At 37.3% G+C, this 72,089-nt stretch overlaps 2 protein-coding genes across 3 annotated transcripts; one reads left to right on the top strand and one right to left on the bottom strand.

Moving 5' to 3' along the window:
- The first annotated feature begins 44,220 nt into the window (after nt 1-44,220).
- LOC110686914 (eukaryotic translation initiation factor 3 subunit D-like) lies at nt 44,221-50,252 on the top strand. Its single transcript, XM_021863528.1, has 2 exons — nt 44,221-46,134; nt 49,942-50,252. Exon 1 carries the CDS (start codon nt 44,396-44,398, stop codon nt 46,127-46,129), a length of 1,734 nt encoding a protein of 577 aa, XP_021719220.1. The 5' UTR covers nt 44,221-44,395; the 3' UTR covers nt 46,130-46,134; nt 49,942-50,252.
- Nucleotides 50,253-52,045: 1,793 nt separating this feature from the next.
- LOC110686915 (multiple organellar RNA editing factor 8, chloroplastic/mitochondrial-like) lies at nt 52,046-55,828 on the bottom strand. Of its 2 annotated transcripts, XM_021863530.1 has the most exons (5): nt 55,193-55,828; nt 53,777-53,874; nt 53,623-53,688; nt 52,533-52,949; nt 52,046-52,499 (listed from the first exon to the last, which is right to left on the bottom strand). In XM_021863530.1, exons 1-5 carry the CDS (start codon nt 55,597-55,599, stop codon nt 52,318-52,320), a joined length of 1,170 nt encoding a protein of 389 aa, XP_021719222.1. In that variant the 5' UTR covers nt 55,600-55,828; the 3' UTR covers nt 52,046-52,317. The 2 variants fall into 2 exon arrangements, with proteins under 2 accessions (XP_021719222.1, XP_021719221.1); XM_021863529.1 differs by having other exon boundaries at nt 52,046-52,949; nt 55,193-55,826.
- Nucleotides 55,829-72,089: the final 16,261 nt, after the last annotated feature.

Raw genomic sequence — 72,089 nt, 5'->3', positions numbered from 1 at the left:
TTGACTCTTTTTCAATATATTTTCCACACACTTAGCTCTTGCGGCCTAACTTTAGTGTCACTATCACACACATCACAGATACATGACCGAATATACTTCCCTTAGGAACCCTTTGTCATGGAATCTTAACACAACGTTGAAGCATGTATTATCATGTCAAAATGCCCAACATCACTCATAATCATCATTGCATATAGAAGTATGAAGTGCTTAGCCTCCGTGCCTAAGTTACCTAAATACTTTCATTATCAAGTCAACTAGGATAGTCTAAGATGTTACAATCCTTGTACTGTGAGAAACAACATTTGACTAAGCTCATTCAACATGCACCTTCAAAACTTTGATTCTTTTTTCACGTCTTTCTTTTTCGGGAGAAAGTCGGTACCCTCCACAAAAATGACGGAAATTTTTTGCTTTTTTGCATTTTCGAGTCGCACAATCATAATACAATGCACACACGGGTCATGAGTCACACGTGTCATGTCACTTCAAGTCGAGTCAGCCTCAAGTCAATCACAGAGAGTCAAGTTTATACCTTGAGTCGTGTCAAGTTAATGGGTCAAGCGACATTAAACCTTAGGTCAACCCTAAGATAATTAAAGAGATTAGCAAAGTTCTATAGTAAAAAAATAAATACAGGTGCAGCGGAATAGGGAAGACCCTACTCCAGCGCTAGACGACAACATCTAGCGTATGGAAATAGAAGCGCTAGATCTCATCGTCTGGCAACAGAGTCAATTCTTGGCGCTAGAGATATTTCAGCAGCGACAGAGCTCGAAGCCTCTTAGAAAGGTGATTTCGACCTCATACAGTAATTTCGGGTTCCTTGGTACGCCAGTTAGCCCCTATGAGCAATTTGACATGATTAAGTAGTCTGTTTGATTACAATCACAATAAGTGATCGAACTGATGAAAGATCGTCTCACTTAGCTTAAAGAGCCTAATTAATTGGCTCATCACGGAGACACCGACATACTGGTTTTAGCGAAAGCAAAGTTCAAGCGAGCTTTAGAGATCGGCAAGCGTTGGTCTTCGAAAATTTTTCTTCGAAATATCATCGCAACAAACATATCCTTTCAAGCTCTATTGTTCAGAGACGCGTGGACATGTCATTTAAGCTCTTTTGCTCCAGAGACGCGTGGGCATATTAATCAAGCTCTTTTGTTCAGAGACGCGTGGACATATCATTCGAAGCTCTTTTGTTCAGAGACGGGTGAACATTTATTTCAAGCTCTTTTGCTCAAGAGACGCGTGGGCATCCTATTATCAAGCTCCTTTGTTCAGAGACGCGCGGACACATCATTCACAAGTTCATATAAAAAAGAATATAATAAAGAAGCTCTATTTCTCAAGAGACGCGTGGACACATCCAAAAAAAAAAGAAGAAGCTCTTTGTTCATAGGCGCGTAAACATATCCAAAAAAGAGAAGCTCTTTGTTCAGAGACGAGTGAACATCGAAACAGCAAGATGGCGTTCCCTAGATTGTGGAGAGTTGTCAAAAACAACTGAGGATTGTTTCAAGCGAAGAAATCTTCGATAGTATTCCCTTGGACGTGGAATATTATCAAGGCGAATATTGGAAACAGTTACAAGCGTAGCGGCTTTCAAGCAGGATTGCATTCTCTTGGCAGGAGGTCATCAAAACAACAAGGAAGCGGCAGCAAATCGGTTACTTTTAGAGGCATGTGCTCGACGGTGCAAGATACGCATTTCTTAACTCTTTTATCTGTTTAACTAACGCTAGTTTTGCAGGTATTGGTGTTACAAGAGTGATTTAGGATTGCAGAACGTTCTGAATCATTCTCCATCCATATCGATACTTTGACTTGTGTTTTCGAAACTTGTGTTTCTCCAAACTCAGTCAAAGTGGGGGCTTCTGTAGACACCCATTTTTGTCTCCCCAAAACCAAACCCAGTGATGAGTACCTTTCACGTCGAATCATAATCAAATGAAGTGAAAGTGTCGAAAGTTTAGTGTTGCGGATAGTTTTAATTTCTTTTCTCTTCTCTCTGTTTTTGAAAACTTATTTTAAGAAAAATCCAATCCAGTTTGGTTGGTCCATGATATGGGTCCGTTATTAGTGTTGTTGGATGGGGCTTGACAAGAGCTTTTCAACGATATATTATAAGCCCAATTCCAATGAATATTGAGGAAGTTATGGCCAAATTACTGAACTTGGCCCGATTTGAGCCTTATATGCGGCCCAATGATCTAGGGGAGGGCCTAATATAGATTTATCGATCCTAATGCAGTTAGGAATGGTTTTAGTCTTCTAGATTCTTCTAGAAGGTTCTTTTCATTCCTAATTCAATTAGCATTGATAAATTGACTTTTGTTGACTTTTCAGAGTTTTAATTAAAATTAAAGAGCATTTTTTGAGGGAAATACGATTTTATCCTCTTATACGGCAATTTTTATCTGATTTTAAGAAAACGCGTGAATTTCCAAATCAGCGCCAAACGCCAGCTGTAGCGCCTGGCGCTACGCTTGGCGCTTAGCGCCTGACGCTAGCATTGGCGTCTGGCGCTAATGTTGGCGTCTAACGCCAATAGGCAGCGTTGGCGCCAACATTGTTTTATCTGCGCCAGAACTCTGTTTTTGATACTTTATATTTTTAGCTGATTTTCTCTATAAATAACGTCGTAAAACTCCGTTTTCATTCATCAACAATCATCAATTCTCTCTCATTCTCTTCAATAATCGTCTACCAACTCTCATCAAGATTCTCTTGATTTCTCTCTTTCTCTCTCTTTTCTAAACTAACCTTTTCTCAAATACAAATTCCGCATTCGCAAGACTTAGATACACCTAGCCATATTCGAAGTTGCCTTCGCCCTAGACGTGAAAGGTTTAATTTCTGAGGGTTTGGTCCCAAATCTCTCTTTCAATTATTTAATTTAATTATTGTCTGTTTTATTATTTTCCTTGAAGTTACTAACGTGTGTATTTTGTTATTAGAAAGAGGTACGAGGCATCCGAGTAAGTACTTTAATGGTTTAATTGATGTTATGATATAGAAATCATGCTTAGATTGTTATTTTAAATTCCTAGTATCATGTCTAGGGTATACTAAGTATGATTGTTATGATGCCTTCTATTTTCTTTCTTAATATTATGATTGTTAGTATCATGTTAGGGTTAAATATTTGATTTTTATTGCTTAGTGACATGTTAGGGTTTGTTATTAATCTTGTGAGTATCATGCCTAGAATCTTGCTATTATTATGCTTTAACATGATTTATGATTATTATTTATTATTATGATTATTTTTATGATTCATGATTATGGTTACGAATATTATTATTATTATTATTTTATGATTATGATTATTATTATTTTGTTTATATATTATGTTGCTTGATTATATTTATTTATTGTTATTGCTTGATCACACCTTTTTATGCATGTTTAAAGGAAATTTGATACTTGTAATCACGCTTAATAAGATAATTAATAATCTTGTTTAGGGTTAATATGATTATAATTCAAGTGATTGCCAATAATAGATTTATTTGTGCATTAAATTCAACCAACATAGATAAACAGGTTTAGGGTTAATCCTATTGATTGTATGTTAGTCAGAAAGCGCACATGAATACGATCAGAATAAAGTAGAGGCCTATTATTAGGGCAGGTTCAATCTCTTTTAGGTTGGATTTGTACATTCATCCCCGAACCCTATTTGGTTCAAGACCTTATGGAGTTGACAATCACTTGGATCGTTAAGGGGTGTAACCTTCACCTCGTGAACGGTTTACAAGTTCCTAAAAAACTTGTTGGCGACTCTTTTTGCTCTATCTTCTTCCCTTTTGGACGCCACCGTACTTTAGTGTATGATCACAGTGGGGTTAAAGCTAGGGGATTAACGCTTGAAATATTCCCTACACAAGGTCATGCTTTCATTTAATGAAGATAAGTTACCTTCAACTTTATTAGGAGCGACTTGTACTTCACATTTTTCGAATGGAGTTTAACCCTCCTTGCGACGTGACATAGGGATGTAACGTAGCACTTGAACCTGCAAGTTAGACTTCACTTCATCACTCTTTGATAGAGGTTCTGAAATTTTCTTCTCATTGATTTCCTCAACCTTCTCACTCAAGTCCTCCTTTGAAAGAGGGTTTTCCTTCGTTTGTTGCTTCTTTGGAGCTTGTTTTCCTATGGAGGCTATCTCCAATGGCATCACTTCGACTGGCTCCTCTTGATCAATGTAGAACTTTGCATCGGCGAAATGAGATTCGACCTCTGAGAAAGGCTTTACGTCTACAATTACTCTTCTTTCACCATTCTTGTAATACTTGAAGCATTGATGCAAGGTTGATGCTACTGCTCCATTTTCGTGCATCCATGGTCGCCTTAACAACAAGTTGCATGAAGTTTTTGAATCAATGAAATGAAATATTGTTGTTGCAGTCATCTCTCTAACGGATAAGTTAACAATTATCATGCCAATGGCTCGTTGCCCCCCGAGGTTGAAACCTTGAATCATGAGGCGGCTTTGAGACAATTCATCGTCTGTGATTCCTAACTTCCTCACTATAGACTTTGGCATGATATTCACTGCAGAACCTCCATCTATGAATATGCGATTAACCTTTTGTTTGCGAATGTATCCACAAACGAACAGAGGTCTATGGTGAGGTTTCAAACCAAGCATAAGATCTTCATCAATGAACGCCAAAGATGCACTGCATGCTGCACATCGATCAGGATGGTTCTCATACATGCCCTGTTTGATATTTTCCTTTAATGTATAATGAGTAGGATTTTCTATGGCTCGTGCCATAGCAAATCACATTTCTTCTGGCAAAGACAAAGCTTGACGCCATCCCATGCGAGATGGGACTGTGTCTAGTATCACAAGAATCTTCGAATCTTTTTCAGGATCGCTTGAATGATCAAGACTCGTAGATGGCTGGCTCTCCTCAATTCCATCTTTTGCTTCCGCCGTGTAATAAGACACCATACCAACAGAGGCTTCGCTAAAGTTCTTTTGAGGGAAAAACTCATCTAACGTGATTGGCATCTAGGGAAGGGCGTGTCACTTCCTCGTCTTTTTCACTTCTTTTAGCTTTTTAAGACCTTTCCTTGTTTGCTGGTGCTTCTTAGAAGGCTGCGAATTAGTTGTAGCCGACTTCCTTACTTTCCTCCTTGTTACCAACGTCCATCCTTCCTCATCTTCTTCATGCGGTGATGGAGTGGGATCTGAATGTAATGTTGAGCGAAGATTCATTACTTGTATTACAACTGGTTCCAAGCTCCCCAAATGGATAATTTTTGCATGTCGTTCACATGGTGAAGAATCCACAGCGGTTGTGGTATGATTGGATCATACCGTCTCATCTAAATCTAGCACAATTCTTCCTTCTTTTGCGAGCCTCATTATTTTCTCCTTGAGAGTAATGCATTTTTCGAGGGGGTGACTCACCAATCGATGGTATCGACAATAGTTCGGATTAGAAGTTCTACCCATTTGCTCGGGGTATTTAGACTCAGGCAGCTTGGTGATCTTTTTCTCAAGCAAGTCGTCTAGCAATCGTGACAAATCTAAATCTGGAAACGGATACTTTTTTGCTTGCAATTCCTTTAGGGTGGGCCCTTCTCTATTTGTATCCTTTGCATCCTTCGAGGATGACTCCCTCTTTTGTTCGCTTTTTGTCTTAGCTGAGATCTTCACCGGAGCAGATGTGGTGGAGACTACCAATAACTCTTTAGTAGATTTCTTGCTGGTCTTTTCAGTCTTCTTAAAATCATTTTTTTTCTTTCCTGCCGAAATCTGAAGAGCTTGTACCATGGCTTGATATGCTTATCTCCATGTCGTTGGCTCGCGTTGCTAGTTCTTGAAAAGACCTCGATTTTATGCCTTGTATGATGTACACCAAATCCAACTTCATCCCTTGGATACACATTCAACAGTAGAGGTTTCCGACAAACGGTCTTTACATTCTAGACTTAAGGCTCTCCATCGACTGATGTAGTCCAAAACTGGTTCATCTTCCCATTGTTCAGTCTTGGTCAATTTGGTCATGCTGACTATGCGTCGTGTACAGTAGAATCTCTTCTTGAACTCCTCCTCCATGTCATCCCAACTATCGATGGACTCTCGGGGGAGATCAGTGTACCAATCAAACGCAATTCCTTTAAGGAAACGAACAAATTGTTTGACAAGCAAGTCTCCCGCAGTTCCAGCGTTGTTGCATGTCTTAATAAAATGAGCGACGTGTTGCTTGGGGTTGCCTTTCCCATCGAATTGCTGGAATTTTGGGGGTTGATAGCCTTTAGGCATCTTCAATTTGCTAATCCTCTTGCTATATGGCTTCTTGTACAACTTCTTGTCGCGAGAGCTTTCTTCAAGCTGATTCTTGATAGCACTCGCTATCATATCCTGTATCTTGTTGATGGTCAATGTAGACTCGCTTTTAGCACTCAATTCGGAACCGTCTCCGTCAGAGTCTTCTTCTTCTTCTTCTTCCGAGTCGCTTGTTTCCTTTGGACGTTTTTAAGCTTTTTGTTTAAAGAAGATATATTTTCATTTTGTTGCTTGATATGCTCATCCTTTTCTTATCCATCCTTCATTAACTTTTGAATCAAGCCCTTCAATCAGCGAGTTGTTCCTCGACGGTCTTGGATTCAATCATCATAACCGCAGCAGTGTTTGTTGGTGATGATTGAAATAACTCCATCATATCAGAAATTTGTTGTGGAGTTGAGGGAGACGAGGCACAACTACTTTCTTGATCTCCTTCGTCGAAGGCAACGAAAAGCGGGTTGGTATATATAACCAACTTCTCAGATCTGGCAGGTGAAGTCCTCTCCGAGTCATGTATAGGAGAAGAAGGTTCTCCTTTAGGAGGAGGGGATGAGACGATCACTTGGATCTCATGAGAAGTGCAGAAAATACTTGGTGAAAGTGATAGCACTGAGGAAGAACGTCCACGGGATCTAGAGCTTGCCTTTGTAGGAATGATAACAATTCGAAGTCTTGCGGCAGCTTCCTGAAATTCGGCCCTCCTCTTCATTCCTCTGGTGCGCAGGCTATCTTCCTTGAATAGTGCAGCCAACTCCGCAGCCCTTTGCTGAGCGAAGGTGAGATCCTTGGCGGCGGATTGAGAGGTGTTGTTGTTTGAAGCCATTGTTGAAGACTTGACGTGGAAAAGGAGATGAGTGGTAGAGATTATCCCACCGAGCGTGCCAAAAATTTGTAAACACAAATTTTGAGTCTGTGAATAGTCAAAATAAATGCAACAAATATAAATTTTATTAATTTAGCAAATTTGAGTACAATCCCTAATGTAATCCACTAATTCGATCTCCACGCTACGTCGTTAGATGACTCGATTTGTTGCAGCCGAAACTGAATATCCTCGATAGAGGGCCAAAAAGGCTTGATCTCGATCAAGGTTGGTCTTCTAGAATGGAACGACACGCCTGATCCGGTGCTTGTTGTTCTTCTTCTAGTTCTTGAGATTGTTTTTTTAAGAGAAGTTTTAGAGAGGGTTTGAGTCTAGAGAAGTTTTTCTGTAGAGTTTCTATAGAGAGGTTTTTCTCTGGATTTTTCATATGTGTGAAATGAGGGAGGAGAGTTCTATTTATAGTGTTCTCCTAAGCTAGGGTTTCAAGATGACCACTAAATGGGCCTCATATCCATTTCCACCTTCTTTCATGAATGACTCATTTAAATTATATCAAATCCATTTGTTGGACTTTATTATTAATTAAATGAGTTTAACTAATATAAATAATACGGGCTAAAGTAACCCATATTAATTATGTAGTCAATTTATACGAGTCAACCGTTTGACTTTGACCCAAATAATATGTAACGACACTTAAAAATTTCCATGCCTACAGATACACAACTAAGTTGATTGTTTTGTATAAGTTATTAATATTGTTTAAGGGCATACAGTAAAAAATAATAGCAGAAGAATGTTGTAGTAGGGCAAGGTGCTAGTCATTTGGTTCAAGGGAAATTATATCTTCTAATCCTAATGCTAATCTACTCTTCGAAAACCCATGCAATAGTTTCTTTCATCGTTGTTATTAACAAGGAACAAAATAATTTAATCTCCAATTTGTTACTCTGATGGTAAAGGAAGAGGATATGAAGTCATTAACAAGAATATTAACAAAAGTGCACAACCAACCAAAGTGGAATGTGAAAGGAATGGTGTCCTTCGAACAAGTGTACTATTCCGTTAGCGGGTTCAGAATTATTAGAAAGCTAATATATTCAGTAAGGTCAAGTGATCGAAATGCCTGGGTAGAGGCCGCTTCCGATCAGTAATATTAATGTATAATTAATATTACAGCTTAATCTTGACTGAACCTTTCGGGTCACACCCTAGAAAATATACGAACCGACTCGACGAATTAATTCGGAAGAAATTAATTCGTCGCCTGAGTGTTAAATATTTAGACGTCGGAAATTCGAGCTTGGAGCGTCGAAACCGAACGTCGGAGAATCTCAAATGTCGAGCCAAAATTTAGGATTTGGCGAGACGGGAAAATGCTTCAAGTAACAAGTTAAATCCTAGCCACGCGAAAGGCTAGGAAAGCGCGCCCAATAGGTGTGTGTGCCACGTGGCAGCACACATGGAAAAGTGCCATGTGGCAACACACGTGGCAGCCACGTTGGCAGCCGCCATGTGGCAGCACACGTGGCAGCCAGCTAGTGGCAGCGTGCCACGTGGAAACGCGCCATGGTGGCGACACGTGTGGCAAGAGTTCGTGGACCCGGGTGACGGGTCATGGACACGGGCCAAAATAAAATGGCCCAACCGAACCCAACTTGGGGCTCAAGGTTGGGTGACACATGGTTAGTTCACATTGCATGTGAAATGCCTTGGGGACCAAGTGGGAAAGTGGTCCTCATCTAACCATGTGACACTTGTTACTTGTTCCTTTGTTTATTTAACTAAGGATTGAATTCATCAATCTTTCCATGTGGGATCTTTTTGAGAAAAAGTCCTACATTGAAAGATGAGTGGAATTCACAAGCTATCCTTTCATATAAATAGCCAAAGCATGACTTGAGAATTCTTTGCTTGAGTGGGAGTTAGAAAGAGCATTGCATTTTGGCAAAAAGTCTTAAACTCCATTAACACTTGGGTTTTGGTCGGACCTTGCTAACTCCAAGGTAGAGGACCTAAAAAGTCGGTGTTCGTCCTTTGTGGGTGGATACCGTTGGAGGCTCGGTGTTTTCGGAGCTAAAGCTTTCAAGTAAGAGCCCATTAGGTCGGGCGAAGCACGCGTCAAAGGTAAATTCCGATTTTATCCTTTTATGTTTATTTATTATGCTTTATGGTTTTATTAATTGCGAGTGGTTCTTTGGGTCGGGGTCGTTTCCCCGGTAAGTTGGACTTACCAAACCCCAACATAATATATAATCTTTTTAGAAGAGGGTGTCATGGAATAGCATTCAGATGCCACAACATGGAAACAACTTGAAACTAAACTTAAACTAATGTGTCATGGGACTTCTATAATCCTTTTGAGGCTGAAAATTTTTTTTTGGCTAATTTTGTTTGATTTGATAAGCCATTAGGAACAATGGTGGAAGGATCAGGTGGGTTTAAGAAAGTCAAAGACGATTATACAAGCAAAGAAAGTCAAAGTCAAATACAAAGTCAAAGTAAAAGAAAGATTACAAAAGTTCAACATATAAAATAAAGGAAAAAGTGTCATGATTAATTCCAACTTTGCCTCATCCGCCAGTATTAATCCCCAACTTCAGTTTATTTTTTATTAATCCGAACTTTATACCCTTTCCGCCAATAACACTCCTAGGTGGTTGGTGACCTGATGAGTATTTTTTTTTGAAATTTAATATACACATGTCAGCATGTGATCGGTCGAAAATAAAATAAGTAAAAAGATAAAAAAAAACAAATTAAAACCAGTAAACCACCAACCCAGCCACCCACAGCAGCCCGCTGCCACCAAAGGCCACCCTGCAGCAACCCTCGATCACCCAAACACCCTTCCCCTTGAGCATCGGTCTCCGCCAAGTCATCATTCCCCTCCCCTGGTTCCAGCAATGCCCGACCACCTTCCCCTTTCCCCTTAAAACTGCTCGCAACCCCTTATCCTCCCCTCTAACAACCATTATTCCCCTACTACCGATACCACTAGGAGAAATAACTAAATGGGAAGCCCCAAATGGCAAGCAGTTTTTAAAATCCGCTTTAAAAACCACCAAAAAAACCTCAGATATGGAATGGCAAGCGGTTTTTGGTTTAACCGCTTGCCATTAGTTAAAATGGCAAGCAGTTTTGTGTTGAACCGCTTGCAATTAGAGTTTTCAAGCAAAAATCAAACCAAAAAACGAGCAAACACTCATTGGGCCGGGTTTTCAAGATTTTTAGGTCAAATTCGACCATGAAAACTCTAGATCTAATTTTGGTAGGGGTTTTCATGGTCGAATCTGACCATTAAAACCATAATCTCAAGCCAAAATCGGTGTTTTGGTGGCGTTCAAGGTATTTTCCCTTTTTTCTTTCTTTTATTTTGTTTTTCAGATTTTTTTTTTTAAATTTTATGATTGTATTTGGTTTTTTTAAGTAGATCTAATTTGGGTAGGGGTTTTAGTGGGGGTCATGGTGGGTGAGGTGGATTGTTGCATGGTGGCTGGTGGTGCGCGACTGGTGGTGCGCGTGGGTGTGGGATGGTGGCTAGTGGTGGGCGTGGGTGCGAGCAGGTGACAATGTGGGTGCGAGCTGGTGGTGGAACAAGCTAGAGCAGCAAATTAAAACTTGTTATTTTTTTTTATGAAAATGTAATATTAAAACAAGTGATTAATAAAAATATTTATGTTTATACAAATGCTTTAAGTGTTTATGTATCAATTTAAGTGAAAAAATCGATTTTTTTTTGTTTTTATTTTTTATAGCCATAATGGGTAGCGGTTTGCTGCCAAAACTGCTGCCCTTTCACTACAAATGACAAGCAGGTATGAACTGCTTTCCATTTAAAAGGCCAATGGCAAGCCCTTAAAGGGCATGCGGTTCAAAACCGCTTCCTATTAAGGGGTTTGAACCGCTTGCCATTTCGTATTTCTACTAGTGTACATCCAACAACATCACCCTCACCACCGCGGCGCCACTCCTTTTCCTTTTTTCCTCTTTCGCGCGCGCTCCTTTTCCTTCTCTCTCTCTCTCTCCGCTCTAGCTTTCCGCTGTCGAAGTTAAAGGTTATTTATGTTAGGGTTTGGGATTTGGGGGTTGGGATTAAGGGGATTTTTGTTGGATTTCGTGGTGATTGTAGGGGAAAGGGGAGGTGGTCGGGGAAGCACCGACACTGAGGGAGAAAAAGGAGGTTGACGGCAGCCGGCGCTCCGGGGAGGAAGGGGGTTAGGCTGGCCGTGCTGGGCATGGGTGGTTTTTTTTTCTGTTTTCTTATTTTTTAAATTTTTTTAAGCCAGTCATATGCTGACACTTGTCTTGTAACCTGTAATATTAGGTGGGATGACCGGTTGGGGGTGATAAAAATTACTAGGGTACAAAGTTGGGAGTGAAATGGAATAAGCTGAAGTTGGGATTAATATTGGTGGATGAGGAAAAGTAGGAACTAATGGTGTCAATATTTCCTAAAATAGATAAAGATTTTATAAATAAGTTTTTTAAATCTAGCAAATTTCTAAATTTGCTATTTTTTCAACAAGTGTCATCGCCTAAGTTTCATTTATGAAATATTGAAAATATCTTCAGTATCAACACCAATAAACATTTCATCTTCTATAAATGACACAAAATAATCATTCAGCCATTGATTAACCATTCGGTTTTAAAGTTTGTTCTTGACATAATTTGAGTTTGTTCAACTTGTTGCAACTAGTAGGATTAGCTCTAATTTCAATAATAACAAACACTGATAGATATACAACATGCTTCCCAACCTTTACTGGTTTAGTAGAAAGGAACTCACAAAGTGTAGGAGTTTATAGGTACTACGTAGAGGAAATAATATGAATCATATTCAATTAAGCACCTAATCCAAGAATCGCATGCATAACACACAAGACACATAATCATACCTTTGAAGCGTGAATTCCACGTAACTATTAGACACGCAAATCAGGGAGAGAATAGAGCCCCAAGCGTTGCTCCTCTACTTAATCCACGAGCTTTGAACGAGCCGTCCACCAATACTAGATTGGTCGAGTGATTGAGGAAAACCGCAATCACCACCTTTTCGGGACAAGGACCGACCACCACGAATCACCACCACCATGAACCATCACAAGAGGCACCGGGAAGGAGAGCGCCTGAGAGAGGAGAGGAGAGTTTCAGAAGGGCTAGGTCTCGTGTTTGCTAATTAGGGTTTGATCACACTGATCAGTTAATTGCATACATACAATCCCTAGGCACCTAGTATATTTATAATCCTATTATAATTAGACTAGGGTTAGGAAGCCCAAAACTCTCTTATCCACTCCATATGTCCGGCCACTATAGGGGATGAGGCCCATGATGGGCCTCGTCCTCTCGTGCTCGATCTAGGCCCTTTGTGTGACCTTATAGGATCCGTCCAATCGGGCTTTGGCCTATTTTACTAGTCCAAATATCGTTAGTACCTTTAGCTATGATAAAACGACGACCCAAATGTACGAACTTAATTATCTTCATAATTTGATCCAATTATATATCTAGTAATTGCACACGACAAAGACATAACTCCTTCAATCTCCCACTTGTCTGAGACAAGGTGCAATATTCAAATTCCTTAAGTCAATATATGTGTCGATTTGATAATATGATTGCATCACATGTCGAGATCATATTAATCTACAAATCGTTTCTTGAAATCTGAGTTAGAATTACAAAACCAAATGATTACAGTGAAATGCGTTTGAACGCGGCCACGTATTTTCTAAATTCTCCCTCTTCAAGCGGCCATGACACATTTCCTAATTTAATAGGTAGACTCTATCCAATCTTGTGGCAACAAGCCACCCATTCAACTTCTGAAATAACCAGAAAATACCCTTTATAATCTCCAGTTACGGCTAGACGTTTGAGTGTACCACAGTCACAACATCCATTGAATGAAATCATTGTTCCACTCATGTCACAGGAATCCACTAATATATACGGAAGCTCTATAATTAAACTTCAAAGTAGGTCATTAGTTCGATCATGCATCATTCATGCATATCCAAGTGATTGACCGAGCATCACTATGCCCCTATAGCCCATGAAACTGCGCTATCTAATCAATCTTACATGTTAGTTAATTTATTGAAATCATTTATGTCCACTTTAACGATCTCGAACTAGGAACTTAAATAATATATGAATATTGTTCATATGTGGGGTTTCAATTCACCAGGTCATCAACCTGATGAGCCCATCAATTCATAATTATTTTGGACATTTTATTTAATTTCCACCATAATTAAATAAGAGAAATAATAATTTCTATTTTAAACATAATTTTGCAAATTGATGCATTTCTTATGTAATATGTTTACTCAAAACATATACAACTTAAATTACATAACTTGCTTCAATCCTAAGACTTTAATATGACTCTCATAACTTAGTCCATGGAAGGGGTTTAGTGATTTCTCACTCATAATAAAACTTTGCATAACATGACCTTCCGCTGATCAATGATCTCATAACTGAGGTGATATCTCATATCTATAAGTTTGGATTTGTGATGTGACCTTGGCTCCTTTGTTCTTGGGAAAAAATGACCTGTTAGTCACATGACATTTTAATCCGAACTTCCTCTCTAACTATCTTACTGTAGTTTAATACACATATTCTGACATTGAGTATGCAACAGTGCTTTGCTTTTAACTCTTCACGCTCACTGTCCTTCTCCATCCAGACACAAATATGCATTTAGATCACCATCTAGAATCATCTTGCCTATTTGAAAACTTGCATTCGTCTAACCTTTTGACAACTTGCTTAAATTACCTTTTAACACAATAACTAGAAGAATTCCTTTTAGTGCTTCTCAAGTACTCAAGGATCTGTTCTTGGTAATTCTCCGTATGCTTATTCTGAGTTTGCTTGAAACCTGCTACACATGCACAAGTCATATGCAACATCTGGCTTTGTACATTTCATGGCACATGTAATGGATCCTTTTGCAGAAGCATAAGATACACTACTTTTACAACTCAACTCTATAAGTTTTTAAGGCCCTGAGTTTTACTGAGTGTAATACCATAACACATGCGAAGATATCCTCTCTTATAGTCTTGCATCTTGAACTTGTCAAGAACCTCATCAATATAAGTCTCCTAATTAGGTCCAATCATTCTTCAAGATTCACTTTGTGGATTTTGATTCCCAATATGTACTCAACATCTCCTAAGTCTCTCATATAGAAACAATCTTTCTAAACACTGCTTTACTTATTCAAGCATTGATATATCATTTCATATGAACTGTATGTCAACTACATACTAGACTAAGAAGACCAATTACTCCCACTAAACTTCTTTTCTGTACAAGATTCCCTTTTCATTCTACTAAGGAAATCAAACTGTTTAATTGCCTAATCAAAACGAATGTTCCAACTCCCTGATGCTTACTTCAATCCATAAATGAATTTCTGAAGTTTGCAAAACTTTCTAGGAATTTCTTTATTTCAAAACTCTTAAGTTGTATCATATACATGTTCACCATCAAGAACATTTTATGAAGGTGATTTTGATATCCATAACTAGAATAATCCGAACAGGCATATCCAACTAATAGGTTTGACCCTATTTGTAAGACTATTATGGACTGACACACCTTTACAAAAATGGAGTCCATACTGGATTTCATGGATTTAAGCCATTTCCTGAGTTGGCACTTATCCAAAGCTTGCTTGTAGGGCATGGATTCTAACCGTTCTAATAAGAAAATTTTAGAATCCACCGTTTCTCAGAATTTCAACAAACTGTTTGTTTTGATCCCAAGTAACCTACGATAGGTATGAGCGACAATAGAATTATTCTCTTCAACTCTTTGAAGCCTTTCATTCTAGTGGGACGATAGAGCCTCGCTAGTGAAATTAGCTTGCTTCGACACATGTTTTATCAAATTAGCTGATTTCATATGCCTTCATCTCTGATGTAGTGTTATCCACATCCATTTGTTGCTCGTCTCAAATCTCATCGAGATCTAAATTTACTCCCACTTGGCTTTGTATGTCTTTCTACAAAGACACTATCGCGAGCAACAAACACTTTGTTTCTACGCGGTTGTAGGAATAATACCTCTTAGTCTCCATGAGAAAACTCATGAAGAACTATTTTTCTGATTTAGGGTGCATTATGTCATCTTTGTAAACATTTTACATTGATTTCATATCCCTTAATCCTGTTTAGAAAAGATAACTTTTGGAACATTTCCAAATCATAACTCCTATGACATCTCTTCTACTGCTTTTGTTAAGTTTCCAGTTTAGTATATTCGCAATTGTTGTTGTAATGTATATCCTCAGAATGATATTTGTAAATCATTAAATCTTGGATCGAACAATGGCAAGCAAAGTTTGATTCTTTCTTCATAAACATACACTTTAATTGTAATGTTTCTGGATTGTGAATTATTTCAACAATTCCCTTTAGATGATCATTCCTTTTGAGTTAAATATTTATCACTACAATAATATTGTGGTGTTAAATTGTTCATCTAAATTGATTTTACATTTCATTTTGGAATTTTGAACATTTCAATGTTTCCAAGCTTTACCTCATTAAGTAATTATCGATATATTTACTTAAATCGTTAATAAAAGCAATGAAGTAGTTAAATCTCTTTGCTAATTTTGAACTTATTGGTCCATATACATCATATGTATAAGTTCCATAAGGTCATTTTAGCTTCTTTTACCCTTTCTACTAAAAGGCAACGTGGTCATCCTAACTTTTCAAGCATGACTTCTAATTCTCAAGTGATTCATAATCATATAAGAATAAGAGTCCATCCATAACTTTGGATGTGCAAGTGGGTATTGTGACGTAACCTTACTTGTTATAACTAATTGTAGACACCTATTTGTGTCTCCCCAAAACTAAACCCAGTGATGAGTACCTTTCACGTTGAATTATAATCGAATGAAGTGAAAGTGTGGAAAGTCTAATGTTGCGGTTAGTTTTTATTCTTCTCTTTCTCTCTGTTTTAAAAATCTATTTTTTGAAACAGCCAATCCAGTTTTGGTTTGGTCCATATCAAGGGTCCAATAATGGTGTAGTTGGGTCGGGTTTGAAAAGAGCTTTTCAACGATATATTATAATCCCAATTCCGATGAATAATGAGGAAGTTATGGCCAAATTACTGAACTAGGCCTGGTTTGATCTTTATATGCGGTCCAATGATCTACAGGAGGGCCTGTTATTGATTTGTCATTCCTAATGCGATTAGGATTGATTATAGTCTTTTAGAATCTTCTAGAAGATTATTTTGAATCATAATTTGATTAGCATTGATAAATTGACTTTTAAGAGATTTAATTAGAATAAAAGAAGTGTTTTTAAGGAAATTATAGTTTTACTCTCTCGTACGATTAAGTTTTATCAAAATAAGAAAACGCGTGGAAAACTGATTGCAGCGTTGTACGACACGTCTGTCTCCTGGCGACAGATCTAGCGTCTGGCGACAGCCCTGTCGTCTGGCGAAAGGCTCGTGTTTGGCGACAACGTCGTGTTTTATTCTTTTCGAAACTTGATTCGTTTTTTATCATATCCGGCTGATTTTTTTCTATAAATAGCCTCCTAAAACCTCCGTTTTCAATCATCAATTCTTCTCATCTAGTTCTTATCACCAACTCTCATCAAGAAATTCTTGATTACTCTCTCTCTCACTCTTTCTAAACTAGCCTTTTCTCAAACAAAATTCCGCATTCACAAGATCTAGACACACCTAGCCATGTTCGAAGTTGCCTTCGCCCTAGGCGTGAAAGGTTTTAATTTCTGAGGGTTTGGTCCCAAATCTCTCTTTCAATTATTTAATTTAATTATTTTGATTTTATATTTTCCTTGAAGTTACTAATGTGTGTATTTTGTTATTAGAAAGAGATACGAGGCATCCAAGTAAGTGCTTTAATTGATTTATAAATATTATGATATAGAATTCATGCTTAGGTTGTTACAATGATTCCTAGTATCATGTTTAGGGAAAAGGTTATAATATCAAATATGCTTATTATGATTCCTGTGATGCTTCCTATTTTCTTTCTTAATAGCATGTTAGTATCATGTTAGGGCTAAAGCTTTGATTTTTAATGTGTAGTGGCATGCTAGGGTTTGTATTAATCTTGTTAGTATCATGTCTAGGATCTTGCTATTATTATGCTTTAACATGATTATGTTAATTATTATTATATTTATGATTATTATCGTGTTGCTTGATTTTATATTTATTGTTATTGCTTGATCACACCTTTTATGCATGTTTAAATGGAATTGGCACTTGTAATCACGCTTAATAAGATAATTAATAATATTGTTTAGGGTTAATTTGATTATAATTCAAGTGATCGCCAATAATAGTTTTATTTGTACATTAATATTCAACCAACATAGATAAATAGGTTTAGGGTAAACCTATTGAATGCATGTTAGTCAGAAAGCGCACATGAATACAATCATAATAAAGTAGAGGCCTATTATTAGGACAGGTTCAGTCTCTTTTAGGTTGGATTTGTACCTTCATCCCCGAACTTCCAGTCATGGTTCTAGACCTATTGGAGTTAACGATCTCCAGAATCGTTAAGGGGTGTAACCTTCACCCTGTGAATGGTTTACAAGTTCCTAAAACTTGTTGGCGACTTTTTTGCTCTAGCTTCCTTCCCTTTGGACGCCATCATGCTTAAGTGTATGATCACAGTGGGGTTTAAGTTTGGGGTAATGCTTGAAATATTCCCTACAGTAAGTGTATTTTGAATCTTCTAAATTTTACTTTTGTGATCTACTTATATCAATGCCATAAGACAAAATTAACTCATATCTAGCAAAATGAAAACAATTTATTGCCTTGGTCATGGATCAACACTTGTCCAAGCCAAGTAAACCAAATCAGTTGTCTAACAAAACTGAAATATTGTCTCATCAAAACTGGAAATTGTTCTAAAATCATGATAAACTAATCAAAATTTAAAACTATGAAGCTATCTCTGGCCACTCAAATACTTCTAATGCACCTTCAAGCTCCATTTCCTTGCTAGCTTCACTTGTTTGCAGTTACTGTGCAACATCACAATGTTAAGCACTGCAACTTGGTATCACATACCTAAGTGAAAGTTAAAATGTTTATAACATTATACCTGAGGTTGATGCTCCATTCTTCTTGAGGAAGTCGAGGTATTTCTGGCAATTTCGCTTCCAATACCCCTTTTTCTTGCAGTAAAAGCATTCACTTTCACTTGCAGCCTTGGGCATTGGAGTTGTCTTAGGCTTTTTAGGAGCCTTGGCAACTTGCTTGCCCTTGCTCTTGGCACTAGCCTTTTGCCCCTTCTTCTTGAACCCCTTTCCTTTTTGAATCATAAGAACTTCCTTCTTAGGTTCCTTAGGGATTTGTTTCTCAGCATAACCAGCATTGCATGCAATTGATTCATAGTCTTTGCAGTGGCAGTCATGTTAAAATTCATGATAAACTCGTTGAAACTTTCTGGTAGTGAATGGAGAATGATGTATGTTGCCAAATCATCACTATATGGGTGCCCCAGTTTCTCCATACTTTGAATTAGGCTGATCATTTTGAAAACATGATCATGAACTATGGCGCCCTTCTCCATCCTACAATCCAGAATCTCACGATGGAGGTCATACCTTTCAACTCTAGCTTGTTTCTTAAACAAAGCTTTGATTTCTTGCATGATTGAGTAAGCATCCTGTTCCTCAAAACGCTTTTGAAGACTAGGCTCCATGGTAGTAATCATTAAGCAAGTGATAGGTATAGCTCTGTCATGAGCTTCCTTGTGCTTCTTGATCTCTGCCGCAGTTAGATTTTCTGGCAGAGGTCTTGGCATTGGGGTGTCAATGACATCCTCTCTACCTTCAGATTTAAGAACAAGCCTTAGCATTCTTTCCCAGTTGGAAAATTTATCCCCTGTTAACCTATCCTTCTCAAGGAATGGTCGAAGATTGTAAACTTTGTTGTCATTGTGATTACGGCTACCCATCTATGTCATAATAACGCAAATTTTAATAATTATGTTTAATTAAAATTAAAGTACCATAAAAGCATTAATTAGGTAACTTTAAAACACTTAATTCAATAATTAATTGATCCTAATTGAATTTTAAGTGATTCCAAGATCCTTTATTTGTGCAATAATTGACCGGACTGAGGCCCTACCATCAACCATTACATTTTCAAGATGAGTAAACTCTTTACTGATTACAACTCTTGTAACTCTTGGTTGAATAATTAATCATCACATGTTTAATTATTACCCTTAGCTTCAAGGTTCTAAACTCTTTAGGTAACCTTGTTGAGTATAACCAATTAAAATTGTAAAACGAGATTTACCCCTACTCCCCAAAGATATAATATGACACCTAGCTGAGGCATGACCCATCATAAATATCAAAAGTTTCATCGGGTTTTTAATTGGAAAAGCTACCTCAATATTACCGAGACCTAGATTTATTATGTTGTGATTATTTAGTGAAATCTAGCGCATCATCAATCAACATAAATAAAATCTAACATGCATAATTTACTAATGCAATAAAATAAAGCATGACATAGTATGACCCCTTAGTCCTAAGAAAACTAGAAATGAATTTGCTCCCACTTGAATCATCATGGATCTCCATCCACCTTGCTCCTTTGGGCCTTCACTTCATGGGCTTCTTTGAACTAACACTATTTAAATAACTATTCTATTTACTTTAAATAAAAGTTAAAAAAAATACTTAATGGTTCGGAGATCGTATTTAGATTACAAAAATACATCACGATGCGCAGATCGAATTTAAGAATCTATGGGGTCATACTAGTCTATATATAGCAACATAATATCATATATTATAAAAGTGTCATATAATAAATCACTCAACATGCTTGTCCAAACTACAACATCAAATGTTCATAATAAAGTCAACGCATTTCTTAAAATATCTTATATTTTAATCATAATTAGATAATATCATATATTATTCATGACGATTTATAAAATATCATATATTTAATTTAGTCATGAGATAGAACCAAATCATATTTTAATCTAGAAAGATAAATCATATTTAATCTTCCATGATTATCCTAAAAAATTTAGGAGATTCTATCGTAATTACTAGCCAATCAAATAATTTAATTTTAAAATCAATTATATTATAATCTAATTATGGGATAATCACATTATTTAAATCAATTATTATCCTTTTGAAATATGCTCAGAATATCCTAATCAATCTTATCCAAAACTAACCACTTTAATTATGGATAATTACCAATTTAACAACTTTAAATATGGATAAAATCAAATGTAACAACTTTTGAATATTTGATTTTATCCTAAAATAAAAGATTTTATCCAAATAAAACCGATTTTATTTTTCAAAATAAAAGATCATATTTTCAAAACATTTTATCTTATTGATGTGTCCAATTTATATAGTGTTTTACCCCCGTCCCTTGGTCATAATTAGTAGTGTTTTTGGCTCTTTAGAGCCACTTTTATTACTAATTGGTGTTTTCTAGTGTGTTTTTAGTTTTGCTTGAGTTTTGTAGGAAATTGCACATTTAGAGCGTATCCGGGTTTTTCATGGAGCAACTACGGACATTAGGAGGACATGACCATCTTTAAAGCCCAGGACCGGTTAGAGCCGGTGATTAAGGGCTCGGTGTGTGATACCGGGGCATTTGGACCAAGTATTCAAGACCCGAAGAGGAAATCCGGATTGGGCCGAAGAATCAATCCCAACCAAAGTCCAAGCGTCGAGGAAGAGACCGGGCCCGATCGGGCAAGCTTACGCCCGATCGGGCGGGCGCGTAGTCAGAGACATCTTGAAAGGCGCGCTCGATCGGGTGAGCGTTAGATCGATCGGGCGCGGCTGCCTAGGAGAAGCTTAAAGAAAAAGGCGGGCCCGATCGGGCGCGTGTTTTTGAGGCATCTGATTGCCGAGTTCTTAGTTCTAATTAGGATTGTTTTTTAGAGATGTTTTAAGTACGATTTGAGTACGAAACTGTTGTTTACCTTCTCTTTTAGACCTTCTCTCTCTACTTAGAATATTTTCTCTCTCTAAAATTCTCTCAACTTTGTTCTTAATTCAAATCCTTAATTCAGATTATTTCGATAACGATTTCCCTCTATTAATTTCAGTTATTTTCTTTAATTCTTTCATCATGTCTTATTTTATTGCTTTGATCAGTTTAGATTTAATTATGTGTGAGTAATTTTATTTCTAGGGTTTATGGGGATCCAATACATAATATGAAGGGGTAATTTATGATTGTTACATGATTGTCAATGCTTAATTATTTTCCTATTGATTGATTTAATGCTATTAGGTTTGACCAGATTTAATTGTATGAGTTTAGTAATATTAATTCGAGATTTGAGAGATGAGATTTAATACCGGTAAATTAACTCTGTGATTGTAATACGTAGCGAAAGCCCATTATGATCAGATTAATTGATGCATTGATGATTGATTGTTATGTTTTACCCCGGAATATTGTTTATTGGTGAACCTATGCCCTAGGCTTTTCTTTCAATGATTTACCTCTTATTTTATTTCCTTCCTAATCTTACTTTTAGTAGTTTAATTACCCTTTTAATAATAATTTGGTTACTTGATAATTTAGATTGATTTTAATTAATTAGGAATAAATTGACTTGTTTCCCTGTGGTTCGACCCTTCTTCCCTATCTACATAGTTAGTAGATTTAGGTTTTATTTTTGGTTAGGTAAATACGACTTGAGCCTGTCACTTATCCAAAATAAATCATATTTATCTTGAAATATTTTTAAAATAAAATAATAATAATAATTTTTTTTTATAAAATCGCTAGCCACCATCGCCGGCCACCGTGGTTGGCTAGCTGAAGCTAGCCACAATGGCTGACTGCCTTGACGGCAGCCATTGTCGCAAGGGCAGCAGCGCCAGCAGTCGTAGCAGCAGTTGTGCAACACTTGCACGCTGCTGCCCACAACCACCATCGACCGCCTGCCCTCTCTCTCGGACTGCCACCTGGTCGGCAGCCGCCGTGGTTGCGCCACCTAGACGCGGTTGTCGACCTTAAATTATATATATATTTTTTTTGTTTTAATATAATTAAAATAACTTTTATTAAAATTAAATTAAATCAGTCCAAAAATAAAAATTAAATCAACATTCAATCTTAAAGTTAGGGTTCATCATAAAATTAATCCCAATTTAATTTTTACTTTTAAAATTAAATCGATGATCATACACAAAACACTTTTATGCATAAATCAATCAGATTAAAATTATGAATTATAAAATAAATCGAATTAAAACAAAAATCAAGCACAGAAATCATATTTTAAGGCTATTAATTTCGAAAATTTGAAAATTAGGGTTAGGGGGTTCAAAAATTTCGAACATATTAGGGCTACAATTTGGTCATCTTCATGGATATTTGAGCATAATTAAATCACATTTAAGCGATTCCAAAAGTTTAATCACATTAAAATAATAATTGAACCATAATTAAATTAATTTCTCCCTCTTAATTGATTATAAAATTAACACGGACATCAAATAGTCGTATTATTATGATCTAGCGCTTCATGCAAGAGGCTAACTGATAACATTGTAAGAGTTTATAGGTACTACACAGCGGAAATAATATAAATCATATTCAATTAAGCACCTAATCCAAGAATTGCATTCATAACACACAAGACACATAATCATACCTTTGAAGCGTGAATTCCACGTAACTATTCAACAGGAAAATCAGGGAGAGAATAGAGCCCCAAGCGTTGCTCCTCTACTTAGTCCACGAGCTTCAAACGAGTCGTCCACCAATGCTAGATTGGTTGAGTGATTGAGGAAAACCGCGATCACCACCTTTTCGGGATAAGGACCGACCACCACGAATCACCACCACCACAAACCATCACAAGAGGCGCCGGGAAAGAGAGAACCGTAAGAGAGGAGAGGAGAGTTTCAGAAGGGCTAGGTCTCGTGTTTGCTAATTAGGGTTTGATCACACAGATCAATTAATTGCAGACATACAAACCCTAGGCACCTAGTCTATTTATAATCCTATTATAATTAGACTAGGGCTAGGAAGCCCAAAACTCTCTTATCCACTCCATATGGCCGGCCACTATAGGGGATGAGGCCCATGATGGGCCTCGTCCTCTCGTGCTCGATCTAGGCCCTTTGTGTGACCTTATAGGATCCGTCCAATCGGGCTTTGGCCTATTTTACTAGTCCAAAGATCATTTATCACCTCTAGCTATGATAAAACGACGACCCAAATGTACGAACTTAATTATCTCCATAATTTGATCCAATTATATATCTAGTAATTGCATACGAAGAAGACATAATTCCTTTATAAAGTTCCTTCTTAGAGCGCATATCAATAATAAATGCACAAGTTGATGATAAAGTATCATAACATTACTTTTAGAAAAGACTTGGATATAATTGATCAATTTTGAGCAAGTTTAATTAAGTTTTACTTATTAAAAGCCTTAAATGAGTTTATTGAACCCAACAAATCCAAGTATAAAAGAATGTCAATAGTTGTCTTATTAAACTTATTGTCAAAATTTTGGATAAAAAGTCAACGGTTGCAAAAACAATATTTCAGCATAACAATGGAAATTTGTGGTCGTGCCTTACACTTTTATTTTCCAGATGAACCAGAACATTCATATTTGGAAAATAAATTTTATATATTTTACAAATACAAATATATCATTTATTAGAGATTCATAACCTTTATTGTAATACCCGAATATTTTACGATTTTATATTATACTTTTTATAGACTAGTTGAGCCATCGCGCGTAATACATGAGATACCCCAATAAAGTAAAAGCGAGTGTAAGTAAATTGTAGCATAAGCAAATTTGTAATACTAATTGAGGTAGCTATTATTAGAAATTATTGATATTGGTTCTATCAATTTTTAGTATACGACAAATGCATGTTAATTTGAATAATTGATGGGGAATGCAAAAATAATAAGATGTTTTGTAATTGATTTTGAGAAATGTAATTAGTGTTTTTAAGAATACTACTCCGTAATATTTAAATCAACAACTTTACCAACTAAAATTGTTGAAAAATCAAAGAAAATAACATCAACCCCAAATAATCGCAATAAAAAATGTTAAAATGAACCCGATTTGATCATTCTCATAATCAACTATAAACCTACCAAAATTAGCGATCAAAATAATAATAAAAAAAAATTGTTAAAATTGTTCACAAATTTCAGAAACTGATGAAAAAATGCTCAACATCATAGCAAACCAACAAAATCTGGTAAAGTTCCATCAATTATTTTAGGAAAATTTGTCAAAAAAAATTTTAAAAGCACCATTTTGCGAAAAAAAAACCTTTTAAAAGCTTTTTGATTAAAAAAAACCACCACATTTATTTATTTTGCGAGATGAAACCTATTTCCCTAATTACCTTTTAATTAACTTAACAAGACTTTAATTTCTTTTAATTAACCTCTAACTCATTAAATTACTAAATAATTAAATTTAATTAATATATAAAAAGTCTTACGTATCCTTATGTTGCGTGGCTACTCGGTGATATGAGTATTAAAAATACTACTCCGTAATACAAATAAGTCAATATTAACAAGCGATGTTACCTCTAAGGACTTGTTCTCTTCACCTGAAACAACTAGATATGGTCTAAATTTTTTAAAGTCTGATATGGTCTGATCTGAATTTTTCTGATCTGGTCTGGTTTGATCTGACTTAATAATTTAACTAAACTTTAACCGCATTTTATACTAATCTATAAATAAAAACATTATCAAAAATGGATCTTGTTAGATTCGTCTCATCATGAACTTTTTAAATACTCCCTCCGCTTCGGATTACTCGCAACACTTTCCTTAAATGGGTGCTTCACATTACTTGCAACAACTTCCTTTTTTCCTTTTTTAGTAGGTTTTTTCCTACAAATTGACATATTTACCCTTACTTTTTTTTTTTATAACTCCATCTTATTACTCTTAATCTAAATTTAGGAGAATTAACCTAACTTTAGTTTTTTTTTAACCATTCCCACCATATTTACCCAAATTTTTTTTAAAATTACAATTTCCCAACTACCTTCATTCAATGAATCAACATTCAATTAAAGATGAATGTGGTTGGATGAATTAAATTCTAGTTTTGAAACTTCTAGAACCCACTCAACCCTAGTTCTTCATATACCCCCAATCTCTCTCTCTCTGTCTCTCTCTCTACTTCTAATTAGTTTTCTCCTTTCTCTCTCCTCATTTCTTCATATTCTTCACTCTCTGTATCAGCCTCTCACTAAAAATGGCTTCCTCAGATGATGAAAACCCAGATCTGATGGGGTACGAGTCCCTTTTTGCTCCTACTAAAAGGTCGAATCCCCTTCCTTCTTTTGTTACGACCTACATCCCGCGTCGGGGTACAGGTGTGATGAAACCACTACGCCGCGCTTCCATAAATTGCGCGTAGGAGGATCATCGGTGCTAAATTGGCGGAGTTCTCCAGCGACGAGGAGGAGAAACCAGTGGCTGCATCTGGATCTAAAAGGCTCGCTCCACCTTCCATCGTTGAAGATATGGACCCAAAACCTATCGCCGTCGTTGTTCCTATTGAAAAACCTGCCGGAGATGATGTTTTTGTTGCCGTTGTACCTGATGCTGGGGTTCCAGACACTGGATCTGAGACTGGGGAGTCTGAACCCGTTGAACTAACTGCTGAGGAGGTTCTCCGCCCACCTGAGTCCCACCCCATGATGAATGTGACAGATGCTGGGCCTAGTTCCGGTGCAAAGTGCATAAGGTATGGGCTCCCTGCTGGTCTGGAGTCGGATGACGTGTACACGACTTATCACCAGATCTATTATCCCTAGTACTCCAATCCCCATAACTAATTGGGCAGCGTAATCACTTAAACCCTAAATTCAATTTATTTGCAGATATTCATTTGTTTGAGTTTGATAAGTGGCTACATTGCTAGGTGATAATTGGCTATGTATGTTGTTTGAGTCCTTTTTTGGGATGTGATTAGATTTTGGAGTTCATTTGTTATAATCCTATTTCATTCGATTAAGCTGTTCACAGGACACTGCTCCTCTGTATGTTGTGTCTATTGTGTTGGTTTGGTGTATTACCCTCTGTTGGTTGGATTGATGATGTTATGGTAATTCCTGTTGTTGTTGGCAGTGTTGATTCTCACCTTAGTTGGCTGAGTTTGCTTTGATGGTTGATACCTTACTTGGTTGTGTTGGCTATATTGGTTCTTACCTTTGTTGCCTTTGTTGGCTGTGTTGGTTCTTACCTTAGTTGGCTGTGTTGGTTCTTACCTTAATTAGCTTAACTGATTTAGGGTGGATTGTTGTTTATATGGGCTACCTGTGGACTGTTGATTTTAGTGGGTGTTCTTGTTGTTGCCTGATATGTGTATGTATGTGTATTGGCATATGAGTCCCCAAATAGCCCCTTAGATGAATTGAGTCCCAAAACATGTAATGCATCACTGACACTTACCTCCAAATGATGAAGGGACTCAACTGATAGCTCATTGTTCAGTGTGGAGGCTCTAGTGACTTCTTTTTGAAGTTGTTGTTGAGGTACCCACTGTCAAGATTGCTTTGAGTGACAAATAACCTTGTCTGATGGATGACAGGCTAAAGTCGTATCACTTAATGAAAAGTAATTCCTAAATCCTCTAACTAATGCAGATAGGGAAATAGGGTCGAATCCACAGGAAAACTGGTCTTTCTATTCCTAATTAATTAAAGCAATCTAAATTATAAAGTAACAATTTAATAATATGGATATAAAACTAAACTACAGAGATTAAGACTAAAGAGAAAACAATGAATAAAGGGCATAGGTTCACCAATAAATAACATTCCAGGGTAAAACATAATAATTAATCATCAATGCATAATTAACCAGATTATAAAGGGTTTTCGCTACGTATTACAATCATAAAATTAATCTACCGGTACTCATCTCTCAAATCTCGACTAAACCATTTATAAATCAACCTGCCTATTGAAACTAGACCTAAACATCAATTCTCATCTCTCGAATCTCGAATCAATATTGTCAAACTCATGCATAAAAGATCAGGCCTAATCTAGTCACAAAGCATTAAATCAATCAATAGGAAATTAATCTAGCATTGATAATTAACAACAATAAATTACCCCTTCATAGTATTTATGGATCCCCAAAAACCCTAGAAAGGAAACTACGCACACATAATTAAATCTAAACTAATCAAAGCAATTAAAGGAGACATAATGAAAGAATTAAAATAAATAACCGAGATTAAAGTAGAAGAAATCGTTACCAAAGTAATCTGGAATTAAGGGTAGAGTAAAGAACAAAGTTTTAGAGAGAGAAACTAATCTAAAAGCTAAGTAGAGAGAGAAAATCTAAGAGAAGAATTAAGAAAGAGTAAAAGAAGGTACTCAACTCGCTTAACAGAAAAGTATTTATATTAAGCAAGAATCCTAAACTAAAACAAACTTAAACGACAATTAAACCTCCTAATAATGACACGCGCCCGATCGGGCCCACCTTTTTTACTCCCAGGTATGTCTCTTGCGCCCGGTCGGGCGCGAGTTCGGGCGCCAGCTTTGCTTCGCCCGCCCGGCCGGGCGCGCCTTCGGGCGGGAGCTTCTTTGGTCGGGCGGCACTCTTGGGCTACTCTTTGGACTTCGATTAGGCTCCAATTCTTCGGGCTAATCCGAATTTCCTCTTCGGGTCTTGAATACTCGGTCCAAATGCCCCAGTATCACATATATCGAGCCCTTAATCACTGGTTCGATGGCTCTAACCGGCCCTGGGCTATGAAGGATGGTCGTGCATCTCCAATGCTCATAGTTGCTCCATAAAATCTCGGGAAAATGCTCAAAAAGTGCAAATCCCTACAAAAATCAACCAAATCTACGAAAACACTATAAAACACCAATTAGTAATAAAAGTGGCTCTAAAGAGCCCAAAACACTACTAATTATGACTAAGGGACGGGGTAAAATACTATATAAAATGGACATATCAAACTCCCCCAAGCCAAACCTTTGCTTGTCCCTAAGAAAAAAATCTCATCAATGAATAAATAAATATGCTTCACCCGAAGAAGTAAAAATCAAGCACAAACAATTCAAGGTAAATCTAATAAACATGCTTCAACATCAACCAATCTCATCTATCCAATTACTCTTTCTCCATAACAATTGTCAAATAGAGCAAACCACAAGAGCATATAGAATTCAAGACTAGTGCTAACACACTCAACTCTCATTTATGTGGCGAGTAAAAGATGTACTCTATCGCTCTCCACCAAAACCCCTTTATGTGAACAATGCCCTCCCAACTCACACTCTCGTGTATTTAAACAGATGTACACTCAACCTACTAGTCGACTCGAAATATGTCAAATCATAACTTGCATTGATAAACAACACTTTCATATCCATACAACTCTATGCACAAAGGTCGGAAGGTCTTTAAAGATTATAATGTAAGGCTAGGGTAAAGGGTAGGAAACATTTGGGAATAAGTGAGAGAAAAGTTATGCTTAAGGGAGCAAATCCTAATAAAACCAATGATCAAAATAAATAGTGATCAACATCTCCTACATAACCAACTCCAACAAAAATCCACCAAATATACCACAAACATAAACAACAATCCCAACACTTACAAATTTCACTCATAAAAATATGATAGTGTAGAACTAGAGTGAATAAACAAACTTTATTTTTCAAACTTGAAATTTTCATTGAAACTCATCATCTTATTTTTTTTTCTTTTTATCAACCTCCAACTAGAACATTTGAACATTGAACAATTTTTTCCTTTTGCTCTTTTTTTCTCTATTGAAGTTCACTTTTTTTTTTTTTCTTTTTGAACTTCTGATCTTTTTTTTCATATCATCATACTTTGTTCTTTCAAGAAGATTAAACTTCAAACTCATTAAAAATAAACATGATCAAGAACAAAATAACTTCTCAAAACCCACCCAAATTGTGCAAATAATAAGCACACTACAAACTCCCTCATCTCACTCACTAATAGCTCCCCCAAGCCAAGCTTGGGACTAGTAACTAATGGGGAAAAATAGGCTTGTAATGTGGCTAATAAACCACCAAAGGGCACAAGCAACAACATGGGTAGCAAGAAGGGAACAAATGTAACTAAAATCATCTGAAGGCCACCTAAACAAACAAATGCCTTCGTCCTCCACAATGTGCATAATAATGAGTCATATTAACATTACTGATAGTTGCAAACCAATACTCAAATTCATTGACATACCAGGAACTATATCACACATTCCTAACCAAATTAACTAGTCAAGCACTATATTCACGAGCAGTTAGACAAAATTGACGCATGTTAGGACATCTAAGCAATCAAACTTCAAATCATGATCAACAAATCCACAATGCTTATCATCATATACCAAGAATCAAAACAATATTTTCCAAGTATGGGGTACAGGGAAGCATATATGATTTATAATTCATTGGAACGTATTTTTGGATTTCTTTTTTTATTTTTCAATTTTTTTGTATTTTCATATAAGAAAGCAATAAATCTAATCTAGAAAACACACCAAAAACAAAACAAAAGAGAAAAAGGAAGATACCAAATCCAAAATCTCCCCCAAGCCAGAATCAGACAATGTCCTCATTGGCTCGGGAACTAGCCCAGCATGGCTAACCCTCATCATCCTAATCCATGGAGCCGAAACCTCCACCTCCGCTGCCACCTGCACCAGAAGATCTACCACCAAAATAATCAGCGTGAACCCCCCCCCCCCCGCCGGTCCCCTGAAAGGAATGTCCTGGTCGTACCCATAGAAAGCAGAATAGTCGATATAAATACCATGGGCAATGGGATCCCTATCGTATCCCTGGGGTGGAGGCTGAAACCAGTTAGGGTAGATGGCATCGTCGGGAATGTTGCCCCGACGAGCATAATCATCATACTTAGAGTAGAGAGCTCTACCATGGTTCCTCTCAAGGTACCCTAACCCATGGTCAATGGAGCCTACCATCCTCTTAAGGTCAGTGTGAGAATGCTTAATACGGCCTAAAGCCTGACCTATACTTTGGAAGTCCCAAATTGGGTCAGAGTCAACATGGGGGACAGAGTGAGACATGCGAGGTGGTGAATTCGCTACCTCGGGCTCAGGCTAGGGTGGTGGAACTGGTGGTGGTACTGGTGGTGCTTGCCCCCTAGCATGGGTAACTAATAGGTCGTATGTGTAGGACGTTTGCCCGGGGGGAAAGGCGGTCAAGTCAGGACTAGGTAGGGAAAAGATAGGCAATGGCTGCTCGGTCCCAGTCCTAATGCACCAGTGGGGGGTTTTCTCACTATCTAGTCGTACCCAACCTAACTCCTAAAATACCTAGCAGTCATATAGGTATCCGGTCCATAGTTAGTCATCTGGTGGGGTCCACTCTCAACAAAATCGGCCTTTTTAACTGTTATCCTAGTGATCAGACCTCCTATACGAGTAGGGGTACGAGACTGGGTACTGGCCATGGTATGTCTACTCAGGTGGTGGATGATGTATCTACCTATGTTCAGTTTACCAAACCCATACACATAGTGTCCAATAACAGCTAGTTCGTTGGTTTGGGCGTTGTGAGGCTCGTTCCTACCAAGAAAACACAATCCTGCAAATCTTTGCCAGATTTTTGGGATAGGGTGATGGATAGGTTTCGTACTAGCATGTTGGGGGTCGGGGGTCGGTAAACCAGTTAAAGCATGATAAATATCACCCATTTTATAATTAGCATGCCATTGAAAAGGTAATTCAGAGTTCAATTCAAATAATTTACAAAATTCAACATATGTCAAACTAATATTCCTATTGTTCAACCTAAAAAATAAGTTCGGTCCATTTCTACTATTTACAACTTTCAAAGAGGATAAAAATTCACATGCTAATTCACGGTATGTAGGATAATGCATGTCAACGAATTTTCTCATTCCTATATCATTCAAAAAACGTTTAATAAAATCATACAAACCATAAGATTCAAGGGTAGGGCGGGTGTAACCACCGTGAAGGAATTACCTCCCGCCCGGCAAGGTGTTCTAGCCGTTCCTTTTGCTCCTGGCTAGCAATTCGGATTGTTGGCCAATAGGGTAGTTGCAAATCTGGATCGTACTCCTCCCTTGAACTAGAACTCCTCCCAAAAATTGATCGAGCCCTCTTTGAAGCCACGATAGAAAAATGGGTATGAAATTATTTGACTGAAATTTGAAATTTTTTTATGTAGGATTGTAGAGGATGAAGAGAGGATTAAGAATATGTAAAAATTATTGGATTTGGGTAAGATATGAAGAAGAAAACTTAGAGAGAAGGTAGAGGTTTTAAGGTTTTAGAGAGAGAAAGTTAGAAGAAGAAATTTTTTTTATGTAGGATTGTAGAGGATGAAGAGAGTATTAAGAATATGTAAAAATTATTGGATTTGGGTAAGATATGAAGAAGAAAACTTAGAGAGAAGGTAGAGGTTTTAAGGTTTTAGAGAGAGAAAGTTATGGAGGAAAGAGATAGAAATGAGAAAAGAAAGAAGAAAGAAGAATAAAAGAGAAACGGCTGGTGTCGCGGCCGGTAGGGCGGACCTTCGCCCGGTCGGGCGATCTGGGCGTAAATTTGTTTGCTACTCTCGCGCCTGGGCGGGCGCCCTTCGTCCGATCGGGGGGATCTCTTGCCCGAAATTTTTCCTACTCTTGCACCCGGTCGGGCGCCCTTCGCCTGATCGGGCGATCTTAATCTCCATATTTCGTCAAATCTCGCGCCCAGTCGGGCGCCATTCGCCCGATCGGGCGAAAAATCATTAATTCAAACTGTAACGCCCCGTATTATCGAACCATTATTTTAAACCTATAAATCCTAATTTCTAATTTAAATATCAATTTCTAAATTGAAATGTTAATTTAATTATTAAAATCATTATTTGATTTAAGGGTCATCCCAAGATTTTGAAAACCCTTATTAAAATGTTTTAATGAAATGATTGAAAGTTATTTAAAAGGGTTTTATATTTAAATTTTAATCATTTCAACTGTATTTGACTTGTCTGAATTGATATTAGCCTTAAAGGGTGATTCCTTTAGCTTAAGCATTAATTCAGTATGTGATACTAAATTATATATAATTTTGATATTTAACCTATTGCGATTGATATGGGTCATCATGGGTGATTCATTGACTGAAGTACCAATCTAATAGGTATAAAATGATTTTGGAGTTTTAAAAACGTTTTACGTGCAATCGTATCAATAAAGATAAATAAAGTTGTATTGGGTGATTTCCGTCAACTCGTTTATCAAATTGGTATTGTTTATAGAGTATTCTTTAATTCTTTTATTTATAAAACTCATTATAATGTCTTTTTATTAATCAGGTCATTATAAATGAATAATATTACTGATTTCACATTTTGTCTTTTATGTCGCTTTTCGGTACTTAAGAACTTTATATATATATATATATATATATATATATATATATATATATATATATATATATATATATATATATATATATCTTTTGTTTTGTGATTTAAGTTATTATTTTCATTATTATTATTGATATTATTATTGTGATATCAATGATATAATCTTTATTATCATTTTCAAACGCGTTTCAAATCGCCTCATGTTACATTCGTTCCCTAGTCTAGTTTTGGGCCAACTAGGATTAGCTCGAAATAGAATTTGGACTAGTAATGAACCTTTCAATAGGGCTTGTATAGTTGTATACCCTTCTTTATTTTCCCTCCTTAAGCCCATGTTACTCCTTAGTTAACCCTCTTAAACTAATCCAATTAACATCCTTAATATAGGGCTTTGCTTTCTAATCACATGTGTTGCTTGAGCCCATCTTCTCCTATTTCTCACGGCTATACAAGGGCCTGTTACTGTCCATTTTTCCACCATAGTAACCCCCCCATTTACACCCACAATCAATCCCATTCAATCACCAATTAAATGCTGTCCAAAACCACTTGATATTCCCTACCATTCACATACAAAAACAACGCTTCTTGTGCGTGAGGTTGCTGCACCATCACAACACTTTTCTCCTCTCAATTTCCCTCAAATCTTCTGGTAATTATCAAGGGATAGTCTTGGGTCATTGATGCTATATTTTACCCTCTTATTCAAGCACTCAAACACCATAGAACCTCATCGATCAAGGCTAAGCTAGCAAGAGGCGTAACTTTGGAGCGGCTCGGGCGGATTCAAATTACGAACTTTTCCTCAATTCTAATCTGATTTTTCATGCTCTCCATTCAAGGTAACTATCACTATTCCAAGCTTTAGAAATAATGGCTAGGATAGGTTAAGGCTAGGTGCAAATTAGAATTGGTTAGATTAGAAATTCGTTGTAATTCAAGGTGCTAGAGTTTCATGTTTGTTTGCTGTTTTGTGCGTGAGAAATGAGGGTATCTTAATCATGTTTTATTGCTGGTTTTTATGCTATATAATCATTTCGAGATGTAGTATATATATTAAGGTTTGTTTCCATAAGTTATTGTTGTGTTTTAGTAGTTTTGAAGCATGTTATACACCCTAATACTCATCGAAATTGCTGCTGTAATTGTTGTCGTGCTGTTGTGGTTTACAGCTCTATTTTCCCTATTTTTTGGTTGATTTGGTACCTAATTTGGTGTAGCATCATGTTAGGTATGTAACTAAATGGTTTACTCGTGTTTTAATAGAAGATATGTCTTGAATTTAAGCACCAGAATACTCAAATTACTGCTGCTATAATCAATGAAGTTACCATGTACTTCTACAGCCCTTAAGCATGTTATTTACTTGTTTTTTAGGCCTTTATTGTTTATTTATAATTAGGCATCATGTTAGGAATATCTCCAAGTAAAATTATCATGTTTTGGGGTATGTTTTGATGTGATTATATGCCTAAAACTAAGCAAGGTGTTGCTGCCAGGTTAGTTTGTGAGCTGCGTGAATTGAGTGGTTTTAAGTGATGTATTGCATAATATTTATGCCTAATCTTATGTCTATTCTGATCTATGGTGTTTTTAGAATGTGTGTGATAATGGGCTAAGGTTAATTGTGAGTTTAAGGTTGGTTTTGGGTGAATTTGTTTTACAATGTGCTGCTGTAATTCTAATTAGGGGCTGCTACTTTGTCATGTTGTTTTTACCCTGTTAAAGTCATGAATTTAAGCCTATATTGTGTGTATGTATTGCCTAATATGTGGATATGTCCTAGTTTTATTTTATCATTTTGGCATGCTTTGGGTGTGTTCATGAAGCATTTAAGATGTCGTATATTGGCTGCCATTTTTTTGAGTGTTAAGTGAGTTGTCGACGTCGTTGTGCTTTAAAGTAGAATAACACTGTTTTTAGCACCGCTTCGCCAAGGGTCGCGCACCGAGTTTATTGTGATATTTTGGTTATAATTAGCTTCGTACCCAAATCCAGACAATAAGAGTGACACCTTATTATGATTTATAAATGATTTTGTGTACTTTAAAGAATTTTGAAGTTAAACTCTTTTGAAAAGATTTTTGATGAATTTTGGTCTTAGAAGTAAAGACTTGCAGTATTTTAAATTAGGGTTGATGATCCCTAAAATGTGGTTGGATGATTTTGAAGAAATATTTTTACTGTTTTATATGATTCGTGAGTGTAAGGCAACCATTGGGCTGCGGAATTAAATGGTTGGAACATGCCAAAATCTTGGGCTGCGGAATTCGAGATGTAATTTTCTAGGTTAATTTTTGTCGTCCGGAACTACTCGGGCTGCGGAATTCGAGTAGGAAAACTGGGAGTTTCTCCATTCTCAGACGCAGACGGCTGCGGAATCGTCTGGAGGTTCGCCCTGACAAACCTTTGATGGTGGGCTGCGGAATTCACCGGCGTTCATATTTTATATGCTTACCTCACTATGGATCAGTTTTCGAAAAGTTAAAATTCTCTATTTTAATATTATTACGCTTTTGAGAAGGTCTTCTTAAGTCAAGTCAAGAATTTTCTAAATCTCTTTAAAGAACCTTTATAAGTGTTAATTACTGTTTTTATGAGTTTATTGCTTATGTTTTGGGTTCTATTTATTCTTACTCTATAATCATGTGGTAATATATTCATTTTGTTTAATATACATGTTTGTTTTGTATTATATTGTAATCATGTTGCATGTTTTGACTTGTATTCCTATCTATGTATCTTATCATGTTTATCTTGAGTGTATTGTGAAGTAGTTGTTTATCTAGTCTATATGTTGTATTATTTTTATGTATGCTTCTATGCTTTACTCTATGCTTAGCTTTGTGTTTCTACAAGTTTTGGGAGAACTGCTAGTTACTCCCCACTGATTGTGGAACCTAAATGTTATTTGCAGGTGAAGAGTAGCGTTTGTTGAGTCTGGGCTGAGAGCAGAGTGTTTAGGTTGTTCCCAAGTACTTTTATCGATTATTCTTTGATGTCTTTACCTCTCTTTATGAGATAGTCGAATTTGAGGTTGTTCTGCCTCGTTAAAAGTTTTCTTTGATCATTTGAGATTTCTTTCTCTTCATAATTTTTGTTTCAGTTATTTAATTTATTTATTTTGTTTAGTTTTTAGTAACCCTTAGAGTGACATTCCGTCTTGACGTTATTTCCGCTAACGTCTCGCCTTCTATTTTAGACAGGGGGTTACACGAACCCTTAGTCTTGCGCCCGATCGGGCGAGCTTCGCCCGGTCGGGCCCGAGGCAACTTAGTACGGGAGTGTTTTTTTTTCTCTTTTCTTCAGATTTTAACCAACTCTTTTCCTTAAACCTGTACAAAAACTCAATAAACTCATTAAACTCCCTCCTCTCTCCTCTCACAAGAAAAAGAAAAACTAGTCTAAAAAGCATTAAAATACGGGTTGCCTCCTACAAAGCGCTGTTTTATTTAGGTCCCGCACGACCTTCTTACCAAGTACAAGAACTAGGACCCTTGGCCTAACGCTTGGTCGGGTGGTTTCTCACCCGCTCGAGCGATGTTTAGGCCACGACGCGGCTTCCTGACATACCCTGTGGGATGCCAATTCACCTTATCTGGTGGATTCACCTTGACTTGGATTGGGGATTCTTCAATGCTACACACTAAAGATCCCTCTTCGATCGATGGTTGCTTCAAATTGTCACTACACTTAGCACTCGCAACTCGATCTGGCGGAACACTTACAGTAGGCTCAATTTCCATAACTTGCTTGTTTAATTCCACCTTCTCATCCTCAAAGCCAAGACCGGCAATGTAGAGGGCTCTTTCTATTGCATCAACTTCCTTCTGCCATTTGTCTATCTCATCTGTAAAGGATGCAACACAAGATACCGCCTCCAAGGGATCTTTTACAAGAGCTTGGGGCTTGTTAGAATAATTTTGAACCACATCGACACTAAAACACTTCTCCTCTGTCATGGGGCTTTTAGGGGTATTATTAAGATTAAAGATAATTTTATCACCCCCTACTGATAGTGTCAATTTGCCACATCTCACATCTATAATTGCTCCTACAGTGTTAAGAAATGGTCTACCCAAAATAATTGGGGTTTGCATATCCTCAGCTATATCAAGAACAACAAAATCAACAGGTATATAAAATTTACCTACTCTAACAGGAACATCCTCTAAAACACCTAAGGGGTATTTAAAAGAACGGTCAGCCATTTGTAGAGTAATATTAGTAGCTTTTAATTTACCCATATTTAGCATGGAACACACGGACAAAGGCATAACACTAATGCTAGCGCCCAAATCACATAATGCATTATCAATCATTAGATTGCCAATATGACAAGGGATAGAAAAACTATCTGGATCTTTTAATTTAGGTGGAGATTTATTTTGAAGTATGGCACTACATTCTGCAGTGAAAGCTATTGTCTCTACCTCACTAATAGACCTTTTTCTTGTCAATATTTCCTTCATGAATTTTGCATACGCGGGAATTGTGTAATTAAAATTCAGTGAAGGGAACTGTTACCTGCAAATATTTTACCATCTCCAGAAACTTACCAAACTGCTTATCCAAATTTGTTTTCAAGTGACGATTAGGGAATGAAAGTTTGATAACTGGCTTTAGAGCATTACCGCTTTTATCTGGAGTTGCTACTTCCCCTGGAGTCGTACCCTGCAATGTAAAATTAGATATATGAGTGCTACTCTTTAGCCCTGCAGGGCTATTAGCTACATTGTCAGGTTTAATGGAATCAAGATTAGCATTATTTAATAAAATAGGTTCATCACATCTGGGCATAGGGGGCCCTTCATAGTGTGAACCACTCCTTAGAGTAATTGCAAAAGCTTGATCTGTAGGCCTAGTTGGTTGTGCTGGCAGGGCTCCCTGTTGACGGGCTTGCAGAGTAGCAGAAAATTGCGCAATTTGATTATCTATAGTTTTATTATGTGCTAGGATCGAATCAATTTGGGCATCTCTACTCTCCATGTGCTTCTGCATACTAGCCAGCATCGCTCTAATTTCTACCAAAGCAGGGTCGGAAGATGAGGAGAGTTGTTGTGGTTGGTTCTTCAGGCCAACATTGGGGTGGTAATATTTCTGTTGTTGTTGTTGTGGCGCCTGTGATTCTTGTGGAGGTGGTGGATTTTGAACATTGGTGCTCCGATAGGATAGATACGGATGATTCCGGTACCCAGGATTGTAGGTGTTGGAGTATGGGTTATTCTGCCTATAAGCTTGAAAGGCATTGACTTGCTCCACGGAACTCCTGAAATCTTGCTCCCAATGACCTACAATTTTCACAGAAAGCCTCATTAGAGTTATTATTAATTGCAGAAACATTAGCTACATTAGCAGTACTAAGATTATCTAATTTCTGGAAAATAGAGGTCAATTGAGCTTGTACAAAGGATATATACAGAGTCGACACTATGTTTCCCCTTGTTAGCAAAGCCTCTAGGATTCCCATATTAGGAGTTATGAATTGTCATATCTTCAATAACTTGACCTGCATCATCAACATTAAGGTTCATAAACCTCCCACTAGCTGCGGAATCCAATATTATTCTAGATGAATTTCCAATTCCATTGTAAAGGGCTTGGATCAACTGCCATTGTGCCAAATTATGGTGGTGGCATTCTCTTTGTAGATCCTTGAACCTCTCTCAAGCCTCATATAAAGTTTCATCGGCCTCTTGGGAAAAGTTCTGAATAGCACTCCGTAGTACAACTGTTCTCTCTGCAGGATAATATTTATTATAAAAATTCAAAACAACAGTTTCCCAGTCAGTTATACCAAGTGCAGTTCTATTTAAACCATGCATTAAACCATAATTTGGCTTTTCCACTTAAAGAGAAAGGAAAGAGAATCTCCCTGATTTAGTCTTGTGTAACCCCAGCTTGCCTGATGGTATTACAGTACTGACAGTAGTCTACAATATGAAGATTTGGGTCTTCACCCTTAGCTCCACTAAATTGCTTCCTTTTTATCATCGTTATAAATTGGGGTTTAATCTCAAACTGTACCCCATCAAGAGCTGGAGTGGGAGTAAGGTGCGGAAAATCTGTAAGCTTTGGCTATGAATAATCACTGAGCTTCTTAGGTACCGCCATCTCTGATTCTGGGTCTGAAGATACCTCTGAATCGCTAGAATCAGTTGGAGGGTCTCGATGATTATTATTATCACCAGAACCCGCTAGAATTTGCTTGTAAAAATTCTTTTGTCTATTGAAGGATCGTTAGATCTCCGGATCGAATGGGATGTAACCTGATCTGGAACACCTGGGCATAAACAAAGAACTAAAAGCAAATATGAGACTTGCCTCAAAGAACTAACGTTCTTTGAGACAAAAAGAAATAACCTAGACTACTAAAAACAATTAGAAATAAAAATAAAACTGTTTCCTGGGCAACGACACCAAATTTTGACATGCTAAAGTCGTATCACTTAATCAAAAGTAGTTCCTAAATCCTCTAACTAATGCAGATAGGGAAGTAGGGTCGAATCCACAGGGAAACTGGTCTTTCTATTCCTAATTAATTAAAGCAATCTAAATTATAAAGTAACAATTTAAAAATATGGATATAAAACTAAACTACGGAGATTAAGAGTAAAGAGAAAAAAATTAATAAAGGGCCTAGGGCATAGGTTCACCAATATTCCAGGGTAAAACATAATAATTAATCATCAATGCATAATTAACCAGATCATAATGGGCTTTCGCTATGTACGTATTACAATCACAGAATTAATCTACCGGTATTAAATCTCATCTCTCGAATCTCGACTTAACCATTTATAAATCAACCTGCCTATTGAAACTAGACCTAAACATCAATTCTCATCTCTCGGATCTCGAATCAATATTGTCAAACTCATGCATAAAAGATCAGGCCTAATCTAGTCACAGAGCATTAAATCAATCAATAGGAAATTAATCTAGCATTGATAATTAACAACAATAAATTACCCCTTCATAGTATTTATGGATCCCACAAACCCTAGAAAGGAAACTACTCACACATAATTAAATCTAAACTAATCAAAGCAATTAAAGGAGACATGATGAAAGAATTAAAATAAATAACCAAGGTTAAAGTAGAAGAAATCGTTACCAAAGTAATCTGGAATTAAGGGTAGAGTAAAGAACAAAGTTGTAGAGAGAGAAACTAATCTAAAAGCTAAGTAGAGAGAGAAAATCTAAGCGAAGAATTAAGAAAGAGTAAAAGAAGGTACTCAACTCGCTTAACGGAAAAGTATTTATATTAAGCAAGAATCCTAAACTAAAACAAACTTAAACGACGATTAAACCTCCTAATAATGACACGCGCCCGATCGGGCCCGCCTTTTTTACTCCCAGGTATGTCTCTTGCGCCCGGCCGGGCGCGCCTTCGGGCGGGAGCTCCTTTGGCCGGGCGGCACTCTTGGGCTACTCTTTGGACTTCGATTGGGTTCCTATTCTTCGGGCCAATCCGGATTTCCTCTTCGGGTATTGAATACTCGGTCCTAATGCCCTGGTATCACATATATCGAGCCCTTAATCACCGGTTCGATGGCTCTAACCGGCCTGGGCTATGAAGGATGGTCGTGCATCTCCAATGCTCGTAGTTGCTCCATAAAATATCGGGAAATGCTCCAAAAGTGAAAATCTCTACTAAAATAAACCAAATCTACGAAAACACTAGAAAACACCAATTAGTAATAAAAGTGGCTCTAAAGAGCCAAAAACACTACTAATTATGACCAAGGGACGAGGGTAAAATACTATATAAAATGGACATATCAATGGACTACTTTAATTTTTTCATTCATTCAAAAAATTGTTTTACTTACAAAAGATAGGACAATAGTCTTTTAAGCCCTAATACATGACTGCTTATAAATGAGGACTAAGTATTTACCAAAATACATATAACCAACACTTAAACTAAAACAAAAAAAACAGAGTTTAGGGTACTATGGTTATGTGTGGCAATATATGAGTCCCAAAAGCATCTTCATTGTTCCAAGTTTTCCTAGTCTACATCCACCTCCATGTTGGCTTCTTCCTGATGATTGCTATTTGTTGTTGCCACTTCTATTGTGTCCAAATATTGTACCACTGTGTTCAAAAGCTCCTTGTCTAGTTGTAGCAATTCTAGAAGTAGGCCTAGCCTGTCCAAGTGTCTTTTTTCATGTGGGGGGGGGGGGGAGAAGTTGTTGTTACCCTTCCTTGCTAGAATTTCAAGCATGACAGACTGTACGGTAATCCATGTATAGTGTTCACTGTTAGATCAAATTCCTCCCATGCTTCTTTCACTTTTTGAAGTAATTCATCAATGTTTGTAGGGAATGATTGATATTGAATTGACTGTATCATCTTAAACAAGCCTAAATCTAACACATTTAAGTCTGGACTTTGTGCTGGTTGATACACAAACTGGATATTGTACCCATATGCTTCACATGCTGCTTTAAATTCTGCATCTTTAGGTACTTGATGTGGCCTAGCATTGTCCCGTTGGATGATGATATCCTCTGGTAATTGGGGGGGCCATTTCTCATGTATAGTTGGAATAACATGATTGAGGAGCATGTCCCTTATAGCATCCTTGTTAACACACTGGACTGCCTTTGTTTCTCGTGTTCCCTTGTATCTGTTCTTGCTTTTTTTCTTTGCTATTTCATACTTGACAAAAGGGAACAACCCATACTTCCCATCATGCAAAAGGTTCTTACTGTTATCATACAGTGGTTTCCCTACCATACCCATGAACATAGCCTTAAGTTTAAATATCTTAGATTGTTGTGCTCTGTATGGATCTTGTTCATTTGGTAGTAGATAAAAGGTTCTGGTTTCTGGGTTCAAGTAGAACCATTTCTCATCTATGTGGATTGTGTACTGCATGTCTCTAAATGTAGGGTCCCCTACAGCTGGAATAGGGTTCACAAAGCTTAGAACCCACTTCAATCTAGCAATTTTGTGATTGTCTGTCAGTGCAGGGTGATTGGTTAAAGTGTGTGTTCTAAGCCTACCTTTTTTTTAACCTATGAATGACTGAGGAAGACACATGAAGGGCAGCAGCATAGCTCCTTTCAGTTGTCCTCTTATACAATGGGACAGAGACCAACCACTCATCTGAATAGACTTTGGGTTTGGGGCCTGTTTTGCCAAGTTTTTTGGTCCTAACATCAATAACAATCCCCTCCCCTAAGTGTTTCTTAATTACCTGGAACCACCTTGTTGTTGTGGATCTGTGAACTTTGTGTTTCTTGGCCAACTTGGATAAAAATCCAAAAGGTAGTGAGTCCCCCTCCATGTTCACCAAGATTTCATCAACAAGTTGCCTCTTTTCATCCAGTGACATTTCTCTGTTGGCCCTTCGATCACCTTGTTGTTCTTGTGGAGTCCCATCTTCTTGTTCTTCCCTTGTATCACCATCATCTGTTTGTGCATCAACATCATCTGCATCATAACCAATATCTGAATTTTCAGTTTGTACTTGCTGGTTTGCTATGTCTGATTCATCATGGTATGTATCATCATGAAGTCCCATGCTGTAATAATCCCAATGTTGTTGTTCCTCTTCATACAGTCGATGCATTCTAAAAAAAATCAGATTAAAAGAATTCCATGAGTCCCTTTTTTTTGCAGGGCAGGTGAAGGTGATGAAATGGCAGCTGTAGGTTTTTTTTTTTGCGGTCGTCAATGGAGCCTAATTTCAGTACATATGGTTGTTGTTGGTTCTAACAGAGCACTTAGAAATTAGGATTATTAACAACTAATTGTAGGAAAATGTAATTTACTAGGGCTACTTGTATCTTTTGAAGAAATACTGTCTTGGTTTTTTTTATACTGTTTGAATCCCCCCCCCCACCCAGGTATTGTGTTTGAAAATAAAAAAAAAATGGGTTCATTTCAAGGGGAGACCACCTTATAAAGAGGTCATTTTGGCTGGAATTTATGAAAACTTTTGAATTTGGGTGAATTTGGCAAATGTTTTGAAATTTCATGTAAAAATAAGGGAGGGAAAAATTTACCCTCCAAAAAACTCACATTCCCTTTCATGGGAAGCAGAGTTACAGTGGGTTTATTTCTAGAGGTGATCGTTTGCGGGCTTGGACGGGAAATGGGCCGGGCCTATACTTCATTTTTTGTCCAAGGGGCTAATTGTAGCTAATCCGAGCCCTTTTATGCGGGCTTGATAAATTGTCCAAGCCCGCTCTATTAACGGGTCGGGCTTGCCCGCGAGCTCACGGGCCTAAAATATTTGTTTTACATATATCTAACACTAATTATTTTTTTTATCATTTACATATGTTAATATTATTTCGATTTAGTTATCTTAAAAATTTATAGATCACTAATGATACTAGAAAAAAAAAATAATGTTTAACTTGTGACATATGTTAGTGAAAAAAAGTAAAGAATGAACTTATTTAATACAAGTATAATGATTAAATATAAAATTGAAATAAATAGTTGTAGCTAATAATAGGTTAGAGTCCAATATAGTCTCTTTGTATTTATTTTCTAAAATATACTATATAATCAACTAACTAAAAAATCATTAAACTATTACTTTTTGAAATAAACGGGTCGGGCGGGCTAGCCCACAGTACATATTGTCTTGTCCGTGTCCGCCCATTTATATTAACGGGTAGGGCCTAGCCCGCCCAAATTTTCAATTTTTTTTCAAAATGGTTTGTCCAAGCCCGCTTATTTTGCAGGTCGGGTTGGGCGGGTTTAGCGGGTTGACCCGTCCATGAACAACTCTAGTTATTTCCCACTAAAAAAAATTCCCCCCCCCCTCCAACTTGTAACACCCCCGATTTACTAACTGAAAATAAATAAGAATTAAAGGAAAAATAAACAACCTTTGAATAAAATTGCGGAAGCATACACCTAAATCGGAGGTATCACCGCCACACTCGACAACCTGTCAAGTGTTAAGGCTTACACTATCCCAATAATTACAACCCGATAATCTAAGTGAGCTATTTATACAACTTTATAAATTAAACTTGTTATAACAAACTAATCGAAACACTTGAGCTCCTTTAGCTACGACCACTTGATTAACCTGTTTATACAAATTTGACTGCTCACCATTAAAGATAATTCCAAAATAGATCGTCGCAAGGCCACCATAAGACATGGCCGCAAACACAAGTAGCACAACAAAATAACACACACACGTCAGCAAAAAGCTGAGTAATCACCCCATATCAAATACAGAGTATAATAGGATAATCAACATTACTAGCTCAATTAAATAATGTAGTTCAAAACTACATATCACATTGTACTCTGAAAATAACATTTATCAACTCAACCTCGAATAATAATACAACCTTTCCCACCAATTTATCTCTCCTAATACTATACCCCTCACCTTAATTAATCTACTTTCAATCTTTTGCCTCGGCCTCCGTAAAGTTGTCCTTTATTGCGAGTAACCCGAAGTGGAGGGAGTATATAATTTTTATAATTTTTTTAATACATAATTAACGATATTTAGTGATAAGTATTTGATAATTAAAATTCTGATTTGGTCTGATCAGAATCTTTCTGATCTGATTTGAATATATTAAGGAATAAGTAATAAGTATTTGGAATAAGTGGAAAGAACAAGTCTTGAGTCTCGCAGACTCAACTCTCAAAGTCCCTAGGGTGTTTCGGTGTTTCCCTTTCCTCTCTTTATCCCTCCTTCAGTCGTCTCTTCACTTTCCTCACTCCTCTCTATTCTCCCTCATTTATCTCCCTTACATCAACACCACCAGTCCACCACCACCACTACCAACAATGGTGTTCGAAGTCGGCTTCGTCCCTTTTAACCCAGACGGTTGGGGCCCACCCGAAACCACCACAACCTCCACCGCAACCACCACCAGAGTCCCCAGCAACGTCCCCTTCGCCCCCTTTTCTCGCTCCGACAAACTCGGCCGAATCGCCGATTGGACTCGCAACCTCAACAACCCCTCCAACCGTCGCAACAACAACCACCCCAACGACTCCGTCTTCGACTTCTCCGGTGATGACTCCTTCGCCGCCACCGCCGACGACGACTCCTCCTTCCGCCTCGTCGACGGTAAACCCCCGCCTCGCCCCAAATTCGGCCCTAAATGGCGCTTCAACCACCACCACAACAACCCATCTCGCCACCTCCCGCAACGCCGCGACGAAGAGGTCGAAGCTCGCAAGCGCGAAGCCGAGAAAGACCGCGCTCGCCGTGACCGCCTTTACCACAACAACCACCGCATTGGCGGCGGTCAGCATCAACGCCGTGAAGCCGCAGTATTCAAATCTTCTGTCGAAATCCAGCCTGAGTGGAACATGCTTGAGCAGATCCCCTTTTCCACCTTCTCAAAGCTTTCCTTCGCTGTTCCTGACCCTGAAGATCTTCTGTTCTGCGGGTCTCTGGATTCGTATGATAAAACATATGACCGTCTTGCTCCGAAGAACGAGCGAAGGTTGGAGAGGTTCAAGAACCGGAACTTCTTCAAGGTTACCACCACTGACGATCCTGTGATTCGGAGGTTGGCGAATGAGGATAAGGCGACTGTATTCGCTACTGATGCGATACTGTCGACTTTGATGTGTTCGCCTAGAAGTGTTTACAGTTGGGACATTGTGATTCAGAGAGTTGGGAATAAGCTTTTCTTTGATAAGAGAGATGGGTCTCAATTGGATTTGTTATCTGTTCATGAGACTTCTCAGGAGCCGTTACCGGAGTCAAAAGATGATATAAATTCTGCCCATTCATTGAGTGTTGAAGCTGCTTACATTAACCAGAATTTTTCTCAGCAGGTTTTGGTTAAGGAGGGGAAGAAGGTGAGCTTCGAGGAGCCGAACCCGTTTGCGAATGAAGGAGAAGAGGTTGCTTCTGCTGGGTATAGGTATAGGAGGTGGAAGCTTGATAATGATATGTATTTGGTTGCTAGGTGTGAGTTACAGAGTGTGCTTGAGAGTAATAATCAGAGGCAGTTTTTGACACTAAATGCTTTGAATGAGTTTGATCCTAAGTATTCTGGGGTTGATTGGAGGCAGAAATTGGAGACTCAAAGGGGTGCTGTTTTAGCTACTGAGTTGAAGAACAATTCTAATAAGATGGCTAAGTGGACTGCTCAGGCGCTTTTGGGTGGCGCCGATATGATGAAGTTGGGGTACGTTTCGAGGGTTCATCCTAGGGATCATTTTAATCATGTAATTCTCGGTGTTGTTGGGTATAAGCCTAGGGATTTCGCGGCTCAGATTAATTTGAACATGGCTAATATGTGGGGAATTGTTAAGAGTATTGTTGATTTGTGTATGAAGCTGAATGAGGGCAAGTATGTGCTTGTTAAGGATCCTTCTAAGCCCCAGGTCAGGATTTATGAGGTGCCTGCTGATGCTTTCGAGAATGATTATGTGGAGGAGCCATTGCCCGAGGAGGAGCAAGCACAGCCTCCTACTGAAGATGCTGCTAATGGTCTTTCTTCTGAGATTGGTGTGGCTGCCACTGATGTGGAGGACAAGGAGATTACTGCAATTCCTTAAGAAGGGTATGGGATTCTATCTATCTTTGTATCTGGTTGTTCCATTTTCGTTTATTATGTAATGTATGTTCTTGAGATTGTTTTTATGTTGCTCCATGTTTGTTATAGTTATTTGCATACTTTCTAAGACTAATTTAACATATTTGTCTAGCTGGTCTATCACCTTCGTCTTCTCATATTCTTTTATCATAAGTTATTGGTTACATTTGTGTCTTGTTTCGAATAGATCACAAAGCTATGGATGTTGGACCGAAGCTTTAGTAGCCTGATTCCGGTAATAAACATGTATATATAGCCAGAGCGATGACCCATCTTGAGAGAGTCACTCTGGAAAAATCTACCTACTGAAAACCTAGAATATTCTTCTTGACCTTCTTCTCTTTCCTCAAGCCACCTTCTGTGGCTCAAATATGTTTAGTCCATATATATCTTTTTACTTTTTTTGAAACTTTATGCTGATCTGCACAGATTTCCTTTACCAAAGATGGATAAAAATTATTCCAGGAATGGCCAAAAATTCTCTTTTGAGTTTTGACAAATTTATTATCAATTTGCATAAATAAAAAAAACAAATTTATTATTAATTTATCTGGTAAACACTCTGCATTTTGCAAGTTTTATGTGTTATTTCTAAGAATCAAGCTGATCGATCCTTAGCTAATATCCACTCACAAAATGAGAAGGATTAGAGAAGAGATTAGTAAAGAAATTTAGAAAAGAAATTTAGAAAGTGTAATAGGACAAGCAGACGATATGACTGTGTTGAAGTGGAGGATATGACTGTGTTGATGGAAATCAAGGCGAAATGCATCAATTAAAGGCTTAAAGCCTAGACTTTTACTTAAGCAGATGGCATTCTTTCAATTAGAGCTTACTGATTACTTTTCGCAATGATCCCTCTTATTCCATTCATCCCCACTTTTATCACACTCAAGGCTTTAACTAACTGACAATTACCACTATTACTTTTCCCCCAAAATTTTTACTAGTTCTGTTGCTGAGTACTTCGTTGCCCTTATCCTTCTAGAATAAGTGAACATAACAGCAGGCTTAGGATAGTTTTCTGCTTTTATGAGTGTTGTACCGTGGTAATTATTCATGCTTACTTCTTGCTGCATTCTTTCTCTCGATTCTCCTTCCTTGATGTAGCCATAATCTGTTTGGGGTTTTTTCCTGAGCATAAGTTGGGTTACGGTAGGCGAGTGACATCCAGTGTAAAACTTTGTCACATCCCATGACATGAGCCAAATAATATTTTTGTGGGGAAGTTCCCTACTCAGGGACGTGCCACATTGCCCGCATGTGGTGTCAAATGGGCAAGGGCTTGACATTGGGGCTACCCTACTGCAACTCCTGCACTTCCCAGAACCGAGTGTAGTGATAAGTATGCAAGGGTTAGATTATTGCCCGGAAGCAACGCGCCACATTGCACGAGTGTGGTGTCAAATGATCAAGGGCTTGCAGTTAGGGGCACGAGGGAGCGTGGTTTGAGTGAGCGTGTTATGAGGGAGTGTGTGCGGAAGGATTCTAGTCTGCAGATTGGTTCTTGGAATGTGAGGTCTCTTGCGGGGAAATTGGCAGAAATTGGTAAATGTGATGAAGAGCAACGTGTAAACATCATGTGCTTCCAAGAGACAAGGTGGACAGGAGAAGGAGCTCGAGGATTGATTTTTGGGTATAAGGCGTGGTACGTTGGACAGGAAACGAGCCACATGACTAGAATCGGTGGAGCTAGGAATGGAGTTAGTGTGATACTTGATGAGAGGTTGTCGAAAGAGGTAATCAAGGATAGGATGATTCCTGGTGGAGCTAGGAATGGATTTTTGTAGCTAGTCTGTCACTCTTTACTTTTCATAATCTAATATCATAAGTTATTAATTACCTTTGTGTCTTGTTTTGAATAGCTTACAAAACCATAGAGCTTGGACCAAAGCTTTAGTAGCATGATTCTGCCAATGAACATGTATATTTAGTCAAAGCGATGACCCATCTCTAGGGAGAGAATGAAGAGTAACTCTGGAAAAGTCGGATCTTCTGAAAACCTAGATATTCCACTTGACCTTCTTTTCCTTCCTCAAGTCACCTTCCATGACTCAAATCTTCAAGCAAATAATCAGTGTTTAAACACAAATACACATTGGTCGCAATCATTAATTTGATATAGTCATAATCTGAATGAATTCTCCCACTGTTTTGGTTTTTTCCTTAGTATAAATTGGGTATGTTTCTTAATTTTATACCCACAACACTTTCATGCCAATTTTTTTTCAGATCCCAAATTTTGGTATCTATTCTCTTCAAATGAAATCCCAAGACTTCCCTATGAGTAATCGCCTATTTCAATTTGCTCTCCTCAAATTTTTTTTTTTCTTCTTTTTTTGACCTCTATGATCTTGATCCATGTCGCCTGATCCTCTTTTATTTCTCCTGCTTTAATTTGTCATCTCTGGCAGTAAATCCCCTATTCAGATTATGGGGATTTGAAATTATTTTCTCCCCAATTTCCATTTTGGGGGACTTAAGGGTTCTTGCTCTCAATTGTGAATCCATGTCGCCTGATAGGGTTTGTTGGATATTCTTCAAATGGGCACTTCTATATAGTTATGGGTTCATGTCTTCTGAAGAGCATAGGGCTTATTGCATATTTCTGATGGATGGGGGATTGGGGGTTATCAGGGAGCTCTTTACTCTTATGCCTCTGTTTGGTTACTATATGCTTCAATTCTTCCTGATGTTGATAAATCTATTTTGTGTGTATACATATATATATATATATATATATATATATATATATATATATATATATATATATATATATATATATATATATGAATATATATATGAGATTATGTCGGATTATTTTTCTTCTTAGGAATTTGTTGTCTTCATATTTTGTTGAATTTTTTACATTATCATATAAATTTTTGTACTTCTGTGTATGTATATTTTTATGCTCATGCTCCTTTGCCCATTAATATTTTTTATCTACATGGTCTTCTGATTTTTTTTCCCTAGAGGGAAAGGTTTTTCGTGGTTGTATTAATTGAAAGCTTGGCTTGTTATTTCATCTTTTTATTTCTTTGACCTCATGATGCTGAGTGTCTTATCAAAGTTGTGGTGGATACTTTTCTATATTGTATTAGATCATCCTTTTATGTGTTCTTTCACCTCTTGATAATGTTGTTTACTCAAGTTGTTTTATCTTGAATGTGAAACTAGCCTATGTATGGCTTCTGACCTTAGAATATGATGAGATCATTCTTCAAATACATCTTGTTGCATTTGGTATGTTTGATATTTTTTCTCAGATTGCTTTTTTTCAGCCTCCATGTGTCATTATGTTCTTCTCCTCTTCTGTTATCGCTTGTTTGTATTCATTTTTCTTTTTTATGTTTGCACTTATTCATTCTCTCATGAAGTTACAGTATCTTTATAATCCTCACTAGGTCGCTTTGTAATGTTACGATGATGCTCCTCTAGTCTCTTAAGATATTGGCTGCACTATTATCTGTTGGCCTGTGTTTTGCTTAATTTCCTATTTTCACGGTTCTTATATCTTGGCGCTTTTGGTATATTGATTCCCTTGACTTCTGTCTCTGTGTCATTGAGTCTTTCTGTAAGCTTTTCCTTGGAGTATCTGTATATGGGTATTGTGGGATGTTCTGAGCAAAGGTTGACAATTTGCCTGTTTGGGCTCTTTATGTATTTTTCTTTGTGGTTTTCGCTAATTTTAAAGTATAATAACTCTTCCTGATTTATTTTGTTATGATTTTTATTTCTGCTGACTCTTCTTCTTGTCCCTCTCTATTTCAGGTTCCTTCTTATGCTTGTTTTACTTTCTCCTCTCCTGAAGTATCATTTGAGGATGCTCATGTGCTCACTTTTGTCCCTTTTTGGCGCGCTTCAGTTTAGTTGGGATTTTGGTAACTTTTAGCTATGGAGTAATTCTGTTTCTTCTGGTTTTTTGTTTGTTTATTTCCGTTTTGGAAATGCTCTAAATTTCATTGCCTTTTTTGTTGTTTATTTGTTTTTTTTTGGGAAAGAAGCCTTTTTTGTTAATCTTTCAAGCAATTGAGAGGTTTGTAATTTTTTTACAGAGTAAGCAATTACATACTTCTTAGCTACTTTCTGCCACTGTCCTCTGCAGATTTTTTTATGCCACGAGCCTTGTTAGGCCTTTGACAATGTAACTTTGGATACTATCGACGTTTTCTTTGAATATGCCAAATCCGGAAATTTCTCTGCGTATCTTGCCGAACATAGTCAAGTATGCTAAGGTAGACTAATTTGATCAACACCTACAACCTGCAACAATTCGACATCAGAGAAATCAAATTTAGCTCAAATTAAGAGGTCCAATTACTAACACAAGTTTAATTGTCATGGGCATCATAATGAATCAGATAAAGATGTGAAATTTCAAGATTAATATTTTGGAAGAAAAAAAATTTACCTTCTCCCCAAAAAAAAAACTCGTTGTAATGTCTAAACCCAATGATTTCCCGGTCTATTTAGACGTTAAAATAAAAATGCCCCAAAGATTAATATTTTGAAAGAAAATAAATCCAAAATTTTTTGCATGATCCCAGTTTACAATAATTTTTTTTGTACAACGAACATTTTGCGAAAAGTGACCATTTTTCTTACAAAAGTGACCATTTTTCTTACAAAAGTGACCCATATTTTTACAAAAGTGACCCTTTTTTTCACAAAAATGAATTTTTTTCCCAAACGAGTGACCTTTATTTTCACAAAAGTGAATTTTTTTTTTTCACAAAAGTAATTAAGCTACATATGCAAAACAGAGTATCAAAACAACAAAAATAAATACAAAATTAACAATAGTCACAGAAAAACAGTACAATCACTCAAACAAATCAAAAGTCGCCGCCATAACCACCGCTAACGACGTCAAACCATAGTTGATTCCACCATTTCCGACCATCTCACCGAGCAAAGCGATGACGATGATACAACTTTTTCTTCGAGCTCACTTTACCTTCTTTCGACTTCAAATCTTCTCTCTCCACTCCTTGCTCAAAAAATTCACCAGAAAACTTCTACAATTGGTTAAGAAAAGATACTCGAACATATACCTTGAAATTGGTTAAGAAAAAAGATTAAAATAGCAAGATCAATACTATAAATCAATGAAAAACAAAGAGGAAGAAGGATAACAAATTATTGTGTGCTTTGTTCCTTTAAAGAAAAGGGAAGGAGAGAGAAAAAGAATAGTAGAGGAGAGAGGAGAAGAAGTGCATAGGAGAAAAAAAATTATCCCTTAAAGAAGAGTGAGAAAGAAAATTATAAATTCTAAATGGAAACTTTGCTTGAGTTGGGCTGATTTACACTAATATAACTGCACATCCGATTTTTTTAATACTTTTTACCTTCTCCCCAAAAAAAAAGAAAAATGCTTCAATAATTAGTACTTGTTTTCGAGAGAGTATTTATCTTACAATCATAACCTAAGGATCTGTTGAAAGATGAAACACAAATCCTTCACAACATCTGTTGTTTTCGAGAAATTGAAAGTGGACTTTTTTCTATCATTATTAAAAAAAAAAAAAAAAAAAGGGATTATATCAGTTTGCAGGATAGCTTGCAAAGAAGTAATAAGACTAAGGAAAAGGTTTGGGTGGCAGACGAGAAACCGATAAATCATCCCTCACTAGTCTTTTTCTAGAACGCTTTTCATTTTCAATTGTTTTATGTAAATGAAAGTGTAGAAGTTTATTGAATGTAAAGCTCCAATGGCACTTACATGAAATTCTTATATGACAGTGCAATAAAGAATATGGCATTGAGAGCTTGTATCATCAATTCATGATTCATCATCCTATATTGTCGTTAATATAGAGCACCAAGCATCATCCTAGTCTCTTGATTCAGAAGTTTCGAAAATTCACTCTCATCATTATGCATCATGACCTTGTAAACACGAAGGTCTTTTCATTGCATAGTAAACAATAAAACAATTGTTCATCAACCTAATTGAGTGGCCAAACACCTCAAGAGGACTGAAAGAGTGAAAGTTAACAAGTGTTACAGTGTAAATGATCATCACTGCAAAATATTGCATCACCCACCCATTACATCCTATAGTTCACTTAGTACCTTCAAAACAACTACTTAAAAGGTATTATAAGGTTCTAGGCATTTAATATCAGTAAATTATCTACAAAAACATCACTGATAGTTTGGTCCATCTCTTCCAGGGACATCTTGCTGATAGGCACCAGGAGGACCTTGCTGCCCTCCCATGTTGCTGTTCTGTGGAGCATAGTTCTGAGGCGCGTTCTGATAAGGCATCCCTCCACCTGGTTGTTGGTTTGGCCTGGTGTTGCCTGCATAGCCAGGATTCCCTTGACCCCCATAGTTAGGAGGTGGAGCATTCCCTTGACCCCCATAGTTAGGAGGTGGAGCATTCCCTCTGTTCTGTGCATATCCTGGATTTCCATAACCAGCATTGTTCGGTGGTGGCATGTTCTGCCCATAACCTGCATTGTTGGGTGGTGGCATGTTCTGTCCATAACCAGCGTTGTTGGGTGGCGGCATGTTCTGTCCATAACCAGCGTTGTTGGGTGGTGGCATGTTCTGGGCATAACCAACATTGTTGGGTGGCATGTTAGGTGGCGCGCCACCAGTGTTTGGCGGGCCTCTTCCACCCTGTTGTCTTCTGTCAAAGTTCCTAGAGCGATCGGCATTTCTAGGTCTATCATTGCGCCTGTTTCGCTCCTGTGCCTTTGCATTGTTCCTTACCCATTCCTCATGGTACTTAGGATCATATGGAACAGCTTGACCATCGATAAATGGTTCCCCTGTCAAGAATGCCACAAAAGATCAAAATATTGCAGTAAACAACATTTATGAGTCAGATACCTAGAGCATTTCCCCAATGAAGTGGATACTAGCTTTACCTTTTTTGGTGTAGAAGAAAGAAGAGGAAGGGGGGGGGGGGTGGATGAGTACTGTGTGGAAAGGAGAGGCCATATCAACCAATAATGTATAGCACCATGCAATGGCAAAAGCTAATACTTCCACCATTTGCTTTTAGTTGCAACGTTTTGAGCTTTAAACTTGTCAAAGCATAATTTCAACTTTAAAAATCTCTAATTACAGAAGTACATATATAACAGTTGATATAATGTAATTTTAAAAAGGAGGCCAAATTGAAAACATGAATAGTGCAAATTTCCAAACGTCAACAAAAAGAGTAGTGAGGAAGTATATAACATTAGAAAAAAAGATGGAACAAGCAATACAAGAACAGCGAACAAATGACATGTTACTATGGCCTTGTAAATTTGAGCAACATAGTGTTTTAGTGCTACAAAGAAGCAATTTTGTGCAATAATCCCAGCTCCAATAACCAAAGGGATGGGGACAAGGGGTGAGGGTTAATCGAATATAGGTTAACAGCAACACAAGTATTTCAAATGTCAGTTATACAGCAGAAATTACTTAAAGCTATCAAATTCATCGATTTCTTACCTCCGTAATCTTTGTTTTTGACATCCAAGTACGAGTCAGGGAGGACCCAACGCACATTGGGCAACTCTGCAAAAATCAAAGGATCCAAACCATAAGCTTTTCAAAACATAAATACTTTGAACACTGGATAGGCTTTTAAGCAACAAATGCCAACCTTTAAGTTTGTATGTTAATTCCTCAGACACCAAGGCTCCAAACGCAAAGTAATGTCTGGTTGAGACAGAGTATATTTTCATCCTTGCTTCTTCCTCACTGAAAATTCAATACATCATATATTGAGAAAAGAAAGCAAAAAGACAAACAGATGTAACAATCAAAGCAAATACCACATGGAGCAAGAATAATATACAAGTACATATCATGCAATAAAAATGTCACCTCCCAATCAGGTAAAAAGCGAACAATAATGAATAAATGATACTCTTGTGGTTGCACACATGAATAAATTCTCACACTTTACCCCCATCAAATCTATTTTCAAGTATGCAGCTCTCATCTGTCTACTATTACAATACTCTAGCAAGAGGCTTGCATTACAGGTATATCAATAACTACTTCAGGAACAAGTACGCATATAAGGAGGCACAAAACAAGCCAACAATTACAGCACTTAAATTCAACCAACGCAGCAGCACCTCTAAAGAAGCAACATAACAAAGGTTAGATCTAATAACACAAGCTAATCCTTACTGCATTTTTAAAAAAAATGAAAAAAATAATTAAAATGAATAAAAAAAAAAACCAGAACAAAATTGCTCCGAAATGTAGAAAGCTGAAAGAGCATAAATAACCATCAAATAACCAGTAGTATTTAGTTATTTACATTACTGCACTCTGATGTCTAAACGCAAGATCTGGTAGATAAATCCTTGGACAAAGTCACTATTATGCAATCCAACATCAACCACCCTAAATAATTATGACTAATAGTACCATCCTTACAAGATTGCCTCCTACATTTCAAAATATATTGGATACTTAGCATTGATAAAAACAACAATAAAGCAGTAGATCAGTACAATTCATATACGAGTCTTGTCATATACTCCCTCTGTTTTTAAATACTTGCTACACTTTTCTTTTTCGGCCGTTTTAAAATACTTGCTCCATTTCCTTATTTGAAAATCTTTTACTATATTTAATTCATTTCTCTTACCTAGTAGACCTTTAAAATAACAAATGCCTAACCCAGAAAATACAAAATGGCATTCCTAAAATAGCAAACAATATTAATAAGGAGGTCAGCAATACAATCAAAGACCATTAATACAAGGAATCATATCAAAAACCAAAGTTAAATTGCATAACCCAGAAATGAAAGCAACAACCAGCGATCAACAAAATATCAAACAAAGTTAATGCCAAATAGTTCAATTGGTCACGACAAATTGAACCCAATCCCTCAAATCAAACCCCGTTTACATCACTACCTTTACGACCCGAAAAATATACCAAACACAAAACATCCATCCATCCATCATTTCCTAATTTATCTTTCAGTATATCGCAATCATATTCCAAAAATGCAAGAAATCTATTGATAAAAAGGGAAGAAAAAGAGGGAAAATACCTTCCAATAACTTCAGCTAGGGTTTTAACAAAGGAATCAATAATCTCATCTCTGGTAGCATTTTCAGGGGGAGACTCAGTAACAACAAGCCAATGCTCAAAATCACACCCATCAAGCAAGATAGTCTCTTTAGGAGGTCGATTAGACCAATTAGGGTTATTATCAGAGAGAGAATTCTGAGCCTGACGAGTGGCGAAGGTTCGGAAAGCAGTGGTGGTTAGAGCGGCGGGGTAGCGGTGGAGTGCGGCGGCGGAAGCGAGGGGGCGGAGGCGGAGGAGAGAGAAAGCGGCGGAGGTGGTGGTGGTTGTGGTGGAGGAGGAGAAGGGGCGAGAGAGGAGGAAGGAAGCGAAGGATTGTTTGGTGAAGAGGGTGCGAGAGAGAGGAGAGAGAATTCGAGGAGCCGCCATTGATGAGGGGTTTGGAGAAAACCCTAGAGGTTGAGGAAGAGGAGAGAGAAAATGGGATGGAAATGTGGATCAGGGGTTTTAAGAGGGTTTAGGGGTGAGAATTGAGAAAGAGAGAGTGTGTGATTAAAGGGTGTTTGTGTTTTGACTTTGTTTTCCTTTTTTTTAAAATGAGTAAAAATGGTAATGACGGTGGAATCTTTGCGATTTTTTCTACTATGGCTTTTCTCTTAGTGTAAAATCTCAAATGTAAATCCCCCGTTTAAAAAAAAAATAAATATATATATATTACCTCCGTTTTCTATTATGTGCACAAAAGGATATTATTTGTGAGATATAAAATATTCATTTGTTACACATAATAGGAAACGGAGGTAGTATAGATAAAGATATTTGGTCAATTTGAGAGTAACTTTTAATTTGTTATTATTTTAAATTCATGATTATATACTACAAAGATTAATCCGATTAATACGTAGTATAGTTCATTATAAGTTTTTGTATTATAAAATTTAGGGAAATTCTCACTGGTGAACTCCAATTACTTAATTTTACAAGTGGTAAACATTCTTAAAATTAATTGTCAATGGTAAACCCCAAATAGAATGAATAATCAATTGGTAACCTTAATAATGATTTAATCTAATTATTTAACTATAGTTAGTTTTTTTTTTTTGTAACAATAACATTTAACTACAGTTAGGTTTTTTTTTCATTTTTTTAACAATTATACTAAAATAAAAAAATTTAAAAATTTAACCACCCCTTCCCCCACCAACTGCCCAGCCCCTCCACCTCCTCTCGGCGGCCGACACCCTACCTAACCATCGGCAGCCGACGCCCCTACCCAACCATTGGCGCCGACGACTGTACTTTTCTCCCTTTCCCCTAGTTTTTCGGCCCCAATAACCCATTCGAAACCATCCTAAAAACCCGAAACCACCCTAAAATCCGAAACCGTAGAAAATGGGTAGAACGAATTTCGGGGAGGTTTTGGGTTTTAGAATGGTTTGAGGGGGTGATTAGGGTTTTGGGTGTCCGAAAAATAGGAGAGGGGTGATTTTAGGGAAGGGTTGGGGCGGATTTTGGGGCGGTTTGGGGTAGAGGTGGGTGTCGGATTAGGGAGAAATAATGGAGGTGGTTGTCGGATTTTGGGTCGGTTTGGGGTAGAGGTGGGTGTCCGAAAACAGGAGGGGGGTAATGTCGGGCGACGGTGGGGGAGTTCAGGTGTTTACCGGCCGAGGGTGGGGGATTTCGTGAGTCGCCGGTGGGGGCCTAGCCGCTGGCAAAGGGGAGAGGCTGCTGATTGGGTGGGGGAGGGGTTTGGTTTTTTTTTTTTTTAAAAAAAAACATTTTTATAATAATTTAAGTATTAAAAAAATAAAAATAAAAACTAACTAAAGTTAAGGATTTTTATTAAAATAACACTTATCAATGGTAAGCAATAATTTAGGTTTACCATTGATAATAAAAATTGAAAACGTTTACTACTTGAAAAATGAAAAAGTTGGAAATCACCAAAGAGAATTTCCCTAAAATTTATTATTAGAAAAATAATAGCTTTTGTAGTATATATTTTATATACTTTTAAGATAACTTTAACCCGTCTTACAATAAATTAACATACACCCGCCTTTTTGGAGAATTTGTACAATTGTAAATGATCTTCTACATTTATGAAAACGTATTAGTATTTAGCCTACAGGACGAACATGTTAAATTTGGCTAATTTTTGTTTATAAATTAAAGAATTGTACTATTAAGTATTTGGATTGTTCTTACAATTTTTTTAAATCTAAACATGTTAAATATAATTGCATTTTATTAGTAAAAAAAATGATACGTAAATGTATTGAAAAATTCTTTTAAAAAAACAAGGAAATAGTAAAAAATGAATTTTGGAAAGAAGTTTGAAAAAAAAAATGAACGGTAAAAAAAGTTGAGAAAATTTACCCTTTATTGCTCTCTTATATTCAATACCATTATTGTTTCTTGAAGTTTATATCGATCTTGACGGTAATATTTTTTTTTAAGCTATACTTGAATTATGTATTTGAGTTAACTAAACAAGTGGGCTCTCAATTGTTACATTTTTCATTCTTTGGGTACTCTAACCCAAATTCCGGCAACTTAACTCTCATCTAACTCACCTTTAACTATAGGTAAATAAATATTAATTAAAATTAATATAAAACAAAGGCATTACTTAAAGTAATCAATTTTCAAAAAAAAAAAAAAAAAAAGCCGTTGGAGGCTATTAAAACGAGTTCACAATAGCCGAAAAAAGCCATAAAATTATCCTTGCAAACAAAAGAAAACATAACAGTAAGCCAAAATTCAGAGCAAAAATTCTAGAAAAATCAACCCATCTTGCTCCAATTTTCCCTTCGGGTTGAAGAGCTGCAATAACAAAGTGAAGGTAGGAACATGGAATTCTGCCATTTATCAGAATAGTGTTGCAGAGTGTTAAATTTGGAAACAATATGAAATGGGCCTGGGCAACCCAAATAAGGAGGAGGAGAGTTTGGTCCACAAACAAGGGTTTGGAGCTTCCATACTAAAACCAATTGGCAATAGTAGGAGGTACTCCTCTACCTTATAAAGTGAAACCATCTCTCCTCTTTCTCCAATGTGGGACACTCATAAGTGGGTTACAATGGGTTTCAACACTTCCCCTCACTTATGAGTGTCCTTAGAACTTCAGAACTAACTGGATAAGGCCAGATCAATAATCCTCTTAGGGGCTGGACATCCTGTCGAGGTAAATCCTTATCCAGTAGCGATTAAATATCCAGTTTAGAAGAGACCCACAACCTTGGGCTCTGATACCATGTTAAAGGACCACCTCAACCAAAAGCTTAAGCTGATAGTTGAGGCCCAGGAATATGTTTTATACTCTATCACTCCCCCTCACATGAAAGGCCCTTTGGGCTTGAAATGTGGATGCAACACAGGCCCACCTATACCTGGTGCGAATTAATTCCACTTTGAAGGAGGGGAGGATGAGATTCAAACCCGTGACCTTTGTGTCACGCTGGCTCCGATACCATGTTAGAGGACCAACTCAACCAAAAGCTTAAGCTGATGGTTGACAGGCCAAACCATACTTGCTGCGAATTACAAATGCTTTAATAGATGCAATTATTTGGAATGAGTTGACATGCCTCATCCACTGGAATTGATGATTGAATGGTGGTGATGATTAACAACAAAAAAAATAATGGAACGGGACATGATCTATATAAGGAAGAAGATTCAATATCAAAGCTTTGTAATCATGCATTTTGCTATTAAGTATTGTTGGATTGAGTGTGTGGGTTGTACCTTCATAGTCTTTTAATAGTTTCATTTTGATGTAGTTGTTGCATAATTAGGGGTATGCCTTTGAGCTTGAGCTTGTATTTGGTGTTGCATTGAACATGTACTGATTTAAGAAACTTAAATGAATAAATAATCAAATTTTAAAGCTTATATGAGTTATACATACCCCTGAATGTGTTTCAAATCCATTTGGGTAGGTATAAACACCAATACCGCCCCATTTATGCATAGGCACATAAGCTTGTGATTCTTGCGTTGGGACATGTTGTCTTGGTGTTGAGGAACTTCCTAGTGCAATTTGACTTTGCTGAGTTTCTGTTTGTGTCCTCCTCTGGTTAGGCTACTTTGGTGGCTTGATACAGATAATTTTTTTATGTCCGAGTCCTCCACAGTTGCTGCATTTGTGAACCAAAACCTTTTTACCCAACCTAATACCCCCACTTTCACCCATATATGGCCTTCTCTTAGTGGTAGTTCTGTGGTTTACTTTTTTCAACACAGTGGTATGATTGGTAATTGTGATGTTTGTGACCATTCATCTAAGCCATTCAGGGGCTCTATGGGGTCATTGGAAAGCCTTTACGTAAGTTTCCTTGGTGAATCAGTGGGAAACATAGAGCTCAAGTTGCTCCATAGCTTTCCAAATAGCTGTGACTGCATGGTGACAAGGAACACCACTCCATAGCTTTCCAAATCCATTTCTGATTGCATCAATCAAAACAAATTCTTTCAAACATAACAAGCCTCATCTTGAACTTCACTTTATTCGATTTTTCTTAAGATTTCAGCTACATACCTAAGCAACAGAGAGTATTTCTCCTCATACTCTTCTATAATTAGTTGTTGAGCTTTCCTTCTAGCTTTAAGAGCTAGCCACAAACTGATTTTCAGATCACACCCCACTTTGTACATATAGTGTCAATTATTTCTTGACATTTCAAATAAGGATTCACCATGAACTTGGATTGATATGTCTTTGCAACCCAAGAAGCCCTTATTTTCTTCACCTTTGGTTTCCTACCACATATATGCTTTGCAAGTAAGGTTCTCACAACCATAGTGTCATTTTCATGTTGCATTGATGCCTAATTGTACCATGGGCAACCTTTGTCAAATGCCTTAGCTTACACTTTTCACCCTTCCTATTTCTTACATTTCTTGTATAAACTACATCCCTCCCTTGACTCACATAGTAATTAGTGCTAGCATTTCTAAACTCTTTAATATCTTTAAACTACTGCCAAGGGGAAAATGGCTACCATCATCATTTCTGACATTGACATTTAGGATATTCCTAGAGTGTCTTACAACCTTCTTTTTTTTTTACCTTAGGAGGTGTGGCTATGAGATTGCCACGATGCTCCTAATCTGAATAGGCAGGGCTACCAGGATAGTCCTCATCACTTTCACTTCCAGTGTTTTCTTCGCCTCAACACTGATCAGCTACCCTATCCTTAAGTCTAATGATGGATTTTGTTTCAACTTCAAGTTATTTCTCTACTTTTTAGCTACTTTTAATCTGTTCCCTAGAATTCACCGCCTCAATATTCTCATTATCACTCCCTTCATCATCATAATAAATCTCATCCACAACACCTATAGGTTCTCTAGGTTCTGTTACTTGGTTTTTACCTCCCACCACAGGGTTGGCTCTACCACCTAATAATGAGATGAATGTGCCCCTCCCATTAAGTTCATCCTCATTGTCTTCCTCATGTTCAACAAACACATCCATAACTCTATAAATGTGTAACAAGCTTAGAAACTTAACAAATGTGGCATCATCATAGCTTAAGAACCTCACTCCCACATCTACCCTCTTTAATGGATCACAATAGTGTAACTTACTAATGTATTCATACCCAAGAAAATCAATCATTTTCTTAAAATATGTGACATTCAAATCAGCAGGTAGTTCATCAAAGATCTTAGTGGTCCCACCAACATAAATAAGGGTTGGAGTTTCTTCCTATGACCCACCATAGTAAACAATAACAGACTTAGGAATGTCTTCCATCTACATTAATGTGCATGTAATTAACAAAAAGTAACCAAGATTGAGCTTTAAACTAGTAAACACATATATAAATAGAAAATGTCATCATTTCATTACTTGTCAAATGTTTACAATTAGATAATAATGTGATGACAAAGTGATATACCCAAAAGCACAATGTCATGATTGTCATCTAACACATTGACATACAATCAAAAGTCACCTAAATACAATCAAATGTGACCTAAATATATGTTATCTGTAGACACCTAAAAATGTCTCCCCAAAACCAAACCCGATGATGAACAACCTTTCGCTGCCACTATTGGTCGGGTTCAGTATTTAATCCCGAGAGTGCTTAAAAAATTGTATTTGATTAAATTCGTATTTTTGAATAGTCCATGGATTAGTCTTGATGTTTGGTAAAAGCATAGTTTTAATTTCAGCCCAAACTTATTAGCCCAAACCTTTTTTTATTTTATTGTTTTTTTATTTATTTTTGGCCCAAACCTTTTATTTATTTTATTTACTTATTTTCTTATTTTAGCCCAAATAATAATAAAATTAGAAAAGGCCCGAAATTATTAATCAACACTTAAAATGCTGAACGAAATTAGGGTTAAAAATGTATTTAGACGGAAAAGCGGACTGAAAATTCCCGCGCCACGGCAGGAGCGCACCGTGTCACAGGAATCTTTCCCGTCTGACGGTGGGATTTCCCGTGACACGGGAATTTCGGTGTCCTTTCCGCGTAAACCCTTAACGCATTCCCCCCCCCCCCCGTTCACTAAATATTTCCCGCGTCACACAAAATGTGCAGCGTGTCACGGGAATGTTTCCCGTATGACGGTGGGATTTCCCGTGTCACGGTACACAGTGCCGTGTCGCGGGAATGTTTTTTTAGGGTTTTTATCATTTTAGGGTTCCGTGTGTTCCCTCAACACATTTTCTCTATAAATACCCCCTCATTTCTGATGTACGGGGCATCAATTAATTCTCTAATTTTTTCTCTCTTCTATGCTTTAGCCTAAACACTAGCCTACTGTAGGGAATAATTTCAAGCCTTTAAATAATCCCACTAGCTCGAACCCCACTATGATCATACAGTAAAGTACGGTGGCGTCCAAAAGGGAAGAAGATAGAGCAAAAGAGTCGCCAACAAGTTTTTAAGGAACTTGTAAACCGTTCATAGGATGAAGGTTACACCCCTTAACGATCCAAGAGATCGTCAACTCCATAAGGTCATGAACCAAATAAGGGTTCGGGGATGAAGGTACAAATCCAACCTAAAAGAGATTGAACCTGCCCTAATAACAGGCCTCTACTTTATTCTGCTCGTATTCATGTGCGGTTTCCGATTAACATACAATCAATAGGATTAACCCTAAACCTGTTTAAACTATGTTGGTTGAATTTAATGCACAAATAAACTATTATTGGCGATCACTTGAATTATAATCACAATTAACCCTAAACAAGATTATTAATTATCTTATTAAGCGTGATTGCAAATACAAATTCCCTTTAAGCATGCAATAAAGGTGATCAAGCAATAAAATAAATATCAAGCAACATAATAAATAATCAACATCATTAATAACAATAATATCAATCATAATCATGTTCATCATAATCATGTTAAAACATAGCAAGATCCTAGGCATGATACTAACAAGATTAATAACAAACCCTAACATGTCACTAAGCAATAAAAATCAAATCTTTAACCCTAACATGATACTAACATGAATAAATATTAGGAAGAATATAGGAAGCATCGTACTTTTAATCATACTTGATATTAAAGTTACCCTAGACATGATACTAGGAATATCATAATAACGATATAAACATGATATCTACATCATAATATCAATTAAAGTACTTACTTGGATGCCTCGTACCTCTTTCTAATAACAAAATACACACGTTAGTAACTTCAAGGAAAAATAATAATCAAAACAATTAAATTAAATAATTGAAAGAGAGATTTGGGACCAAACCCTCAGAAATTAAAACCTTTCACGTCTAGGGCGAATGCAACTTCGAATATGGCTAGGTGTTTCTAGATCTTGTGAATGCAGAATTTTGTATGAAAAAGTAAAGTTTAGAAAAGAATACTAAAGAATTAATATTATTGAGAATTGATGAAAGAAAGATGATGAATGAATGAATTGCGAAGAATTAGATGAATGATAATTGGTGAATGATGAAGATAGTTGATGAAGACTTAAGAATAAGGAGAATTGGTGAATGTTGGTGATTGAAAAAGGGGATATATGACCTCTATTTATAGGAAAAAAGAGGGTCGAAGAATTAAGAAAAGAATCCAAATTCGAATCGAAATAAAACTCGTAGACAGCAGTTTTTGCGGATTTTGTTTTTATCATATCTTTTGATCCAGGAATCGGAATAAGATGAATAAGATGTCGTTGGAAAGATCTTGAATTCTAATTTCTAACACAATTAGAATCAGATTAAAATATGCTGTAGAATAAAAGATATGAACGAAATAGTGAAACAGTGTCAGTTTTGGATAGAGTTTGATATCTTATTCATATCTTTTCCGTTATAGCTCGGAATTATTATTATAATATATCAGTGGAAAGATAATTTCAAGATCTATCCAACCATATAAAATTTGGATAAAAAATATGAGGCAAGAAAATAATATCTGACCGTCTTTGAACATGTTTAAATCCGAATAGAATTAGGACTTTAAAAAAGGAAAGTTTTATAAAAAAGGAAAGTTTATATTTAAATCAAATTCCATAATCTTATCTTTTCAAAAAAGGATAATTAAGATATTTTAGAAACTTATAGAAGATTCTAATCAATCCTAATTAGTTTAGGAATAGGATTAAACCTTTGGACCCTCCTCATGATCATCGGGTCGTAGGTAAAATCCGGTTTGGGTCCATTTTAGTATTTTGGCCATAACTTCCTCATTATCCATCGGAATTGGGCTTATAATATATCGTTGGACCCTTATCATGGACCAAACTAAACTGGAATGGACGTTTTCATAAAATAGAGTGGGTTTTCGAAAACAGAAAGAAAGAATTTTAACAAAAACTAACCGCAACACTAGACTTTTCACACTTTCACCTCATTCGATTATGGTTCGACGTGAAAGATATTCATCACTGGGTTTGGTTTTGGGGAGACACAAATGGGTGTCTACACCTACCCTTCTTATTTCAAAATTCCTTCTTCAAGTACTCCAAGGAGTCCATACTTTACTCGTTGTTCTGTCCTTAAGCCAAGGCGTGACAGGTAGAACTGTTTGAGGGTTTGGCCCCAAATCAATTATATTTAATTTAATTATTGTTTTATTATTATTTCCTTGAAGTTACTAACTCGTTTAATATTTTGTAGTTGCAAACAAACAGAATCAAAGCAAGAATTATGTTCCTTTTATTTCTATTATTTTTCTAACGATTTTGTATTGTTAGAATTATTGTTAAATTGCTTCCAATATTAATGTTTATTCTATTATTTTTTATTGATCACCATATTGCATGTTTAAAGGGAATATGTAATTGAAAATCACGCCTGATAAGATAATTTGGACAACCGGTTTAGGTTCCTTTTTAATCTTGTTATTAATTCAAGTGGTCACGATATTTTAGAATTATATATTGCATTAATATTCAACCAATTTAGCTTAATAATAGTTTGAAGCGAATTGAATATTTTGTTTGTATGCCTTTGAGATCCAAGGAATCACTTTTCACTATAAGAATCGAGTAGAGGCCAATACGGGCGAATGTGACTCCATGACTCACTTCGTACCATCATCCCCGATCCTCCTTTCGTGCACCCGAACCATATGGAGTTAGTAATCTCATGGATTATGAATGGGGTGTAACCTTCACGGGTTAATCGTTGTTGCCTATCGTTGTCCCTTTATTCGTGGTTGCCTTAAATGATCCGTGAACGGTTTACAAGTTCCTTAAAAACTTGTTGGCGGCTCCCTACTTTCCTTGTCCCTAATCGTATTATGTCAATTCTCACTTCCTATGAGTGCCAAACATATTCACAACATGCTTTAACGTAGGCGCACTTCGAACGACGCCTACAATTTGGCGACTCCACTGGGGAGGATTCTTGGTTATTTATCGATTCGAGTGATCGGTATTTAATTAAGATGAGTGGATAAGACTTGAAAGATTCTTGAAAAATATTCCTGTGATTAATTTGGCATTTTTGCATATGCATAGACGTTTTAACGTCGCATTTAGGTCTGTCCCGTAGGAGAAATTGAATAACTTGATTACGTACGAAGGGAAACGGGGTACCAGTCAGATTTTCTGACTGCCGTGTCACGGCAGAATCTGCCGTGTCACTGTATAGTGCACCGTTTGACGGTGTGCCATACCGTGGCACGGGAATTTTTGCCGTGTCACGGCAGTCCTAAAATCAGTCCGGTGACTTATTTTCTCTTCTCACAGTCAACTTCCTTCGATTTTTCTGAAAAAACGTGTGTGTTCTACATGCGTCTTAGCCCTGGGGGATTTAAGCTCTATCAACCCAAAAACGCTCATGGCAATAAGGGTTCATCCGAGTTATTAAATCCACCCAAACCATGGAGTCGAGTTCTATTTCATCACGAACACGCGGAGCCGCCCGTTGGCATACATCCTCAAGGGAGGCTACCTTGCTAACGCGCCCAAACTCTTAACTATGGTACCCTATTGACACCAAATAAACTTGACCATAGTCGAACATAGAACTTGACCTTAGGTTGCGAACTATTCTTTGCATTATTGTGCCTACGTGTTTTATGTTTGGTCGTTTTGATCCTAACCTTAACGATCTTTCTTTGTCTATGGTGGATTATTTTATGACTAACGATTGCCAATGGACCGTACTCACTTAGTAATTAGCAAAAAAAAAAAAAAAAAAGGGAAGGGTTGCCGCGACACGGGGCTGTCCACCGTGGCGCGGTGGACCTGCAGTAAAAAAAATAAAAAAAAAGTCTGCCGCGCCACGGGAAACTCTATCGTGTCACGGAAAATTTCCACCGTGACACGGTGGATTTCCAAAAAAAAAAAAATCTCGTGCCACGTCAGCATCCACCGTGGCACAGGAATATTTACCACGCCACGGGAAACTCTACCGTGTCACGACAAATTTCTACCGTGACACAGTGAATTTCCAAAAAAAAATAAAAAATAAAATGCCGCGCCACGGTAACTCTACCGTGTCACGGCAAATTTCCACCGTGACACGATGGATTTCCAAAAAAAAAAGTGCCACGTCAGCATCCACCATGGCACGGGAATGTTTACCATGGCACGGGAAAGTTCACCGTGGCACGGTGGATTTTCCAAAAAAAAAAAAAAAACACCGCGTCAGTCAAGCCTTCCGTGTTAATTTGGTCCTCGCGTCAATCATTTTGGTTATTGTTCACATGTCTAGCTATACGATCATACCACGAGTCTTATAACATCACTTAGTCATTCACGAGTCAAGTATAGTCCACACACTTTCTTTATGTTCCGACTCGAGTCGTGCACCAGGTCGTTTATGATCGTATATTAGGTTCATGCACCCTTTTTTCGTCATCATAAAAAAATGAGTGGAGTTTTCTCACTTTTCAAATGTATATTTTTTTTCCTTCCTTTCCTATCTTGAGAAATGAGTCAAACAATTAAATGAATTATTTTATTTCACAGTACTTGGTCAAGGAACAGGGATAGATTAATACGGTTCGAGTCATTACCGCAACAATCTCTCAGATCTAATAGGCGTTCAAAGAGAACTTTGCCATCTCTATTACTCATCACCTTACAATGGCCACTAAAGAAGATATTGAGAACATCAACAAATCCATCGAGGCACTGTCTTCCATGATGAAAACCCTTACCACTAGGGTCACTACCATGGAACAAACAAGGTCACTGTTTTCACCCTTGACAAACTGAAGGAACAAATGAGTAAGATTTATGAGGATTTCACTTATGTGGAACGGCCTCCCACTCCTTTGGATGTGAAGGACAGACTCCCTGAAAAGTTCTCCACTGTTGATATTCCAAAGTTCAAGCCTACTGACAATCCAATATTCCATTTGAAGGCGTTCTCTGCAACCATGAATCTTAAGGGATTGGACGTAACACTCTTCCCTACGGTGTTCCCTCTCTCCTTAGAACATGTTTGACAACAATGGTTTTATTCCTTAGATGCCAAGTATACCGCGACTTGGCAAGATGTCACCGAAAGTTTCATGAATCGTTACAAGTGTAACATTCAAACCAAAACTTCTGAACCTGAACTCTCCATTCTCAAACAGAAAGAGAATGAAGGCTTCACTGCTTACCTGAACAGGTGGAGAGAAACAGCTTCAGTCTTGGTAGATCCTCCCAAAGAAAGAGATATGGTTCGCCTCTTTATTCAAAATCTGACTCATAAATATAGGGAACATCTCAAATTTCTTCCACTGAACACTTTCAAAGCTGTATACGACATCGGCATCAATATCGAGGATGAGCTAATAAAGACTGCTGGTAGTAACAATAATAACACTTGGAAAAACAAGAAGAATGACCATCCTTCTTCTTCGTCTTCTAAGCACGAAAATACTACCAACAATATAAGCCAAGTTGATCTCAATGAAGTGTTAGCTCTTGATACTCCATTGACCAAGAAGAAAAGAACTTACACTCCTTTAGGAATGAATTATGATGCGGCCTTTGATCGCCTTTACGGTCAAGGCTTGATCACACCTATTGGGTCATTTCCAGAGCCAAAACCTGAAGAAAGGAGCGCCAAATGGAATCCCAATGCCCATTGCAAGTACCATCAAGGAAGGGGCCACACTACGGAGCAATGTTGGAATTTGAAGGACGTAATTCAAGACTTGATGGATGCAAACAAACTTCCTGTCCCTCCAGGCGGCAAGAAATAATGAACACAAGGCGCACAGCAGATCCTTTGTGCAAGATTTCATGATTTCTTTCTTTATCATTCATCTCCATTCCCCCATTCATGTCTAGCATAGGTTTTCCATTTTGAATTTTTATATGTTTCATGTGTTCCGTTCACCTTTTCCATTAATAAAATGAGCAAATTTCCTTTACATCTCGATCATAGAATTTTTCATTCATTCATTCATTCTCAAAAAAAAAAAAATCAATTGCCGAACTAAACCCAAGGTACACTAATGACTTGAGGCGCCTTTGCAACCCTGTCATTCCCTGTTACCCGTTCAATCACATTCCATTTCTTCATCAACCACTTTGAGCCTCGTCTAACGTTTGGCCTTCATTTCTTCAACCCACATTCACTTAGCCCTGGGATTGGAAGATGTGTAATTGTATAACATTTAAAAAGCAAGTAAAAAAAAAGGCACCAAAGCAACAATAAAACAATGTCTAAAGGCAAGTGTTCCAATGTCTTTGATATGAACATGTCTCAAATTGCGTCTCTCATCGAGTGCTTGGTGCCGTGCCTGAGAAACATGAATGCTAAGTGAGTGATGGACCGCATGATCTAAGATTGCCTACATTGATTCAAAAGAGTGAAAAAAAAATGTTGAAAATAAACTTGCAAAATTCAAAATTTTCAAATTCAAAATTACACATCTTGGGGGCTTTTCTCGGGTCTTGAGCCTTTTACCCCTTTCTTCCTTAAACCATCAACATAACCACATTACAACCCTTGAAAGACCTCTTTGAGGTGTACATACACTTGTGCAAAGTTCGGTTAGAGCTACGTTTGGCCTGATTCGTAACGGATACGTAGGTAACCTCACATTAAGGTGCAACCACATTCATATTCGTATCTATGCATGATCGAGTAAAAGAATATCCAATGCTTATCTCTATATCCCTAACCATTTAGAGCTAGACTTGAGGGCTTGAACCCAAATCACAGTAGCTTACCCAGCTTGAAGAGTCATCATCTTTAACTCTTCTCACATCTCTTTCCATCACCATAACCCTTGCAGCCAGCCTTAGTATCACATTCACACACTTCACTCACACATCCATATCCATATCAATCATCCTTCCCTTTAAGAGCCCTTTATCATGAAATCTTATTTCAACACTATGCATGTTTCATCATATTTAAAGACAACATTCATTAGAAGAAACATTGTATACTTGCTTAGCTTCCTGACCTGAGCAATATTCATTGTTTCATGCATCGCATAATGTGCTAAGAAACATTTATATATCAATGATTTTTAATCATACAAAGTATATCGTGCTTAGCTCCTTGACCTAAGCAACGTTCATTATGCAATAATCATTTCATCTTTATACGTGCTTAGCTTCCAGACCTAAGTAATGTTCAAGATCGTTTCTTTACACCATATATGATGCTTAGCTCCATGACCTAAGTTCATTCATCGTATCACATGATGTAATTGTCTTTAGCCTCCTGGCCTAAGGACATGCATCATGCATACATTACTTTCAAGAAAAGCAATTCAATCCATGCGATTCATTTTGTCTTGCTCAACGAGGAAGCTCAAAACTTCTTTCCTTTTTTCGCGTCTTTTCTTTTGAGGAAGTTTTTCAAAATTTTCTCATCGAGGGAAGTTCGAAAATAAAAGTTCAGTTTTCACATCTTTCTTTTTCGGGAGAAAGTCGGTACCCTCCACTCATGACAAAAATTGACGAAAATTTTTTGCTTTTGCATCTTCGTTTTCTTATGTCTGCACATACACACTCAAACTATACACACACAATCACAAGTCATACTCATGTCATGTCATGTCGTGTCAAGTCAAACTTGGTCAAGTTAGTTGGTCAAGTCAATCATAGTCTATACGAGTCCCCTGGCAAATTTTATTTTGCAGGTCTCAATTACAGCCCACGTCCGAGGACAAGCGGACCATCTACAACCCTCGTCCGGGGACAAGCGGACCATTTACATCCCACGTTCCGGGACAAGAGGACCATCTACAACCCACGTTCGCGCCAAGCGAACCAACTACAACCCACGTCTGGGGACAAGCAGACTGTTTATAGCCCACGTTCGTGCCAAGCGAACCAACTACAACCCACGTCCGGGGACAAGCAGACCGTTTACAGCCCACGTCCGGGGACAAGCGGACCATCTACAACTCACGTTCGGGGACAAGCAAACCATTTACAGCCCACGTTCAGGGACAAGCGAACCAACTACAACCCACGTCTGGGGACAAGCGGACCATCTACAGCCCACGTCCGGGGACAAGCGGACCATCTACAGCCCACATCCCACGTCTGTGGACAAGCGGACCATCTACAACCCACGTTCGGGGACAAGCAAACCATTAACAGCCCACGTTCGGGGACAAGCGAACCAACTACAACCCACGTCCGGGGACAAGCGGACCATCCACAGCCCACGTTCGGGGACAATCGAACCACCATCATTTCATGACACAAGGTTCTCGATACACAGAGACTTGCAATCTCATCATCTATCGACTTTCCTCAAGCATGGAAAGTATTATCCGGTGGATTTCTTCAAGCATAGAAAACCGCCAAATTCCTTTGTCGGCTTTCCTCAAGCATGGAAAGCATTATCGGTGGATTTCTTCAAGCATAGAAAAACGCCAAAATCATATGTCGACTTTCCTCAAGCATGGAAAGTGTCATCCGGTAGGTTTCTTCAGGCTTAGAAAGCTACCAAATTCCTTAGTCGGCTTTCCTCAGGTATGGAAACCATTTCAACAAACGTTATCCGGTGGATTCCTTCAAGCATAGGAAGCTGCCAAACTCATTTGTCACCGATACACTAGTGCCAGATACATATTCTATCCTTTTACTCTTTTATCTGTGGAATTAACATTTTTCTGCAAGTATCGGCGTATACAGAATGATTTAGGATCGCATAACGTCTTAAATCATTCTCCGTCCCTATCGACTACTTTGACTATCGTTTTCGAAATTGACGTTTCTACAAACTCAATCAAAGTGGGGGCTTCTGTAGACGCCTAAAAATGTCTCCCCAAACCAAACCCGATGATGAACAACCTTTCACCGTCACTATTGGTTGGGTTCAGTATTTAATCCCGAGAGTGCTTAAAAATTGAATTTGATTAAATTCGTATTTTTGAATAGTCCATGGATTAGTCTTGATGTTTGGTAAAAGCATATTGTTAATTTCAGCCCAAACTTATTAGCCCAAACTTTTTTTTATTTTATTGTTTTTTTTATTTATTTTTGGCCCAAACCATTTATTTATTTTATTTACTTATTTTAGCCCAAATAATAATAAAATCAGAAAAGGCCCGAAATTATCAATCAACACTTAAAATGCTGAACGAAATTAGGGTTAAAAATGTATTTAGACGGAAAAGCGGACTGAAAATTCCCGCGCCACGGCAGGAGCCCACCGTGTCACGGGAATCTTTCCCGTCTGACGGTGGGATTTCCCGTGACACGGGAAACCTGCTGTGACACGAGAATTTCCGTGTCCTTTCCGCGTAAACCCTTAACGCGTTTTCTCCCCCGTTCACTAAATATTTCCCACGTCACACAAAATGTGCACCGTGTCACGGGAATGTTTCCTGTCTGACGGTGGGATTTCCCGTATCACGGTACACAGTGCCGTGTCGCGGGAATGTTTTTTAGGGTTTTTATCGTTTTAGGGTTTCGTGTGTTCCCTTAGCACATTTTCTCTATAAATACCCCCTCATTTCTGATGTACAGGACATCAATTAATTCTCTAGTTTTTTCTCTCTTCTATGCTTTAGCCTAAACACTAGCCTACCCTTCTTATTTCAAAATTCCTTTTCCAAGTACTCCAAGGAGTCCACACTTTACTCGTGGTTCTGTCCTTAAGCCAAGGCGTGACAGGTAGAACTGTTTGAGGGTTTGGCCCCAAATCAATTCTATTTAATTTAATTATTGTTTTATTATTATTTCCTTGAAGTTACTAACTCGTTTAATATTTTGTAGTTGCAAACAAACAGAATCAAAGCAAGAATTATGTTCCTTTTATTTCTATTATTTTTCTAACGATTTTGTATTGTTAGAATTATTGTTAAATTGCTTCCAATATTAATGTTTATTCTATTATTTTTTATTGATCACCATATTGCATGTTTAAAGGGAATATGTAATTGAAAATCACGCCTGATAAGATAATTTGGACAACCGGTTTAGGTTCCTTTTTAATCTTGTTATTAATTCAAGTGGTCACGATATTTTAGAATTATATATTGCATTAATAT

Source organism: Chenopodium quinoa, unplaced genomic scaffold (genome assembly GCF_001683475.1).
Source record: "Chenopodium quinoa cultivar QQ74 unplaced genomic scaffold, ASM168347v1, whole genome shotgun sequence".
NCBI classification, from domain to species: Eukaryota; Viridiplantae; Streptophyta; class Magnoliopsida; order Caryophyllales; family Amaranthaceae; genus Chenopodium; species Chenopodium quinoa.
The sequence above is the reverse complement of the archived record's forward strand: the minus strand, read 5'-3'. Positions and strand labels throughout refer to the sequence as shown.

Coding starts and splice junctions, on each gene's coding strand:
- LOC110686914 (XM_021863528.1), top strand. CDS start 44,396: ATGGTGTTCGAAGTCGGCTTCGTCCCTTTTAACCCAGACGGTTGGGGC.
- LOC110686915 (XM_021863529.1), bottom strand. CDS start 55,599: ATGGCGGCTCCTCGAATTCTCTCTCCTCTCTCTCGCACCCTCTTCACC. Junction 53,875..55,192: donor CTAGCTGAAGTTATTGGAAG/GTATTTTCCCTC, acceptor TTGAATTTTCAG/TGAGGAAGAAGCAAGGATGA. Junction 53,689..53,776: donor ATTAACATACAAACTTAAAG/GTTGGCATTTGT, acceptor TGATTTTTGCAG/AGTTGCCCAATGTGCGTTGG.